Raw genomic sequence first — 61633 nt, 5'->3', positions numbered from 1 at the left:
TTTACTTTCACCAAATTTCAAGCATTCAGCACCTCAATTTCTCTTCATACCAAGCCTGCTACATACACACAAGCCATCAAACACCCAATTTGGTGTGAGGCAATGGAGCAAGAGCTTACTGCCCTTGAGCTCAATGAGACTTGGACCATTGTTGATTTACGTCCTGGCAAGAAACCAATTGATTGCAAATGTATTTACAAGTACAAATTCAAAGCTGACGGGACAATAGAACGAGCTAAGGCTCGCTTGGTTGCAAAGGGGTTTACCCAACGTGAAGGTATTGATTTTCATGACACTTTTTCACCAGTTGCTAAATTAGTTTCTATTCGATGTCTTATAGCAATTGCTGCTATCAAAGGTTGGGACCTCTAGCAACTAGATGTTAATAATGCGTTCTTGTATGGTGATCTCGATGAAGAGCTTTATATGAAGCCACCTCCTGACCATTTCGCGGCACAAACCAACCAGGTTTGTCGTCTACAAAAGTCTTTATGGCTTGCGGCAAGCATCTAGGCTATGGAACACCAAGCTCGTCTCCTCTCTAGCTGAATTTGCGTTCACTCAATCCAAAGTGGATTATAGTCTCTTCAAAAAAGCATGCCCACTTCCTTCATAGCTATACTCGTCTATGTTTATGATATCATTCTAATGAGTTCAGACACTAATTCAAGCACTGTTGTGAAGTAATTTTTGGAGACAAAATTTAAGATCAAGAATCTTGGCTCACTTAACTATTTCCTTGGCATGGAAGTGGGACTTTCACAAGCTGGAATTCAACTTTGCCAACACAAATATGCGCTAGATATACTGGTTGAGACAAGCTTATTGGCATCTAAGCCTTCTCCCTTACCAATGGAGCCTAACATCAAACTCAAAAAGGATGAAGGTGCACTCTTCACGATCCTGCCCTCTACTGTAAATTGGTTGGTAAGCTTCTTTATCTAACCAATACACGACCATACTTAAGTTATAGTGTTAACTTACTTAGTCAATTCATGGCAATGCCGAAAGTCCCTCATTATGATGCTATCATCAAGGTCCTCGAGTATGTCAAGAGTACACCAGGACAGGGCATTTTCCTCCCTGCTAGTTCGAAGATGGAGCTCATGGCTTACTCAGATGCTAATTGGGCCAACTGCCCAGATACACGAAGATCAACCACCGGATTTTGTGTGTTTATTGGCAACTCCCTTGTCTCTTGGAAGTCGAAGAAGTAGAACACTATCTCCAGATCATCTACCGAGTCCAAATACAGAGCCATGTCAGCAGCTGTATGCGAACGCTCTGTTATTTGCTCAATGACTTGTGTGTTTTCATCAAGGCACTAGCTACTCTGTATTGTGATAACTTAGTTACCATGCACATTGCCGCAAACCCCGTTTTTCACAAGCGCATGAAGCACTTGAACTCGACTACCATCCAGTCTGAGAGAAAATCTCAGCTGGGCAAGTGCTTACTACTCATGTCTTCTCTTCTGCTCAGCTGGCTAATTTACTCACAAAACCTCTCCATTCTCCCATGTTTAGTAGGCTATTATCCAAGATGGGAGTCATCAAAGTTTACTCTCCATCTTGCGGGGGATGTTGAGATTATAGGAAGAAAACAGTTGCAGGAAGAAGGATCCATCAGATGAACGTGCCATGCATAAATAGGGGAATGTAAATCCGTTATAGTGAGCTGTAAATACAATTGTTTTATTGTTTTTACTCATTCCTTTGTATTTATAAATAGTAGTAGGTCCTCGTACGTGAGCATGTAAGAATCAGACAATAATAATTTCTTTCCAATAACAACATTCAGTTACGTCGTCTTCTACCCTGCACCCACATTGCTCTGCTACTTCATCCCTTTTGGCTCTGCATCTATACCATTCTTAATATACTGAGAGGAGGCATAGGACGACGAACCAAATTTGGGCATTCTTAATATACCGAGAGGAGGCATAGGACGACGAACCAAATTTGGGGCTGGGCTGAGACTAACTGTGGCACGGCTAGAGGGTGCTTTTGAGTATGATGGTGGACGCAGTGGTGAGAGAAAGCTTAATTCAGTGTTGGCAACCTAGAGGCACGACGGAAAAAGAAATGGCAGCGAGGGACGACATGATGGGTTGGATGGAAAGTAATGGGTTTGTGTGTGCAGTTCTTTGGTGATGTATTTCCTCTGTTTGTTTCTTGGGCGTTTGATGATGGAATTTGTGGTTTGGTACGGTGGTTTGCTGCCAAGGATGTGAGAAAGGGTTGGGCTGTGGGAGTAGGTTTGCTGCGTGAGAATTTTGTGTGTTTGGGATCACAGGAGATATATAGACGGGAGGAACCTTTTCGACGTGTTACATCTAAATTCTATTATCGGCTTTAGGAGAAGGAATCGGTATGCCCACCGAGAAGAGAGGGATAAGGAGGAAGTGTGGTGGCCGATTTTGAGTTGAAGTTGATAATTAAAACATAAAGTAAAAATTTTAACTGATAATTTAACTTGTTTATCCCCTTCATAAATAATAATAATAATAATAATAATAATAATAATATAAACTAAAATGGTTATGATAAAAATTAAAATAGAAATAAAAAAATAAAATTTATTTTATTGTCCATCTTTATGTTACAAGTTCATTCGATGTTTCTAATGACACATTTCAATTTTTCAATAAAACACCCAATCCTATTACCGATTGTGAATATAACATATTGCATGGGCTTAACAACATGCTAGCTAGGTGCTCAATTTATTTTCTCAAAATTGAAAATTTTTATTCAATATAAAACTTCAAATTAATTAGAAACTCCTTTTAGGACATATTCTCAGCAAGAAATATCTGCAAACGTTTTATGGGCCTCTTAGCCGAAGGCAAAATGGTAAAAATTGGGCACAAAAGAGACAAACAGAGAACATTATAACCTTTAAACCGATCATGGTAGGGAACCGGAGCTATGATTGACAAGTGCAATAGCACTGAAAGAGGAGTGCACTAGTAAAATCGATAGGTAGGAGGACGACTATTATCAACATTGTCAGAAAAAAGGTTAAAGAGTATTCACAGTGAAGAGTATACGGCTATAGCCCAAGACCATGATTGTTGTCCCGGCGCTGTGTGCGCGCGGAAAGGCATCATCTCTGCGGTGGCTACTCGAGTGTTGGGTATCTAAATGATTGGGTTTATCTGCATTTATATGCAGAATTGTAGTCTTCTTGCCAAAGGCCTCCTCGGGGTTTGAGTGCTGGTTGGTAACTCACTGTTACGAGTAGGATAGCAGTCACCAACGGCACATTGCGCATATCGTTTGTTATTTTGGTTCTCTCACGAAGCATATACAAGTATCCAAAACTTTTCTGCAATTGGGATGGGAGATTTTAGGTAATCTGCAAGAGATTGAAGAACTGGGATAGATGAAGCTAATGGCATTACAGAGCATGTGCGTCATCACGTTGATGTAATTGAATTGAGTTTGCCCTTGTATGATGATGTCCAGATCAGCTGTGAAACCATCCAAACTCTTTGCAGTTTTGTGTTAAATATTTTAACATGAAACATTAATATTTGGATTTTCGATTTTTGATGATTCACGATAATAATTAATAACAGTTAGAAAATGTACATCTCTCAATTTCAGTTTGATAAAGAATCTGATCTAAGTATGAGAGAATAACCACTCTAACACTTTTACCTCTGAGTTTTTCCCGATAGCTAGAGGCACAATTATGTTGTAGGTGAGAACATTTAATCCTCTCAGTGCTATTTATAGACTTCTGGCCATCACAAAATCTAGAGATATTCGTATCATACTATAACTGATTAATTAACAGATATATTTGAACTAGTATAAATGTAACACCAGGACCCAGTCAAGCGCCATTTTTTTTTTTCGCCGCCACGCACGATTGCACTCCCATGCATGTACGCCTCTATTCTCCTCAGCTTTAGGGTTTTTGTATTTGTTCTGTTTCAATCAACTATTTTCACACATTAACTTCACAGTTCAAGCACATTTTTTTTTCTTCCCTATATTCCTCACGTCCGTGGCTTGCACGTTTCTTCATCTAGGTGTTTCCCTTAGGGTTTCCATTACTCACGTATATATATACACACACATTACCCGACGCACAGAGAAACTGCTTTGTGTCATTCGCTGACGCTGCTACCATCTTCAGCCATCCCATTGTTGCCGTCAACTCCCTTTGCCACCATGCACCACTGTAAGACAGTGCCCAGTGTTTCAAACCTCCTCGTGCCCTTTTATTATTCCAGTCGTTGTACCGTTCAGAACTCACGCTGCCCCCATACAAATCGACGTAACCCATGCATGCATGAAGCCCCCACCATGCACTGTCGCGCCACCCCAGCACCTCCACATAGTTGCCTCCCGATTCATCCACCCCTCGTAAACATCCGCCTAGACCAACAACTAGAATTGCGTTCCACAGCCACGGGAAACGACAACCCACAGCTTTTACCAAGTCAAAATCCTCTATTTTCCATACAAAAAACTGAACAGCCCATGTCAACGCCTTCAACCCTGCTTCCTCCGCATCTCAACCGCTCGGGTCCCCGTTCGTGCTCCTCAAAACAAAGCCCAACACTCCCAGCGATAGAAGCTGCCATCCATTACCCCGACTGCTCACTGTAAGCCATTGTCTCTTTCTCTCCCTATCTCTTGGGTTCTCTCTTTTTCTCTCACTCATCTCTCTCTCAGTGCTCCGCCGCCGGGATAGCCACCTTCTTCGCCGCACCGCATGTAGCTCCTTCCTTCTCGATGAGTATCTCACGCCTCTGTCTCGCCGACTATTGCACCATGTAAATGCATGAAAACGTGTTCTTTAGAGCCTATGTTAATTTAGGTTTACATATTATTTTGGTATGAAATTACAATATTGCCCTTGTTATTGGATGGTTTCACTTGGAATTATGTTTATATTAAATCAGTTTTTGCGTGGTCATTGTGGGAAGTATAAGAAATTGTACAGAGAATAAATAGGGTTTTTTTTCTTTTTTAAAAAAATTTACTATTAGTAGCAAATTATTGTTATAGTAAGTGTGTAATTTTATTTTGAACATTTTAAATATGATTAAAGTTATTTTTTTTATTATTTAACAAAATATTTACTAGTACTTATCTTAAGTGTCGATTGATATCAAGGAAATTTAGAGAACGAGGATATTTTAGATTTAAGGGATATTTTAAGGTTATGGAGATTTTTAGGTATTGAAGAATTAAAATGGATATTTTAGAAGCTTAGGCTTAAATGGTTTAAATTTATGATTGATTGAAAATTTACGAGAATTACGTGATTATTTTTATATGTGACGATTAATTATTGTTCGAGAAAATTTTGAAAAAAGCTAAGAAGTACAGGTAAGCGGGGTTCCTATACTAGACTTTGCATAAAAATAAAATGGGCTGAGGTCGATTTTTGAGAAGTATGCATATTTTGTTATGAAAAGAAATTTGAACTACCTCAGTTATTTGTTCTGCATTACTCATGAGATTTTGTCTAAGAATAAAGTGTTTTTCTAGCATTACTGGTGTAGACATGAGCTTATTTTTGAAATTCTGTTTTCTGAACTGCGCATAAGAGAGCAAATATGTAATTTTGTGCATAAATTATGTTTTTGGTGATTTGATTCTGCCCTGTTCTGAAGATGTTTTGTACTCTGATATGATACGACATGATTTCTGAAAACCTCTGGCATAACATTCTGTTTTTGTTTCTGTTCTGTTCTGACCTTACCACGGGTGTAAAACTGTAGCATCTGTTCGGGTTGGTACCAACTTTTCTGTTTCTGGTGCACCCACTTTGGAAACAAAGTGGTTTTCTACATGGTTTTTCCTATGTGCATAATTGGGGCTCCGAGAATGAATAAGGGGAAGATTCACATTCTGTTTCTGGTCGATTTGCAGCAGCCAGAGATATTTTTTTTCCAATATGGAGTGTTTGCATTCATGAATTTATTAAATACCACATGCTCCATTAAAGAAAATAGATATTCATGATAAAGTATCATATGAGAGGCAATCGCTCGAACCCTACTACGATAATAGGTAAAGTTTGAGACATTGAAGCCACCATTTGGCTTTTTTGTTTTTTCATAGACCTTATGTATGATAAACAAGTTAGCAAGTGCCTAAATAGTGTAGTCGTTGAACTCTATCGAGATGCTTTAAAAAAAGTTTTACACCATTTGCATTGTGGTTGTTTAGCCTTATCTCGTTCAATTTCGACAAAATCATTCCATAGAACAGAAGTCCTCTTTCTCTTCTTTCTTTCATAGGCTACCGTTTGCACTTCTGTTGGGCCCTTATTAGAGATATTAGGAGCCTCAATATTTGTAGTGACATCATCATGAAATATGGGCGCTACTAAGCTAATCTCAATGGAGCTTTCATTTTCATACTCCTCCACCGAATCAAGTTCATTCATATGATCATCCATTTGTTAGAATAAATATTTTTTAAATACAAAACTAGAAACATAAAATAAGTATATAAATTTTGACCACACAAATCATATTAATCAACTAAAATAAAAATAGCTTTGTCTTGATGGCTCAAGGTGCCTCCATAAGCAAGGATACTAAAAGATGTTAAAGTAAAACAAATTTGACTCTAATAGTTTTGTTATACAGCCTTGCCTTGATGACTCTATTCATAGTTCTGATCACTGCCCCATCCTACCTTCCTCTGCATCAGACATGGATCATGGTGCTAGGAGAAAAAGACCTTTTAGACTTGAAGCCAACTGGGATTCTTGAGAAGAATGTGGCGTTTTGATTAGATAGGCTTAAGATAATACTCCTTTGCAAAGCTCACCACTTCAGGAAACCTGAGTAGGTCTTCTCAGGTGCAAGGAATTGCTGCAGGAATGGAGTAAGACCACTTTCCAGAACCAAAAGAAACTTATCAACCTAAAGCTCAACCAAATCAAACAACTCCAAATACTTAATGTAGGGGACTGCAATGGGGAGATTTCCCAACTCATGGTTGAAGTTGACAAGCTACTTGAAGAGGAGGACACCAAATGGAAACAAAGAGCCAGGCAAGCTTGGCTCAAGGAGGGAGATAGAAATACTAAATTTTACCATTTGTGTGCAAATCAAAGGAAGAAACATAATGCAATCCTGAAGATTTCAAATAATACAGGAGGTATGGCAGATAAGCCTGAGGAGGTTAGTGATATGTTTCAAAGTTTCTTTAATAAAATCTTCACTTCCTCTCAGCTTAGGCTAGTCGATGAGTGCATAGATTCTTTGGAAAAAATAGTAACATATGAAATGAATGCCTCTCTAACCAAGCAGATCTCCATAACAGAAGTTAAACAAGCCCTCTTTAGTATGAATGGCCTTGGGTCCCCAGGTCTTGATGGGTTTCCAGCCATTTTTTATCAGAAGCATTGGGATGTAGTAGGTCCAAGGGTTTGCTCTGCAGTATAGGAAGCCTTCAGTTCCACCTCCTTGCCTCAGGATCTTAATGAAACCTATATTGCTTTAATCCCAAAGATCAAGAACCCCACCAAAGTTTCCAAATACAGGCCCATCTCACTCTATAATGTTCTTTACAAGATTCTAGCCAAAGTTCTAGCCAACAGGTTAAAACCAATCCTTTCCCAGCTTATCTCCTCCTCTCAGAGTGTATTCGTCCCAGGCAGGTTGATCACAGACAACTCCATTGTGGCCCTTGAAACCATGCACACTATGAGCAATCTCAAGGGTAAAGAAGGATTCATGGTTTTGAAGTTGGATATGAGTAAAGCCTATGACAGGCTTGAGTGGTCCTTTTTAGCTACAATGATATCTAAATTGGGTTTTGCCCCAAAATGGGTTGAGATTACCATGAGATGTGTGAATACTGTCTGTTACTCCATACTCCTTGATGGCATACCTCCAAACTCCATCTCTCCTTCACGAGGCATTCGATAGGGGGACCCCATCTCCCCATACCTTTTCATCTTATGTGCTGAGGTCTTAAGCAAACTAATCAAAAAAGCTGAGACAAGAGGAGCAATAACTAGTGTACCTATTGGCAAATCAGGTTTAAATATTAGTCACATATTTTTTGCTGATGATTGGCTCTTGTTTTGTAAGGCAAACCCTCTTGAATGGAGCATGTTACTTTTCTTACTGGAGACATATGAACAAGGCTCAAGGCAATGACTTAACAAGGACAAGACTCTGTCCTTTTTAGCAAAATCACAAGGTCAGAAGCCCAAGCGCTGATCATAGCTGTTGCAGGCATGAAATCCTCTCAATCTTATGATAGATACCTTGGTTTACCAGCTGAAATAAGGAGAGAAAAAAAAAGGCTTCAAAAATATTATTGATCGAGTAAGGAGTAGAATCAACAACTGGAAGTTAAAGCACCTTAGTAAAGCTGGAAGAGAGATTCTTATCAAAGCAGTCCTCCAAAACATTCCTACCTACAACATGGGAGTATTCAAACTTCCTAAATCCATAACAGAGGATCTTAACAGATTACTCAGAGAGTACTGGTGGGGCAAACAAGAAAACAAAGGGAGGAGTCATTGGTGTGCTTGAAACCATATGAGAAACTCAAAGGCTACTAGGGGACTTGGCTTTTGGGACCTGGAATTTTTTTAACTTGGCTCTCCTTTCTAAATAAGGCTGGAGATTGATTCAACATCCAGAGTCTCTAGCTGCCAAGATCCTTTCTGCAAAGTATTATCCCCAAGGTAACTTTTTGTAGGCAAAACTCAAGAGAATTGCTTCCTTCATATGGAGAAGTATCTTCTCTGTAAAACTTCTATTGGAAGCAGGCCTTATCTGACGCATTGGTGATGGGTGAAAGACTAGTGTTTGAAAAAATAAATGGTTCCCAGGTACCACTTCATGCATGATTCAAAGCCCTATCAAGGATTCTGACCCTGAGGCAGTGGTTGCATCACTGATTGATCAATCGTCTCGGTCATGGAAGGTTGACACCCATAAATCACTCTTCTCTGAGGTTGAAGTCAACACTATTTTACAAATCCCCATCAGTCTATGCCACGTTCCTGACAAGATAATCTGGAGTGGAACAAAAAATAGGGTATTTTCTATGAAAAGTGCTTATAATCAGCAAGTGGCAACCCATCAGGCTTCCCAAGGCCAAAGTTCCCATTCGAATTGCCCACAAGAAAAATGGGGAAGAATCTGGAAACTCTGAAAAAAAATTTCTGTGGAAGGCTTACCATAATGCTTTACCTTCCAAATCCAACCTCAAAAGAAGGAGAATCATTGTAGACTCCTCTTGTCCCATTTGTTGCCTGGCAGAAGAAACTATAGAACATTCTCTTTGGGAATGTCCCTCAACTAATGATGTCTGGAGCTACTGCTTAGTGCAATTCCAAAAGAAGTCATCATCAGAAGTTTCATTTAAAGATATGGTCCTCTTAATGCTAGCTGAGATGGAGGAGCCTCTTCTAGTCGAATTTGCAGTTGTGATTTGGAAGATTTGGAAGAGAAGGAATGAGCTTATTTTCAATCAATACTTTACTAGTCCCATCACTATATCACTTCAGTCAAAACAGAAGATGGATCAACTCAAAATATTGCAAAACCTCAACTCGACACCTCCTCCATTGGTTGGCATCCCAGTATCCTAGTGGGAACCTCCTCCCCTTGGTTTTTACAAGATCAATTGGGATGCAAGCCTCTAGAAGCTGAACTGCATATGTGGTGTAGCTGTGGCAATCCCAGGTTATGAAGGAAACTTCATTGCAACATTGATGATGAAACATCTCCTATACCTCGATCCCCATCTTGTTGAAGCCTTTGCATGACAACAGGCTGTCCTATTAGCTGCCAATATCGGCCTTAACAAGATCATCCTAGAAGGGGACTCCCTGAAAGTGATAAATGAACTCAAAGGTGATTCTGAAAACTAGGTTCACGTTGGCCTAACCTCCATGGACACAAGGATTCTACTCAACTCCTTTGAATCTTGGTCTATCCAACATGTCAAAAGAACATCCAATGAGATTGCTCATGCTTTAGCTAAGCATGCTCTTGTTATTGATGATATCCTAATTGATCTAGAAGAGATTCCTAGTTGTATTGGCCATTTGGTCCCTACTTGATGAATACAAATTCTCTTGGTTTCAAAGAAAAAAAAGAAGAAGATAGGATCAGATTAATCAACCAAAACATTTAAAAGAAAGCGCCTTTAAATACTTGGAGCAAGAACATAAAGCAAGAACCAAATCTCCACACTCCTGACTCCAATCAACAATGTACACAAATAACTCGAGAGAACTTAGAGAAGCAAATGAAAAACTGAAGATCTATAGTAAATAAATATAGCATAGCACTAGATAGGAGGGGGAATAAGTTAAACTCACATCGGATTGGAAATTTTACTTCAAGCACAGATCTGTAGGCAAGTTCTTCAGAAGGTTTTTTCCACAACTATTAGATATGAATATAAAGCTCGAAACATATATTTGTTTGCAGAACAGTGTCACACCACTGACCACTTGGGAGTTCGGCATACTTAGATGATTAGATCTTGATTTACAATGTAACAATACTACAATTTACAAAGAGTTAGGAGAGAACCAAAATGAATCCTTGCAAATACTTAGATAAGTTGATAACTAGATAGATGGCTCTAAATTTGCCAAGTTCCCAGCCAAATACTTAGAAACAGGAAAAGAACCTGGGTAATCAACTCATAAACGGATGAATGATGAACCAGAGAACCACGAACCACAGAATCAGGGATTCAGTTGGTTGGGAGTCATAAATGTATGCATTTAATGGTCTGTTTGTCGAGGCCCGATTGCGATCTTAGAGATTGAGATTACAGCCACAACTCCTAGAAAATACGATTGTCAACTACATTTGCTAGGGTTTCTCGCAACTACAGTCGGTATCACTCTTGGTCCCTTGAGAATCTCTGGCCGCAAGCCTTTGAGAATCAGCCCTTGATTCCATGCAAATTGAATAGGAGGTAACCGGCGTAAGCATAGAAGGCTAGGGTTTCTTGATGGCTCTGAGAGAAGGTACGAAGTAGTGAGTCAAAGTGTGAGATAGTGAGACTTGAGAGTGAAACGGTATAAGACTAAGCATTGTGTAAGTTTGTAACCCTAGCTTTAGGGTATGGAATCAACGGCTCGCAATATAGATTGTTTGATCCAACGGCCTTAGGCCCTCAATAACTCCATAGGACCAATATAGTAGTATTAGTAAATATAATACTAATAAATACTACTATATTCTATTTAAAATATATATATATATACTATTATCAAACATTATAATTATACTCATGATATAATATTATAGTTATATTAATTAGTATAATATAATAATACTATTATATTAATACCGTATATTAACTACAAAATGAGTATATTGATACTTAAATATTAATACCCTACGGTCTTATATTTGCATAAAATAATAATATTATTTATGCTTATAGTTATAATGCATATGTATTATGTAACAATTAATACTAGACTACTACTATTAGTCACTAGACTCACTGCACAATAGACACTAGTCTAGTAGTCTACTAGTATGAGCTTATTAATTAATAATAATATATATTAACACTAAATATGTATATTACTATAATTTATATAATCTTATGAATACAATATTACTAGAGTCTAGTGATTAATCATATATAAATAATAAGATTAATAACTAGTGATAGTGATAAGTTATTAAGAGTACTTCATAGAATGATAGAATCATAAGTGATAAGTTATAACTTATAAGTTAATAAGTTATGACTATAGTCTATTGCCTATAGCCTCTAAGCATAAATTTTTATATGACAATTCAATATTTGATAATAATAAGATAACTATATCCATATGATATATTAATATTATAAATTAAATTTATAGTATATGTAGTGCACTATAACTAGAAGTCTATAATTCTATATACATGATAATTAATAATACATTTATAACTTTTGGATATTATATGTATATTACATTATATATGTATAAATATATATGAGTCGAGATTTATATTAGTTCGTCAATGAAATTATTCGAGCCGGTCGAACTTTTTACTAGTTTGTATCGTTTAATAATTGAGCCTAAGTTTCCAAACTACCCATTTAATATTTGATTTAAATTAATTTAGTCTTTAATCGAATTAAATTCGAACTTCTTGTCAAGTAACCTGTTCATTTTATAGGTACAGTTAGTGACCATGTAAAATAATTTCCACTTTTATTTTTACCACCTTTCAATTCCCAAGAAAACACGTATCGGCCCGAATGCTAAATAATAAAAATAATAATAACAAATAAAAAAGGGACACTAGAGAATATCACAGCAAAATATCACAAATCAAAAAGAAGAAAAGAAGATAATCAGAATCAAGGATCTATAAAAATGAAGAAACAATACAACTAATGCGAAAAAAAGAAAGAACTTGATATATTTAAAAAAGGGGATATTTGTAAATCATAAATGCTTATGACAGCAATCAGGAAACTATATATAAAATTCCATCCTGCAAGCAAACGATTAGTAGTTCAATTCCATCACAACTCCTCTCAACTCATTTCATTTCATCTAATTATTATAATTTTTTCAAATTTCTATATAAAATAAAATAAACAATTTAATTTTTTTAAATTTCAAAACGAAAATAATATTAAAAATATATATTCTAATAATATTTTATTCTACTTTTAACTTTAATTTCAACTCATTTTATCTCATCTGTGAAAACAGATGAAGTAATACTTCACTCAATACAACAAAGGACCTATAGGAGCGGACTAAATTTCATCCTAAAAAGTGATTATATGTGATAAAAATTTAAATTTCGTTTCAAAATATGAAAACAATTTTTTATCCATTGGAACAAATAAATATTTGTTCAAACTATATTTTTTGAGACGAAACATATACAAAAAGAAAATAGTTTGAATGTAAGGTAATTGATTCGAACCATATTGTATTTTACATTCAAATGTTAAGATCATTAGAGTTCGAACAATCGTTGTTCTGGACATCAGTGTCGAATTATGAAAAAAAATCAAACAAATGATGGATTGTGATGCCCCTAACATCTGCTTGGGATTTGACATACCCCTGTTCACAGGGGTGGAACTATGTTGTAGCGCCCCCCTCAAAGTTTTAAAAATTAGTCTTATATATTGTATAATTACAATTTTAAGTGTAAATATTCTTAAAATATTTAAGATTGCCCCAACACTTAAACACACAGTATATCACTCAAATATCCTTAAGTCCATTAACATAATAGCCTTGATTTGACATCTTTATAAGTTTGTTTAGTTTGTTTAGTTTCATATCAATGATATCATATAAGTTTTCTTATCTTTATGAGCTTACATAGTTGCATGATTTTTTATTTATTTTTATTTTTCTTGTCTAGGTCATTCTCGACTTCATTGAGTTTCTTGCCTATCACCTATACATAATCTTTTTTTACAACATTTGAGATGTTTTGAACCATATAGTAATCAATTAACTAGCTAGAAGTTTCAAGAGAGTTTATCTAATAGTTAAAACAAATATGGAAGATTATTGCGTATGGGAGGCAACGGATTTATCTAGCTAGGTTTTTGATGAGACGTTTCTAGAGAGATAGTGAGAGTATGTGAAGAATTTATTTTCTTTTGCGAGGAATTTATTAGTTATTCACATGCTTTTTTTTGTGCACTTATTAATAGTAAAGCAATTATACAATAAAAATCTAATGACTTTTACATTATTAGATATTTTGTCAGGTTTATTCTTGATCTATAAATTGTTCTTAAAGTTTAGAAAAATATGAGTAAGCCGAGAACAATTTATAATTTTATGACGTATAATTATTTTTTTATAAAGTCACGTGCAAAAAGTACATATTACTTATGCTGATACATACCGCACATTTTGCCAATCGCTGCCCAAATACCAAATCCTAGTTTCGCCCCTGTCTGTTTATGACAGATAATATATAATGCACCTAGCATGCTTCTTGCAATATGCAACAATCTCAATAATTTTTTTTGTTCAATTATAAAACGTACTAGAACAGACTAAATCCCAAAATACCTTTCATACCATTAATACGTAAATACATTCAACATGCATCTAGACATAATCTCAACTCAAAAGAAACATAGTACTTGGAGTATGAACTCCTTAATTACAGTTAACTACAAAGTTTCTTAACTATGGGTTGAGCCGCTCAAAAGTAGAATAATATTAAAAAACTAGAGGATAGTCTCCATCAGGTCCTCCAGACTTGGCCTCTCGCTAATCAACTCCATTAGGTCTCCATCCCCTGGTACAACTTCTACTATTTCAGGTGAGAATAGTAGTTGTGACTACCATGGTGAGATTGTTTTACAAATGTCAACAATTTATGCAACTAAGCTACCATCAGTTTACAAAAGCATGCACGACAATAAACATGATGTGTATGCACGATTGACATAACCTTGCTTTTACAAAATATACCTTTATTGACATCAGAGCTTCATACTTCATAACATGCTTGCTTTCATAAAACTTCATCATTGGAATTTCATATTTTATGACATGCTTGTTTTCATAAAACAACATCATTTATTCTTGTTCTTATTTACAGAGGGTGGATGCCTCATAGTTCTCCATACACCATGTGCTCCTGTTGGTTACCACACAACATCATAGGTTTTAGACCAGTTGTGAATACATCATCAAAGAAGTAATACTCATGCAGATCGTACTGCCTTCACCATGAGTACCCTTTAGCTTTCGGTAGATCGTAACGCTTTCATCGTAAGCATATTATTTTGCACCCACCAGCATTTGGTACTTTAGATTTCACTCTGGCAAGATTTTGAGACCATTCAAAGTCCATTGACTGTCCTTCATCAATCCAGGGGATTCCACTCCATTTTATTGACTCTAGAGTCGACATGAGAGTCCCACTAGGATAATCCCCCATGCTAGCATTAGGGTTCGTGATAAAACTTAATTTTATGTTTGACTCGAAATTTGTGACAGACACTTATACTTCATGACAAAATGTTTATTCTATGTGATAGATGTTCATGCTTATGACATATGGCATCATGATATACATAAATATTTTGAATATTAACGATAATTTAATTGAAACTTGGATTACTTTGCATGAAATTTATTAAGAAGCATACTACCATATACCGAGAGTAGGTTAGAATCTAATTTACAAAGTCTTTGTGTTTAATAAACCGACGCAAGCTGAAACAAGAGATATACTAAAGTTAGGAAATCTCATTAACAAAGAAGATTTCAGAATCTATACTCTTAGAGCACTATTTGCAAAATTTCCCCTTAACTCTTTGGAATTTGCAAATAAGGCCTTAAACTCTTAATAATTTCAATTGGGCCCCAAATTCACTAAACTCCACAAACCTCATGTATTTTCTACTCTAAATCCATTTTTGAACTTAGAAATTAATAATCATGCATCTAATATAAGAAATCTACCATGGCCAAAACACCTAAAATCCCAAGTTTAACAAAGTCTGATTTTAGGCCTAAATGCATACTAATGGTGACTTAACTGAATTTTAGCACTTAATCAAATTCTAAATCCGAACTTATTAACATGTTAGGTCACTAGATTCATATAATTGACAACCATATTTTCATGATATGAATCAACCAACAAAAACACAACACCAAGCATCATAACCAGAAACTTAGTTTGATGTTCTTTGCTTTTCTTTTGCAAATGAACACTAAGAACTTCAATGAATCACATATCCTAACTTCTAACATGCTAAGTACTCATTTTTAGATGGTATTACACAACCATAAGCAACATGTTTATGAGGTCAAAGAGATAGAATACAAATCATGCCACAAACCCTAAAACCAAATCATGCATGTCCTTTAGTCTTGAATAATTGACCAAATCCTTATGTATCATGATAATTTTCTTGAAATAACTAACCATACTCATCCTAGTCAAGCTTTAACAAGGTTTTAGCACCATTTTAACCATGTCATAACCAAGCTTCAAGATTAAATCAAACAAATAGGTAAGAACCTCAAAGCTTACACCAAGATCATGCATCCATAAGTATTCATCAACATTTCAACTTAAACTCTAGTTTCATGTTCAAAACAAAACTTAACACATAGATCTAGCTCCCATTAAAAAGGGTTTTGAAGATCTATTCACTAAACTCGACTTTAGAGCTCAAGAGATCCAACTCTTCAAAGCAAACTCACATTGGTATTTTGACTTTACCAACCCTAATTGGTTCATACAACTTTGAGTCAACAGACTTATGTTACAAGCCCAACCCAAGATTTGATACACCATAAATCATCAAGTAAAGCCTAAAACTATATGGCATTTCAAGTCAAAACTCCAAAACAACCAACGACGTGCTAACCAAATTGGATATATCCCAACTTCACAAAGAATCAACCATCTGACTTAAGGAAAATGATTCTAACACCCAAGCTAACATATTATTAATCAAAGTACTATAATAGAAGGAAAACATAAATGGAAAGGAGGCTTAACAAAAGATGAAGCTTTTGGCTAAGGTAGAGATCAACTCTCCATTTCAACAAGCACTTGAACCCTCTCGGTTTGTGACTAAAAAATGAGTTGCTCTCTTTTCCTCGTGTGAACAATTGCTAGAGTAAGTGTGTATGTGAGTGAGGAAAACCAAAGGAAACGGGAGGGTATGTGGGCATGGGAAAGGGCTAGGGAGAGAAAACTTCACCGCACCCTTGCCTTCACTCAGTTTCTCTAAAAGTTGTTGGTTGATCTTTGTGTGTAAGGATTGACCTAAGCAAGTGTGTTGGGACAACAGGGGACTGAAAAGAGAGGGAGAGGAGTACGTTTTGTGTAGGCTGGATGTAACGCCCCAATGAAAGGCCTAAACCACATGGCCAAAACTCCAAAATGACTAATCAATGATACAATTGGAGTCCCATTGGAACCTTATAATGAGCAAGAACTTCTCATTCTCAAACAATGGGAGATCCCATACATCAGCTACTATTATCCTTATCATATGAGGTATTACAATTTATATAAACCCCTGTTCATGAAGGTCTATAGAGTTAGCTCTTTTTATACAACCTCATATCTCAAAACACAATTAATATATATACTCCAAAGACTCTACAAAACATTCATTTATTTGCTCAACACAAGTATATATGTTCATCAACATAACAAATTAAAATCTCCATAAAGACTTAGAAATATCCACATCTCAAAATACTCAAAACAACAAAAAATAATAAATCTATTAAATAAGGCACTCCAAAAATTGTTTGTGTCATTTGTCACTTATTCCTCTAAGATCATCAAATCTTGCTAATACTTCATACTCTTGATTTTTAGCTAAGCCATCAAAATTATCTGAAAAATATTGTGGAGATAAGCGGTGAGTTATTAACAACTCAGTAAGCAGAGAACATATACTAGTATGTAAATATGAGCATTTATGGAGTTTAGAATGCAGAACAAAACATCTTTAGCTTCAAATGTAGAATCATAACAAGTTATCAAACATATCAGAACGAATGTTCGGAAATATTCTTACTAAACAATATCCTTTGGCATAGCATAACTAAGCATCATCATCATATTAGAGCATCGTATCAGAACATAATACTATATTTAACCCCCGTGGTAGGGCTGTGCATCTGCGGATAGCCAAACAGAACCAAAATCACTTCGTCACCATAATGGCGTGCACTCTAACAGAGACCACTACTATAACTCGTGGCAGAGCTGTATACCACAATTATCACTCGTGGGAGAGCCGTATACCACTGTTATCACCCGTGGCAAGGTCGTATTCCACTATTATTACTCGTGAAAGGGTTGTATACCGCTATTGTCACCTGTGGTAGGGTTGTATACCACTATTAACACTTGTGGCGGGGCCTTAACTGAGCAGAATAGAAAAAAAGAATCAGAACCAAAACAAAATCAGATACAGAATCAGAAAATCAAGCCAAAGATTTTTCAGATGCCACATCATATCGACACATAGTACTGAACGAATTCATATCATCTTCACAAAATCGAAAAGAAATTCAGAGCATTTTCACTTAATCATGCAAAAGTTTTTGCACAACTAAGAAACAGAATACCAAAAATAAGCTCATGTCTACACCAGTCATGATATGAAACACTTTCTTCTTATACAAAGTTTCATGAGCAGAACACATGACTGAAGTTGTTTTCACATTTACTTTTGAAACATATCATGCACATTTTTCATAAAATCAACTTCAGTTTTTTATTTTATGCCAAGGCTAGTATAGAAACTCCGCTTACCTGAACTATTTAACTTTTTAAAATTTTTTCACAACAGTACCAAATGAACATTAATTGTCACCTATAACATAGTCACATGGCTTTCGTAAGTTTTCAATTGAAACATATTTCGATACTTAAACTTGAAATACTAAAATAACCTATTTTTCCTAAAAATCTAAAATTCTTGTAATAATAAAATATCATCATTTCCCAAATTCAATGATATCCACTTAACTTCTCTGACTAAGACCACAAACTCTAAATTATTTACTACTGAAATCGAACTATACAAATTTAATACCAACTAATATAATTTAAATATTTTCTATTAAACAACTTTTTGGGCTAATTTAATGTTAGATGAAACCCACACAAAATAACATAATAATTTTCTATAAGCAAACTGAGGCCCATCATTAAAATAGGCCACACCTAAATTACCCGTTCAAAACACATTTGTCATGGCTTGTGACTTAAAGGCATAAATGTAATTTAATCTCAAAAACTTTACTTTACTTTACGTAAAAGCCTTAGGGGGAAGGTTAAATAGACCACTTTCATTTGATTTGAAAACAACCCAGCTTTGTGTGGGTAGAAGACAACAAAGGACTTACTGAGAGAAGCAACGAGCAATAGCAAGCAGCTGGACACGGTTGTAGATCACTGTGCAAGGAAGAGAGAAAGTGCTGAAAGAGAGAGAGAGAGAGAGAGAGAGAGAGAGAGCACCGCGTGAGGGAGGAGAGAGAAGTTACCGAGAGAGAATGGTGGCTTAAGGTGGGGTGAGGTGCCCGATGACACTTTCTGTACAGCTGGCGATGTCATGGATGGGGCTGGCGACATGCGGTGGCTTCCCGAGATGTAGTGGTGGCTGGCTCACATTTTGGAACTACTCTGTTTTGGTGTAGCAGAACAAAGCGCTATTGTTCATAGTTTTCGGTGGTTGGGTGACGGTGGTGTAGGGTTGAGGCTTGGGTGCAAGTGAGGTGGCTTCCTGGATGTGGAGGGTAGCAATGTAATCTGTGGCTTGTTGCCATCGGTGGGTGGCTACAGTTTATGGAAGGGACTCAAGGTGGTTTCCGTTCATGCTGCTGTTGTTGCTGCGAGTTGGAAGCTGGGTGGCAACGGTTGTTGGTGCGTGCTGCAAAGGATGCGCCATGGATCAGTTGGGTGAGGGTAGTTGGGCACGACTAGGGTGGTGAACGTGGGGTTGAAGAAAAAGGATGGGCTACTACGGCAACCCTAGCTTGGGAAAGATGATTCAGGTGCAAAGAAGGTATGTGCGTGAAAGTGTGTAACGTGTATATATATATATATATATATATATATATATATATATTGGTTGTTGAAAACCCTAGTGAAAGAGGAGACATGCACAACATGGAGTCCGATCCTTGGTTCCATGGGCTTGGACTTTTTGGGCCCATTTCAAAGTGTTTGGGCCCACGTCTTGGATATTGTATAGAATTAACAAATGCGTTGGTCTGGTTACCACAATCCATAATCTCTTTTGCTTGTCTGGAATTTTTTGAATCAAGTATTTAAGAAATATTAATGGGCCTGGATTCAAATTCTAAACTAACCAAAACTTGTCTCATAAATCTTTCGGGCCAATTTCAAAACAAGAAGATCCCATTTGGTCCTTTAAATAACATTGGCCTAATGATCAAGCCCAATAAGAATTCATATATCGTCGAAATAAATTTTGGGCCTGTAGCCTACTACCAAATTACTCATTAAATCTCAAGTAGGCTTTTTATACATTTTAACCCAAAAGAAAAATAAAAAATAAAAAAAATTATAGAACCTACTATTAGCTTGGGCTTGGTGCTCGACGTGGATATTACATCCTCCCCCCCCATTTTGTCCTCAAAATTTGCTGCACTTATGCAAAGCTTTTCCACGCCTAATTTAATCCTCCGCAATTATGTCGAACCTAACATTTCAAAATCCTAACTTTCCCATGTTTTGTACATGGTGCCTTAAATATCTCCTAATCCTCTTGGCATCCATATTCACACACCTAGTATCAACCTTCTAAGCTATGAAACTTAGCAAAATTCCATTAAAATGCAAGATCCTAACTCAATCAAAATAATTGCTTTCAAAAAGTAAAGGAGTAGAGTACCTGTGATCACATTGTTGTCATGCTCAACATCTCTAGTTGTCAGTGCAAACCCTCGAGCTAGTCCCATTTTATACTTATGGTTTCCCTATGTTGTCTGTTAGGGAGTTGGAGGTGGATTGCGCTTATTGTTGTCTTCCAACAGTAATGGGCATTCTCTGATGAAATGACCAGTCTTACCATATTGGAAACATGCCCCCATTTCCCTTCTACACAACCAAGTGTGTGCTCGGTTACAATATTTACAGGGGCTATTTAGTTGATTTTCCTGGATCTATCTTTGACTTGAGTTGCTCCCCTCATTTCTCTTCTTCCATGGCCCTTGATCCATACTAGAGGATCCTTGTGGAATAGCTCTCTTTCACTATTCTTGCAACTCAGCACTCATTTTAAGATTCTGCTCAATCAACATCGCCTTATGCACTAACTCTGGAAAACTCTGAATCTATAAGACCATCATCAGTTCATATATCTTGTGATTCAAACCCACCTCAAACTTCCTAGTCATCTTCTCCTCATCAGGAATCAAGTATGAGGCGAAGCGTGATAATTCCACGAACCTTGTAGCATACTGGCATACAGTCATGTTCCCCTGCACCAAGTCGGTGAATTCTCGAGCTCGAGCTTCACTGTCAGCTTTAGGGAAGAAACAGTTAAAGAAATTCTATTTAAAGTGAGGCCAGCTAACTACTCCTGTCTCCTCAGCTTCCCTAATGGCTTTCTCAGAATTTCACCACCTCCTAGTTTCCCCAATCATTTTAAAGGATGCAAACCGTACTTTCTGGTCATTTGTCCACTTCAGGATGCTAAATATCTCATCCATGTCTTGAATCTAATCATCCGCTGTAGTTGAATCGTCTCTTCCATCAAATGTGGGAGGATGGGTACGATTGAATTGCTCGAATGTGCAACCTCCTTCATTGTTGGTTTTGTTCAGATCCTCAAGGTTTCGAACTCAGTGACGTGACACTATCCTGGAAGTTTAAACGTGGTTAACCATTCTAAAGAAAGAAAACAAAATATATGTATAAACAAAAATATATATACCAGATAAATATTTAGAACAAGTTTAAGATTTTTCTTGTTTACCCAATCCTAACCATATATTTAACCAACATATATAACCCCTATTACCATCTATAATTGTAAATCTGACATCACTTTAAACTCACATATGTCTTTAGAATCTAAACATCAAAAGTCATGAATTCAATTTTTAACATTTGCCAAATCTAAAACCTCGAATTTCATAGAACACAATCCCTAATGCCTGCAGATTCTAAGACCTTAAATGAAAGAAGAATTGTCTCTTGCAATCTGCAGATTTCTAAACATCAAATCTGTAATTATTTCCTAAAATCTGCCAAAATCCCAAAACTCCATATCCTAATGTTTGTATAACCTCAAACCTGGCTTTCGATTAAAAGCTTTTGTACACCTTCAAAAATCTAAACTTTAAATCTTATAAAGATTATTTCCTATAGCCCACAATAAGCCTATCGGATCTAAAATCCTAGATGTCATGAAAATCATTTCTTAAAATCTACAAAATTTAAAACCTCGGATCCCATCAAAATCATCTTTAAAAATGCAAAATCCCTAAACCTCAGATTCCCAAAACCATATCATAAAGTTTGCAGAATCTCAAACCTGTCTTTGATACCAACTATAACGCCTCAATGAAAAGCCTAAACCACATGACTTATACTCCAAAATCACTAGTCAATGATACAATTGGAGCCCCATTGGAACCTTATAAAGAGCAAAAACTTGTCATTTTCAAGCAATGTGAGAATCCATACACCACCTACCCTTATCCTTATTATCTGGGGATATCACACTAGACGTGTAGCATGAGGGGGGTATGGGTCTTGGATAGGTTGCTTGCAACTTTAGGCTTGTGTATGTGTGTGAAACAAGTAGCCGGTTACATTTGTAATGTGTTGGGTGGGTGTAGTAGGTGAAACACCCGGGCCCGGCCAAGCTCGCTTTACAAAATTTTTGGGTTTATAGGTATGAAAAACCCATTTGAAATTTCGAGTAAAATTTTTGGAAGAGAGTATAAGCCTAAAATATTTTTGGCGGATTATAATTTTAGGATAGGTTTAAAATCTTTTAATAGACCAACTGCATCTTCACTCGTTAAAAAAAAAAAAAAAAAAAAAAAAAAAAAAAAAAAAAAAAAAAAAAACATTTATGGGACAAGTGTAATATTTTTTAGGTTTAGTCGAAGCCCAAGAATTAGGCAAAAAGTCCATGCATTAATCCCATAGTGCACGTTTTGTAAAGAGGCCTAGCCCGTGAAAATAATTTTAGACTCCACGTTCTACACTTTCACATTCGTTTACTCACTGCATGCACACCACTCTCTCTTCTCTAGGGTTTTATCAGTTTTTTTTTTCTTTCTATATATATGTTTGTTACACTGTATCGCACACATACCCGTGGCCATCCTCCACCTAAAGCTAGAGTTGCCGCTTCAGTTTTCTCCCTTTTCTCCCAGTTTCTCACTGCCGCCGTACCACCAGATTATCCTACTCGGACCCTTTCCCCCATAGGCCAGCGACCATCATAAAACCCCCTGTCAAGCCCTCCCCATTGCCATCGAACCTCTGTGCTGCCCATGCTTCTCTCGGCTTCCCACTCCCACGAGTGACTCTCGTGCGACCTCGCCAACAGCAGAAGCAGCTTGGGTTGTCCACTGCGCGTAACAAACTTGTAACGCCTCGGTCCTGCACGAGTCAGAGAGTTACTTCTTAACACTTAAACTCACATTTCAACAATATCAAAATAGACTCCAAATTCCCAATATCATATAGAAAATTCGATTCAATCGAATTTCCTCAATATAACCAATTCTCTAAAATGAAAAGTCGTCATAACACAATGAAATTTCTTAATAAAAATCGACAATACTCATAAAAACTTCCTATGCACTATACTTCAATCATCTCACCCATTATCTCAAAATCTTGATCCTCAGCTGAACCATCAAAATATCTAAAAAATATTGTGGAGATAAGGGGTGAGTTATCAACAACTCAGTAAGCAGAGAGTATAGACTAACATGTAAATATGAGCATTTATAAAGTTCGGTATGCAGAACAAAACATTTACTTTTAGAATGCAGAAACAACATATTTATTTTCAGAACGCATAAACAAAACTTGGTACAAAATATCAGAGCGAAATTTTTAGAAAAACAAACTTGGTCCCAAAAAGAAAATCCTTTGGCATATCCAATTGAAACATTATACTCATAGCATCACATCAGGACAAATGTCATGTTTAACCCCCGTGGTAGGGTTATAAACCACCATTATACCTGTGGCTGAGCTGTATACCATGTTTCATCCACGTGGTAGCGTTATAAATCACCATTATACCCGTAGCTGGGCCGTATACCATGTTTCACCCCCGTGGTAGGGTTATAAACCACTATTATAGAGCCTTAACAGAAACAGAATGGAACATCATCGGAATCAGATCACATTCAGATATAGAATCAGAACATCATGCCAAGGTTTTCAGATGACACATCATATCAAAACAAAATACTGAATAGTTTCAGATCATTTCACATGTTCGAAATAAACAGAAACCAAAACATTTTCATTTATTCATAGCAAAAACTTTTAGATTTTCATATTCGCTCTTTTTACATAGTTCAGAAACAGAACGCGCAAAATTAGCTCATGTTTACACCAGTCTTGACAAAAAAATACTTTCTCTTATATAGAATTTATGCATATCCAGAACAAACATCTGAGGTTGTTTTCAGATTTTTTTTAAAAAACAAACATGCTTATTTTCAAAGCCAACCTTAGTTCATTTCTTTTATGCAAAACTAGTATATGAACCCCGCTTGACTGAACTTCTTAAGTACTATTCTGAATCTTTCCACATTCATGCTGAATGAATGTCAATCGTCACCTATACAAAACACTAAGCATTACTAAACTTCTAGAAGGACTTGCTAAAACTCTCCGTTTATTTAAATTCAAACAATGGAAATAGCTTTGGTAACTATCTAGTTATCAGAAATTTAATAAATATATTATCATTAAAAAATAGTCTTAACTTATTATAAAATAATTTTATCAAAAATGGCAAAACAACTTAAATTCATTTTGAAAATTAACTTAATTATATTTAAAACTCATCTTTCTATAAATTATTATTAAAACGATAATTCAACACTGCAAACAAATAATATAGTAGGACATCATAAATTTCTTAAGCAATAGTAATTCATAAGATATTCTGAATCATATCTAATTTAAAAACCATCAAGGACTCGTATCGTATAATCAGTGTTTAAAAAAAAAAAACAGATTAAATACTTCTAATTTACAACTTAATAATATACTTATATCAAATTCAAATAATATAACAAGTGGGAAACTCATTTAATAAAATTAAAAAAAATCTTTTTATTTACTATTGAAAGTAATATAATTATACTTGAAACAATTTCTTCAACATGCTTTCCAAACGCTATACGACAAGGGATTAAAATTAACATAATATAATTTAAGTCATTTCCTTTATACGATCTTATACTAAAACAAAGCCTTCACAAAATAAGTATAATAGATAGACGATGACCCAAAATAGAACCTGCCAAAAAAAAAAAAAAAAGGGATATTTTAGGAAAGATGATAAAATGCATGGGCACATTTCTGGGAATAAAGCATAACCCTACCATGCGATGGAACCAAGCTCACCGTGAGGGAAACTTGCGACAACGGATTGGAGCGGCAATGGGTGGATGTCGATAGTGGTGCGGCTGGGTGTGGCGTCAGGGCACAAAGAGAGGGAGAGTGTGAGAGAAAGACGAGAGAGAGAGAGAGAGAGAGAGAGAGAGAGAGAGAGAGAGAGAGAGAGAGAGAGAAAGAGAAGAGCTCACGGCATAACAGGAAAAGAACACTCATTGTGGGAGAGCAGGGAACACGTGAAGGTGCAGGGGGCTGGGCTGGCGAGAAACAATCACGGCAGTCCCCTCCGTGGCAAGTGGTGGAGTTCAGAGAGAGGGAGAGAGCATGAAGACCATGCCGACAGGGAGCAGTCGAGAAAGGTGAAGGTGTTGTGATGGTGGCACACGACAACTCTAGGTTGTGGCATTGCTCTGTTCTATGGGCTTAAACCAGAGCAGTTTAGGTTTCTGCTTCCCAGGAAAGTTGATGATGGTTGGTTGGGCGTGACGAAGCTTCATTTCCGTGGGGTTCTCGATGCAAGGTTGAGGCGGTGGGAAGGGCTGATGAAGACTTGAGTGCACGTTGAGGTGGCTTGTCTATTGCTTCCTTGACATGAAGGGCAGCGGTGCAAATTTGCTGCTTGTTGCCGACTGTTGAAGTGCACGCAGCAATTGGTTCCTATATGAGGACATGAAGGTGCTGGGCCATGGAGGCTGTCCCTTGGTGGTTGGATGGTGGCGTTTCTAGGTGACTTGCGATGTGGTGAGGAAAAGTTAGATAGATAAAGAGAGAGGGCATGAAGGCAGCGACAACTATGCTAGCCTACGCACAAGAGGGAGAGAGATAAAAGGATGGGATGAGGGAGAGCAATTGAGAGAGATTAGAACGTGGGTAATTGGGAGGGATAAATCGTTTGGTGGAAGAGAGAGGAGATGGAGAAAAATTAACACTTAAAAAGGAAAAAAAAGTAGGAACCAAGAAGATAAAATAATAGTAAAAATATAAATAAATAAAATAAAAGTGTACACGAGTGGTTTTTCCTTAGCATTAGAGCTTCTTTATGGGCGTGAGCTAACATTTGGTCTAAGTGTTACAAAACTGCCCAAACCTCATCGTCGTAGCCCAACTGTGAACTCACGTGGAACCACCGCTGGCCATCACCGAAAAATAAGAGAGCCCCTGTTTCTCCTCTCGAAAACAGATCATCACCACAAATCTGGTTGATCACCACCGTACGATGGGAAAATTATCAGACTAGCCACAGAATCCGCCGGTTGTCACCTTTCCGTCAGCCTCGAGTTGCCTCAATTCCACCTTGTCCCACACTCTGAGTCCCTCTCATGTTGCTCTTTTTATTTTTTCTTTCCTCTCTTGCACTCACCCTTTGTTCTCTCGCTCTCATCGCCCCAGGTAGGCAGCTTCGCCGTAGCACGCCTGCTCTCTAGTCGCGCCACCATGGTATTCCAGCCCAGCCATCACGTGACCCTTAACTTCTCTTGGTGTAAGTCCCTATTGCCAGTGCACTTCTATTATTCATATGTTTTTGTTTTTGATCATCGCTAGTTTTTTTCTCATAAGGTGTCTTTATGTATATATACGTATATATATGTAAAGTTTTAGCCTAGGTTGGGTACTTACCTGTTTTAACCTAATATATATATATATATATATATATATATATATATATATATATATATAGGGAAAGTTCCCAGATTTATATTTTCGGGTGAAAAGTTTTTTTTGGGTTTATGTTTAAATGAGTTTTGTTTTAAGACTCATTAAATATTATATTTGTATTTTGATAATATTGTTAATTAAAAGAAGTAAACCTATTTTTCTTAATAGATGAGTTTTTCATGACTTATTTTATGGAAATTTTAGTAGCCAATGTATTCTATTTATTTATAAAATGTTGTTCGTATTTTAGATATTTTAAATATTAATTTTTATTGAGTTTTGTAATTATCTTAATACTTGTTGGATTAAATTCTTAATTGGCACAAATTCGATTAAGTGGATATTGATGGTTTTGGAAAATGATGGTATTTTGGGAATTATGAGAATTTTAGGTTTTAGGGAAAAATAAAATAGGTCATTTTAGCATCTTAGGCTTAAATATTGAAATATGTATTCGATTGGAAATTTATGAAAATTGCGTTATTATGTTCTAGGTGGCGATTAATTATTCTTCGACATTTTTTAGGAAAATTCTGAAAAAGCTAAGAAGTCTAAGTAAGCGGGGTTCCTATGCTAGACTTTGCATTAAAATAAAATGAGTTGAGGTTGACTTTTTGGAAAATATACATATTTGGTTATGAAAAGAAATTTGAACTACCTCAGTTATTTGTTCTGCATTACTCATGAGATTCTGTTTAAAAAGAAAGTATTTTCTGTCATGACTGGTGTAGACATGAGCTTATTTTTGACATTCTGTTTCTAAACTGTACATAAGAGAGTGAATACGTAATTTTGTGCATAAATTATGTTTTTTGAGATATGATTCTGTTCAAAAGATGTTTTGTACTCTGATATGATATGATGTGATTTCTGAAAACCTCTGGCATAACATTCTGTTTCTGTTTCTGTTCCGTTCTGACCTTACCATGGGTGTAAAACTGTAGCCTTTGTTCAGGTTGGTACTAACTTTTCTGTTTCTGGTACACCCACTTTGAAAACAAAGTGGTTTTCTACTTGGTCTTTCCTATGTGCACACTCGGGGCTCCGAGAATGAATAAGGGGGAGATTCACATTTTATTTCTGCTCGGTTAGCTACCGGGGTTTGCACAACCTTACTACAGGGATTAAACATCGTATTTGTTATGATATGATAAGATAAGATGTGATATTTCAGTTTATGTTATGCTAAAGGAATTTTGATTATGAATATTGTTGAACTTTCGCTCTGATATTGTTTGATAACAAATATTCTGATTATGCATTTTGAAAGAAAATATTTTGTTCTGAATTCTGCACTCTGTAAATACTCATGTTTACACACTAGTATATGTCCTCTGTTTATTGAGTTGTTGATAACTCACCCCTTATGTAGCACCTGAGCCCATTAAACCCAAGGTCGTTCATTGGATTCTCTTGTTTTTTTTCTCTTTTGTTTTCACGCAGCTGAGTAACCTCCCCTACCCCATGACATCGTTTGCGGTGAGCTTCAACTTGCCGCTTGCATTTTATCTTCTTAACCGTTTTTCAATTTTAGTTTCTACACTTCCGAAGATTCCTCGGCCCAATCTCCATTATCTCCACTTATTTCGTTTCCGTCCATTGTCTCAAAATCTCTCTCTATTTATCTATCTTCTTTGCCCCAAGTCGCTAGGCAACTGGAAACTCCACCGTCCAACCACGACGGGACAGCCTCCACTGCCGAGTACCTTCGTATCCTCATATAGGAACCAATCGTTGCATGCACTTCAACAGTCGGCAACAAGCAACAAATTTGAAATGCTGCCCTTCATGTCCAGGAAGCAATAGACAAGCCACCTCAACGTGCACTCAAGTCTTCATTAGCCCTTTCTGCCGCCTCAATGTGCACTCAAGATTTTGTTAAGGTTGAAGGTTCAGATTTAGAGATATTTTTGTCATTAGGTTGCGTGTACAACGATTTGCTTATGTTTATATGAACTCTATATTTTTGAATTGTTATTAAAAATTCAAGTTTTCCAGAATATCACCTTGTTGTCAGATACAAAACTTTTAGCATTTGAACGCGATTAAGAAGTGAAGAGGGTATCAAGAAGTATAAGTGAGTGTGCATGGTTTGGTAGACAAGAAATCTATTACATTATCAAAGTGTGGTAAAGGTTATCTTGGCAGGTACTGAAATGAATTAGACTTCATGTTGAGGTTTTATGGATTTTGGTTTTAGAAATTTTTGTTAAGTTATTAGAGTGCACAGTGGAAGCGTGATTTTTGATAATACGATGGTTTGCAAGTAAGCTTAGTGATGATTGAAAAATGAGTTACGACTCGAGATCACGCAGGTTTTAAATATGTTGGCTATAGATTTCGAGTTCGAGAATTTATAAGAAAGAGAGATTTTTTTTGGGATCTCAAGCTAAGTTGGATTCATGCGTGAGTTGAGTGTGAGATTAAGGACCCCAGACTTGGGAGAGTTTATTTTTAATATCCATATGAGGTTGATAGTTCTATGTGCTATTTTGGGAGGAGTTAGGTTAAGAAATGGCATGAAAAGTTTTAGTAGGCCTGTAATCGAGCCTATTGTGGAAGATTACATTTTGAAAAGGAGTGCACACTTAGGTGTATGATACTTGACAAAATGTCTGCAAGCGTGTAAGTCTAGGGAGAATTATTATTGAATTATTATTAGGCTTGTAATTCTATTGTTAAGGTTAATATTTTAGGCTTGATCTTGATCCCGAGATCTATGAAGATTGATACAAGGTGCGTGAAAGTGTATGCCAAGCAGATTAGGAGATATTTAAGGCATTAGACTAAATTTTTGGATAAAGGGTTTAAATTATTAAGGTTTGACAAGAGTAATCAAGGATTAAAATAGGTGTGCATTGGTTGTGACAGTCAAGTGTGTAGGTTTCACTTGGCGATACTAGCAAATTTCGAGGATGAAATTTTTATAAGGAGGGGAGGATGTAACACCTGCGCCCATTAAACCCAAGGCCGTTCATTGGATTCTCTTGTGTTTTTTTCTTCTCTCTCATTTTCACACAGCTGAGTAACCTCCCCTACCCCACGACGTCATTTGTGTTGAGCTTCAACTTGCCGCTTGCATTTTATCTTCTCAACCGTTTTTCAATTTCAGTTTCTACACTTTCGAAGATTCCTCCACCCAATCTCCATTATCTCCACTTATTTTGTTTCCGTCCATCGTCTCAAACTCTCTCTCTATTTATCAATCTTCTCCGCCCCAAGTCGCTAGGCAACTGGAAACTCCACCATCCAACCATGACGGGATAGCCTCCACGGCCGAGCACCTTCGTGTCCTCATATAGGAACCATTACTGCGTGCACTTCAACAGTCGGCAACAAGCAACAAATTTGAACCGCTGCCCTTCACGTCCAGGAAGCAATAGACAAGCCACCTCAACATGCACTCAAGTCTTCATTAGCTCTTTCAGCCACCTCAACCTTGCATCGAGAACCCCACGGCAACGAAGCTCCGTCGCGCCCAACCAACCATCACCAACCTTTGTGGGAAGCAGAAACCGAAACTGCTCTGTTTCAAGCCCATAGAAGAGAGCAACGCCACCCTAAGCATGCTGCACATCTCCTCACGTTCCACCTTACATCATCGAGTAGCACCACTGTGACACGCACCCTGCACCACCCCAAAGCACCATACCCAACCTAGAGTCGTCGTGAGCCACCATCACCGCACCTTCACCCCTCTCGACTACTCCCTGTCGGCATGGTCTTCATGCTCTCTCCCTTTCTTTGAACTCCACTGCTTGCCACGGAAGAGACTTCCGTGATTGTATCTCGCCATCCCAGCCCCTACAACTTCTCGTGTTCCTTGCTCTCCCTCGGTGATTGTTCTTTTTTTGTTATGCCGTGATGTCTCTCTTTCTCTCGTTGTGTTCTCTCTCTCACGTCTTTCTCTCACATTCTCCCTCTCTTTGTGCCCTGCCGCCACACCCAACTGTGCCACTTTCGACATCCACTCAGTGCCCTCCAATCCGTTGTCGCGAGTTTCCCTCACAGTGAGCTTGGTTCCATTGCACGGTAGTGTTATGTTTTATTTCCCAGAAATCTGCCCATGCATTTTATGATGTTTCCTAAAATATCCTTGGTATTAGGTGGGTTCTATTGGGGGTCATTGTCTATATATTATGCTTATTTTGTGAAGGCTGTGTTTTAATATAAGATCGTATAAACAAAATAAATGAGGATTTAAATTATATTATGTTAATTTTAGTCCCTTGTCATATAGCATTTCGAAGTTAGCATGTTGAAGAAATTGTTTTAAGTATAATGATATTACTTTCAATAGTTATTAAAAAGATTGTTAATTCTATTAAATGAGTTTTCTACTTGTTACATTATTAGAGTTTGATATAAGTATATTATTAAGTTCTAAATTAGAAGTATTTAACCTGTTTTTAAACACTAAGCCGATTATATGATACAAGTCCTTGATGGTTTTAAATTAGAAATGACTCAGAATATTTTATGAATTACTATTGCTTAAGAAATTTATGAATTTCCTACTACATTATATGTTGGCAGTATTAAATCATCTTTTTAATAATAGTTTATAAAGTTATGAGTTTTAAATATGATTAAGTTAATTTTTGAAATGAATCTAAGTTGTTTTGCCATATTTTGATAAAATTACATTATGATAAGTCAAGATTATTTTTAATGATAAGGGTATTTATTAGATTTCTGATAACTGGATACTTATCAAAGCTATTTTCCGTAGTATGATTTTAATTAGTAGATTGAGAGTTTTATTTGTCATTTTAGAAGTTCAGTAACCTTTAGTATTCCGTATAGGTGACAATTGGTATTTATTTGGCACGATTGTGGAAATATTCAGAAGATCTAAAAAAGTTCAGGTAAGCGGAGTTCTTATGCTAGACTTTACACAAATTGTTTAGACTGAGGTTGACTTTTTTAAAAAATTGCATGTTTTGTGATGAAATGAGAACTTGGAAAAAACCAACCTCAGTCGCTTATTTGCATTACTCATGAAATCTGTATGAAAAAAGAGAAAATGTTTCTGACATGCATTGTGTAGACATAAGCTATATTTTGTCATGCTGTCTCTGAAATCTGAAAAAGAATAATATTGAGAATCTGAAAAATTGTGCATTTATTTAGAAAGATGTTCTGACTTTTGTTTTCAATTTGTGAGAATGATCTGAATATGTTTTGGTACTCTGTTTTGTTTTGATATGGCATTTGAAAACCTTTGGCACGGTGTACTGATTTTGTATCTGACTCTGTCTCTGCTCTTATTTGCTCTGCTCTGTTATGCTCTGCTCTATTTAGGTTGGTACCAACTTCTCTGTCTTTGAGTGCACCCACTTTGAAAACAAAGTGGTTTCTTGTGGTCTTTCCTGTGTGCACACTCGGGGCTCTGAGAGTAATAAGGGAAAGATTTCACCTCTGTCTCTGTCTGGTTTGGCCATCGGGGTTAGCACAACCCTACCATGGGGGTGAAACATAGTCTCTGCTATGTGAGATGCTCTATTTTGATGTGATGATGATGATCAGGTTATGTTATGCCAAAGTACTCTGGGTTTTACTTGTCTTAAAATCATCGCTATGTTACTTTTGAAAACATATTTTGCTCTGCGTGATAACTCTAGAAAATATTTTGTTCGGTATACTGTACTTTGTAAATATTCATGTTTGCACACTAGCATATGTCCTCTGCTTACTGAGTTGTTGATAACTCACCCCTTATCTCCACAATATTTTTCAGATATTTTGGATATTTCAGCGGAGGTTCAAGAATAGGAAGCATGGGTAAGGCTTTGTGAGCATAGTCTATTAAATACAAAGAGGGTATCTATTATTGGAGAATTTTATTGAATAGTTTCGTTTTGCTCTGTTGACTTAGTACTTTGGGAAGTTGGCTTTTATTTTGAGATTTCTTTGTATTCTTAGTCATTTATTTTTGGAATAGATGATTTAAAGCAATGAGGTCTATGAGTAAAAGAGGAAATGGAGTTTATATTTGTACAATGAGATATGATTTTAAGTGTTAAGAGGTAATTCTCCGACCCATCCGAGACTGGGGCGTTACACCTTATTTCCATATATTTTTCAGATAATTTTGATGATTTAGCTGGAGAACAAGAGTAAGAAGTTTTAGCAAGGTGTTATGAGTGGAATAAGTGCCTGAGGGTACAAGTGCATATTCGAGAGTCATAGTTAGTAAATTGATTTATTTTTCGGCATTTTGATTGATGAATTAATGATATTTTTGAATCTTTGGAGAGTTTTTAATTTATATTATTAAGAATTTCTTTGTTGTCCATGTGAAGGAACATAGATTGTTGGGTTGAGTAAATGAATTAATATTTTATGAAATTTTCTGGATTTTATACTTGTGTTATTTAAGTTGATATTAGGTATTAAGAGCTAACTCTCCGGACTTCCGGGAACGAGGTGTTATAGTAGGTGCAATTGAAGGAGGGAATGTGCTAACCAGTACAAGGGTGTAAGTGGAAGGGTACGGTGTGTGTAAGAGGTGGAACAAGGAAGGTGTCTTGGTTGCTTGCAAAAAGGATCAACTCAATTGTAAATGGAGGGGCAAAATTGATACGGTAGGGGCTTGGTTTTGGGGTTTTAAATTCAAACCAAAGGTGAGGGCAGGTCATGTGGTACAAGGCTGGAAAGGGTAGGGAATGGGCTGCAAAAAGGTGTAAGACCTTTGTAAAAAAGACATGATTTTGCCTTGTTTCATACTCATCCTTCTTATGCTATACTCAGCTTGACTTGTATAATTAATGAGGTCCAAATGGAGGGTAGTGATGGTGCGTGTCAAAGAGGTTTCCTAATGTTTCTAGGTTGAGATGGATGTCTTAAATGGTAAGGTGACCAGTTGGCTGATGACGTGGTGTGCCAGGTCTCCGATTGGCCCATACAGCACTCGAAAATCATGTAAACTTTTATTGCACCATAAAATCCTAAAAATTCTCACAAATCTAATAGTGCAATCCATTTTATATAATTAATTCTAGTATGATCCTAAATGGTAATAAGTTCCCTTGGCGGATCATAGTTCGACTATGCTTCCAAACCGAAAACCTAATTAGTTTTTAATCTGTGAATCTTTCCGAATCTTTCACGGCATATCTAAAATCTAAATAAAAGAAATTATTTCCATCAAATTTCTTTGGGGGCGTTACATGGGTACAGTACTTAAAGGCCAGTAACGTTAACTATTAATGTAAATCAATAAATGAACGGATAATTAATTCATGAAGAAAAATATAAGAGGAAGGGGCTGAATGATAATATTGGAAAGATAAGAAAATGAGAGACAGACAGAATGCTTTTCCATTCGTCTATCGATTAGAGCTGGAATTCCAAAAACAATACATATTAATTAAAACTAGCAATTACCAACTAAAACACGAATAATTTGGGTCTAGCAATTCAGTTATCGGAAGAAAAGTCCATCTGAGTCGTCTGAGCCTCTCAGTCGTCCTATCGACGGTTATAATTGTCGGGAGGATGGACCAAAACTGAATAGACCCACAAAACAGAAGAAGTATAAGATATGGGATCCTAGCTGTCGGAAAAATGGTAAACATTGAAATATTATAGCACAAAACAAGGAATGCAAGGGGTAGGTAGAACAAAATGCGAGTAAATCCTGAAGGGAGAAGGAAGATCATTGTCATGCCTGTTATATAAAACATAAGGCTGTTTGAAATGAAGAACAAAAATGAGTTTGCAGTGCTCATGACTACCGTTCCTGCATGGTGTGGTGGTTGACTCACTTCATGGTTATTATTAGCATTGATCTTGGTTGTTTTATTGAACTGATCGATTCCAGGATGGGAGTTGTCTTGCCAAACTCCTCCTGGAGGGCAGACTGCTGATTGGTACGCAACTGCTATAACAAGTGTAGCAGCCACCAACAACAGATTGCGTACCTCATTTGTTAATTTCGTTCTCTGACGAAACTTGCGTATGTAGAACCTTTCATAAATTGAGATAGGGGATCTAAAATAATCTGTCAGAGATGGAACTTCATCAGGAACAAACGACGCACTTAAAGCTCCGGCACGACATAGCAAATCCTTGATCTCTTCGTAGTCATGAACTTGTAACATCATTCGATGTTGCAAAATGTCTAGAGCCGTATAACCCTCTGAGTTCTTGATGTTTTTTTCAACTGATGCACAATTGACTAAGCACTTCACAACCTGAACAATGTAGAGATTCATAATTATTGATCCCAACACGGTAAACATTCAACGCTACTAAACTACTCCCGAACGTACCCTATATCTCCAAAGAAAAGTCCGACTGCTAGAAAGAAAAATGGACAAAATAAAATCTAGCTACTGAAACCATGAGTAATAAATATCACTTGAGGAAGAGCCTTAGCATGCGTTGGAAATTAAATTCTTACAGATAGCCAGACGTATGCTCAACGAGATAGATCAGAGTTCCAGTATTCTAATTGTATATTCCAGTAGAAGAAAATATGGGTGGACAGAACTTGCCTGGGGTAGATTTCTTGATACCGCAATGTGCAACATCGTGTTGCCTTCGTCATCCCCCCAATTCAGTAACTTCCTTTCCCACGTGTCGGCATGTCTAAACCAGGCACGTCGAAGCCATCCCACCAGGTATTCAAAAGCATCGAACCTGTTGTGTTTTAGTGCAATATGCAAGGCAGTCTCCCTTTGAGTTGTTACAACTTCAAGGGATTTGGGGCAAACTTGTAGAAATGCATGCAGAAGATGGAGGTTTCCAGTTTGTGCTACATAATGCAAAGGAGTCGCACCCCCCTTTCCTTGGACACGGACAAGGTCCTTATCAACATCAATTAGCCGGAACACAAGGTCGGTGTGGTCATATTGCAAAGCAAGGTGCATAGGGGTGAACCCATCTTGATTGAGCCTCGTAGCAAAGGACGGCTTTAACATGGCGATCTCCATGGCAAATCGGGTCCGTCCAGCAGATGCAGCAACGTGTAAAGGAGTGTCAACAAATGAAATCTCATTGATGTCGTCTAAGACTTTTGCATGCTTTCGTATCGAATCGTACAAAAGCTCAATGTTTCCTTCCTCAGCAGCGCACTTCAATTCCGGATCCATTCTGACGAGCTGAAGGAAATTCAAGAAAATGCGTTAAGCTTTAAATCGAAACTGATTTTCGCAGCTACTGTAAGGAGAGTCAAGAATTACTCGTGGCAAAAAAGATGATTGATCGTCCTCTTCTTATCTACAAGTCACGGACTGGAAACCGGTAGGTCAATGGTCATGCATGTGACCATTCCTCGAAACTGTTATAAATTTATAATCCCTAAATTCCTCGAAACTCTTCACACCTTTGTTTTGGGTCGGGGTCCGCGTTTGTTTGCGGTGACTTTTAGTTCGTAAGAATTACTGTCAGATTGCCCGTTCCAGGAAAGAAATTAAAGCGAATAGAAAACTAAAAAGACAATCTCGGGTCCCTTCGTCGAGAGCGCATACATGTTTGAACACAGAAAAGTCGGCCCGAGTTTGTAAATTTGTTATTGTAAATAGGTAGACACTAACAAACAATTGCTTTTCAGCGTTGAGAAATTGTGATAGCCCCTAAACCGTCACTAAAAAGTATTTCTAGAAACCGTCACTAAAGACAGATGTGATTTTTTTTTACATTCCAGCGTATGAGAAATTTATGTTCAAACGTCACATATATGTTCGAACATTGTGGCTATTTACGTGCGAACGTAAAATGTTTTGGCTCCAACGTTCGAACGTTAGTAATTAATGTTTGAACGTGAAATGTTTTGCGTCAACGTTCGAACGCTTTAATTACTAACGTTCGAACGTTTTAATTACTAACGTTCGAACGTTAATTGTAAATTTAAATTAAATATGACTCTAATTTAAAAGTTATGTGTTTTTATAGTGCATAATTTATGAACAAGCCTAAAAAATTGACTTGTATATATTTATATATACCACAATTTGTAATATATAAATCTATATTTATGTTTATATATATTTGAAGTGCAATGATTTAGCATTAATGTTGGAAAATATAACATTAAAGAAGATTGAGAATTGAAAAATATATTTCCATATAAATATTAAATAATATTTTTCTTTAGATATATTAAAAGCAAAATACAAAATATGATAGAATTTCGTAAACAACACTCAGATGATAGTGTTGTTCGCAAAATTCGAACTTCGTACCTCCTCACTCAAGGTATCAACTTTGCATTGAGGATACCTACACGATGGGTGATCTCGGTGACATATGCCTCTATAGCTGCGAGCGATCGATCGATCTTATGATCGATATGCGCAGTCAGCTGTGAGATCACCACATCAACCCAAGCAGGCCGCGCATCTACAGCAGATGTACTCGGCAGCTGCTGACTACTACTTCCCACATGACCTGGCTCAGGCTGCGTTGCATGAACTAGATCCTCTACAGGGGTGGCTGGCATCCCCTTGCTTGTCCAATGCTACGTTGATGCGTGGTCATGTCGAGGGGGCTCATCTGATCTTTGACTCGCTCCTCTGGCTGGGTTGGTACTCTTCGTGCAAGTAATAGCCGATTGATCAGGACACCATATGGGAGATTATCCGTGGAGACGATGCTCGCCTAATAACGGATCCTCTCAAAGATGTGCAGTGGCAAATCTATAGGATCTTCACATGCCACTCGTATAAAAAATTGTGCCTGAAACAGACTAAATGTGGTTTTATGTGCCACAGGATCCACGTTTGTTGCAACAATAAGGTGCAATATGCAGAAGAAAGGTAGCAGATGGTTCTTGTTGAAGGCATTCTTCCTCTCGATCTGCATGCGATCCCTCCTGATGAGGATGTAGAAATCCTCGTCTCGATCATCATCCTGAGCCTCGAGGATAGTGTCCTCGGCCTTTGACTGATCTACATCTCTAGCTGATGCTGGCTCAATTGGGTGGCCAGTAGATGATGTAGAAGTGTCTACATCCTCACGGGATGTAGCGTATATAGATGTCTCAACTCCTGGACAAATTCAGAGGCGCTCGGCGATGACATCTGCTAAAATCTCAATGGAAACACCGTGTACAGTCACGGTGTGAGAGGATGCGTCCTGAGGCATGTCACACATCGTCATATAGAACTCCTGAACCATTAAGGGGTATACCTTCCCCCTCAATGTGTAAATATTTCCCCAGCCTCTACTGACAAAAACATCTCTGAGGTTCATCTGCTCTCATATGAGTTCGTTGAACTCATTGATTAGGACTTCTCGCTCTACCATAACAATATGAGTCTCGATACGAGCGGTGTCCTGAGTGGCTCTTTCCCTCTCTCGTTTCCTAGTATGCAGAGGATGAGCCATATCCTAAAAATAGCAAAGGAAAAAAATTATTTACATTGATGTATTTTTTGTGTTAATTTTAAGTTGCTCTACATTAACGTTCGAACATAGTAAAAGAAATGTTTGAACGTTCAAAAAAAATGTTCAGACGTGTATGTTTTACGTTTGCACGTAAACTACATACATGCAAACATATAATATATACGTTCAAATGTAAGCAGTAAATAAATCTAAATGATGTACATTCGGACGTTTATGTTATACATTCGAACGTATAGGTTTTACGTGGAATGTAACAGATGCACATCCAAATGTTGAAGCATAAATAAATTTAAAAAGTAGTATGTTCGGACGTTATAATTAAATGTTTGGACGTAAATGTTACGAAAAATAACGTCCGAATGTAAAACAATACACGTTCGAATATAGAAGCCTTAATGGCTATGTAATTGAAACGTCGTATGTTTGAACGTCTTGGTGAAACGTTTGAACGTTATGATATAGAATGGCTGAGTCAACTCAACCATTATTGAAATCTCAAAAATCAATCTACAAGGTTCTAAATGCAGAAATGTCACCGTAGAAATGAAGTATACACTTCAAAAAACTTTTCTACCACGACTATTTGGTCAAAGGCAAGTTGTGGTGGCCAAAAAATGGAGTTGAAAATCTCGCCACCAATTGGCCCGTTTTAAACAAAACTAAACCCAAATCTCAAATAAAATATATGCTAGAGGTTAAAAGATGGATGCCTACCTTTTACTGACAGTTGTGGCGGAGTTTGACGGCGGTGGCGTCGAAGGAGTGGCGACGTGCAAACGAGAATGAATAGAAAACGATGAAAATGACATTTCGCCGTTCTGTTTTGGGCTTATATACACAAAATGTTCGAACATAATACTTAGTATGTTCGAATGTATTTTGATTGATTTACTAAAATATTGACTACAATATATTATATTATTAATATATGTTATATATTATAATGTATACTATAACATATAGCATACTATATATAATGTAATATTATAATATATATATACTGTGTATTATATATATAATGTATTATATAGTATATTATATATATTGTACTATATCTATAGTATAGTATATATTTAACATTATATTATATATTATAATATAATATATAATATCATTATTTATATAATTATATTTAATTAATCCAAATATCTAAGTTCCTCCACGGGGACACTAACGAAATTTTCAATAATATAAATTAGAAATTCTCCAAAAACTCCAAAATATCCTTAACTCATCAAATCAAAATACCCGAAAGATAAATCAGTTTACTAACTACGACTCTCAAATAAGTACTTGTACCCTCAGTCACTTATGCCACCACGATCATCACACCTTGCTAAACTTTCTACTCTTGTTCTCCAGCTGAACCATCAAAATTATCTGAAAAATAATTGGAGATAAGGGGTGAGTTATCAACAACTCAGTAAGCAGAGGATATATATTAGTGTGTAAATATGAGCATTTACAGAGTTCAGAATGCAGAACAAAATATTTCTTTCAGAATGCAGAATCAGAATAATGTTTTCAAAATGCAGCGTCAGAACGTGTTATCAAAAATATCAGAGCGAAAGTTTCAAAAATATTCATAATCAAAATTCCTTTGGCATAGCATAAACTGAAACATTACATCTTATCTTATCATATCAGAAAAAATACCATGTTTAACCTCAGTGGTAGAGTTGTGCAAACCCCGGTAGCTAACCGAGTAGAAATAGAATGTGAATCTTCCCCTTATTCATTCTCGGAGCCTCGAGTGTGCACATAGGAAAGACCACGCAGAAAATCACTTTGTTTCCAAAGTGGGTGCACCAGAAACAGAAAATTTGGTACCAACCCGAATAGAGGCCACAGTTTTACACCCGTGGTGACGTCAGAATGGAACATAAACAAAAACAGAATGTTATACCAAAGGTTTTTAGAAATCACATCAGATCATATCAGAGTACATAAAATTTTCAGAATAGAACAAAATCATATCACAATATAATTTATGCATAAAATTTCACATTCGCTCTATTTTTTAAAGGTCAGAAACAGAATGTAAAAAATAAGCTCATGTCTACACCAATCATGACAGAAAATAATTTCTTCTTAAACAAAATCTCATGAGTAATGCAGAACAAATAATTGAGGTAGTTCAAATTTATTTTCATAATCAAATATGTATATTTTCTGAAAACTTAATCAAATATGTATATTTTCTAAAAACTAATCTCAGCTCATTTTATTTTAATGCAAAGTTTAGCATAGGAACCCCGCTTACCTGAATTCTTAGCTTTTCAGGAATTTCCTCAAAATGCCGAACAATTATTAATTATCACCTATAAAATTCATGTAATTCTCATAAATTTCCAATCAACCACGTATTTCGATATTTAAACTTAAAATGCTAAAAGAACCTATTTTTAAAACCTTAAAATCTAAAATTCTCATAATACCTAAATACTATCATTTTCTAAGACCATCAATATCCACTTAATCGAATTCGTACTTAAGAAGAAAATTTATCGAATAAGTATTATGATAATTATAGAACTCAATAAAAATTAATATTCAAAATATCTAAAATACCAACAATATTTTATAAATAAATACAATACATTGGTTACTAAAATTTCCATAAAATAAGTCATGAAAAACACATCTCTTAAAAAAAATAGGTTTATTCCTTTAATTAAAAATATTATCAAAATACAATATAATATTTAATGAGACTTAAAGCAAAACCCATTTAAATATAAAACCAAAAAAAAAAAAAAAACCTCTCACCTGAAAACATTAGGTTAAAACTACCTTCCATATATATATATATATATATTAGGTTAAAACTAGTAAGTACCCAAGTTAAAACTTTACTTATATATATACGTACATAAATATATATATATATATATAAACACCTTATGAAGAAAACTAACGATGAACATACACATGAATATTAGAAAATGCAGCGGCGGCAGGGACTCACCAAGAAGGTAACGTGCGACGGCGCAGTGTGCCATGGGAGCTGGTGAAGTCGGCGGAGCACTGAGAGAGAGAGAGAGAGCAATACGGTGAGGGAAACGGATAGTGAGGGAGAGACGGAGAACGAGGGAAAGGAAACTCGCTGCGAAGGAGGAGCTGCATAAGGCGCGGAGATGAAGACGGCTGTCCCGGCAGGGTCAAACGTGTGGGAAGGAGTTGTACAAAGAGTTGGGAGATGGACAGTGGCAACGTCGGCGGCTGGGTGGTAAAGACGAACTCACGGTGGCCGAAACAAACTGCTCTGTTTTTGGGAGATAAAACAGAGGATTTTGACTTGGTAGAAGTGACGGGTTGCTGTTTCCTGTGGCTGTGGAACGCGGTTCTGGTGGTTGGTCTTGGCAGATGCTTACGAGGGGTGGATGAACTGGACGACAACTATGTGGAGGTACTGGGGTGGCGCAGCAATGCACGGTGCGGGCTTTGTGTAGGCACAAGTTGCTCCGATCTCGTATGGGGGGCAGCGTGAATTCTGGTCGGTGCACGTTGGAGATGGGGTGCACTGGTGGCGGCAGTATGGATGACGGATGGTTGGGCTTTCGTGAGATGACACTCCGTATGGGAGTGCATGAAACTGAGGGGATGGAGGCTGGGGCTTACGATTCTAAGGTGGTGCCGCAGCAAGTGTTTGGGTAGTTTCTAATAGCATGGAATAACATATGTGTGTCTATATATATGTGAGGTGAAAACCCTAGAGAGACGAGGAAGACGTGTGTGCGGATGAAAGGCTAAGTCGTGTGTGCGCATGGAGTGGACGAGAGGAAGACTTAAGGGTGAAAAAGAAAAAATAGACGGGAAAAAAAAAATAAAACATGTGGGGAAGTTAATGTGTGAAAAAAAAAATAATTAAACTAAAACAAAATAAATAAATTATAAAAAAAAATTGAGCTTGATTGGGTTTGGGTGTTACATTAAAAAATTATTTACATTCATATTCGTTCTATATATTATATGTATACATATTACAATTAGCATTCTTCATATATTTTGTAGCACTTGAGTTCTACAAATTCACAGAATAGATCTGCTTTGACTGTCCACCATTGTGCAGGTTCAAGGTCATTCCACCGTCTTGCTGAAAAAATGGTAATTAAAAAATTATAGAATTCATTTATTTTTCTGATATTCTTTTTATTTAAGTACTAACATTATCTTTTTAAAATTGCTAATGTCGCTTTGTTAGAAACGTGATGATCCTAAAAACTTTTCTCTCATTCATGTCTATGACGCTGTTCACACTAATGAGCATAGTGAGTGGATGGATCCTGTCGCTGCAGATAATTATGTAAGCAATGTTAATTTTGTAAAATAAATTATGCAACATGTGAATAATTTATTTTTTATTTCTATTTCTTTTAATTCGTTACTTATTAACGATCATTATCTTTCAAATTGCAGGAAAAAATGATGGAGATGCAATCGGCTTCTAGGGAATCCTCTCCTAGGGACATAGACATATTCATCCATGTGCTCAGGCTGCAGTCTAGTATGGCAAGAGGTTTGGGACGATTTATCAAGCATAGATGTTCATCCTCCTCAACCTCATCGACTTCACCAATTAATAATTTTACCAAAGATATAGATGCTGCACGGCGTAAGAATGAGTATATGAGGTCGAGACAGCAAGAGTTAAGAGTCTCTCTTAGAACGACAGTCTTATTTAGAGATGCGTTTGTAGGACTAACAGAGAGACCAGCAGGAAATAATACGCAGTGACGTCCAAGAGCGAGTGCAATGAGAGATAATGGTATCAATGAAGCGTGTTATGTCATTGCAATAGAATCGCGGAGGGCGAAGAAAAATGAAGAAATAAATTTTATCAGGGTATATAACTAGTTTTAATATCTAATTTTAAAACTTTATAAGATATTATTTGTTGTTAATTGCTGGTATGTAATATGATACAATTAGTATGATTTTAAATTTTATGAAATTAGCATTTCTGATGTATACGTTCAAATGTAAATTAAAAATGTTCTAACGTTGGTTCATGTTTGAACCAACATTCGAACGTGAATACATAAAATTGTATAGTAACAATCGAACGTAGTCCTTTACGTTCGAACATACTCACCTTCAAACGAACAAAACGTTCGAATGATTAAATGTTAATTACAACAAACGTTTGAATTTTAGATCAAACGTTAACAGACCATTGTTCAAATGTAATGGGTTTAAAGATTGGACGTTATTTCGAATGTAAACAAAGGAGCGTTCGAATGCAAGTGGTATGTTCAGACGTTTTTGTAATTTTTGGTGACGGTTTCCTCTGTCACAAAACACAAAATTGTGTTGTAGTGAGATGTAGCAGTACTTCTCATTTATCATTGCTCTCTTTTACTCCCATGTGATACTATAAGAGATTTGACTTTTAGAAATGAAATTTTTTAAGGATGAATTAAATTTCGTTCTTAAAAGTAATTTTTGGAGACAGTTTCTCAAAAAATACCTGAGCTACTAAATTAGTTTGTTTGAATGGATAAATATCCATTTGAACAAGATATTTGTGATGAACAAAATCGTCTGAGAAGAAAACCGTTCGAACGGAACAAAATAGATTCGAACATGAAATTAATGTCTGTTCAAACAGTATATAATCTATTCGTAAATTTCGTTCTTAAAAGTCATTTTTGGAGACAAAGTTTCTCAAAAAATACCTGAGCTACTAAATTAGTTTGTTTGAATGGATAAATATCCATTTGAACAAGATATTTGTGATGAACAAAATCGTCTGAGAAGAAAACCGTTCGAATAGAACAAAATAGATTCAAACATGAAATTAATGTCTGTTCAAACAGTATATAATCTATTCGAATAATAATATTGGTGGGAAATTAATTTATTTTTCCTGGAGAAAGTTAATAACTGTTCAAATTTAAATTTCTTTGTTCGAACAAACATTTTTTTCATTAATTTGTTATCATCATTAATTTGTGCGTATTTTTTCCATTAAAGTAACAAATATTTTTTTCATTAATTTGTTATCATTTTCAAAATTTAAAAATGTGTATATATTATGATTTGTGGTGAGTTAAAATATTTATAAATTCATAAAATAATTTTATGTAATTAATTTCAAAACTTTATAGTGATTTCTTTTATGTTAAATTTATATAAATATAACTTTAAAGATAGTTTCATTTTTTATATTTTCATGAACGGCAAGTAAAATAAAAAAAAAAAACAAATTAGCAAACACAAAAAATCAAAACCATACATGAATTACATCCTAAATATATAATATTCAATACAAAATAAAAAAGTAAAATAATAACTAAAACGATCAATATTTGCCAAGTTGATCAACATCCTCTTGTAACATTTTAATGCGTCCTTCCAGATCCCTAAACTTCTCCATGATGAGCTCAACGAACTCTACAAACAGAGCTTGTACCTGATTCAAAGTAGCCCTAAGAGTCTGTCTCTCAAAAGCCGCAGTACTACTACAAGTTGGATCTGTCGGTGTGGCACTTGGCTTTTCTGGTGTAGTCTTCAGCAAGTGCCCCTTACTCTTGTGTTAAGGGGCCCCATCTGTGGCGACCTCTGTTCAATCATAGACACTGTAACGCCGATCAAAGTAGGAGGTTAGATATCAGCAGTGCAAATGGTAGACTGCCTCCACTAGAATAGCGTGACTCCAATCGAATGTAGAGGAAGAAATACAATGCTAGATCAATAAGTTGCCCCCTTGCTATCCATAACAAAAATTTGGCTAGATCGATTCCGAAATCAGTCTCTTGTTTTTTCGAATCGATGTTATAGCCAGTAATCAAATTAAGCATTCTATGGAGGAGCCAAAGGATCTCGCACTAGCTGAAGCACCTAATCGTCTGTGAGACCATCATCAGGTAGATTCTCATCCTCACTACCATCTGAATTAGTATCAAACTCTAAATTCGGGGCTAGCATGGAGGATGCAGTCGGTATGTAGGAATCAGATGGTGCAATCGTTGGTCCCCCTGTAGCCGCTGCAGGATCTGCATCGCCTACATGTAGAATGTCAAGGAACTCAGCAACAATGTGGGGAGAGAGTAATATTCATTCCCCGGACCAATAAGGTGTATAACAGAGCATCAGCGCTATCCTTTACCATGGCACGATAAAACTCACCGACCATCTCTAGATATGCAATCCCCTGCTGCTGACAGATCGGTGTCCATCCCCGCTCAGTGAAGATGGACTGTATGCTCCGTCCCTCCCTTGAAAGATCAGAGAAGTCAAACAAAATAATCTCACGCTCGACAAGTATAGGCCTCGTCTCCTAAGCATGAGCTATTCCACTACTTTGGCCGGATTGATCTCTCACACGTTTTCTTCCGCTGGATGCCATTAGTATATTGTTTAACCACAAGGAAAATAAGAATATAATTAACCATAATATTTAAATTATATTATTGAATAATTATACTATATTGAACTGAATTGAAATAATTAGTTTGAACGGAACATATTCTGTTCAAACTAGTAAAATCTATTCGAATGGAATGTTCTATTCATTTGAACTGAAAATTTTTGTTCATTGGAACGAATTTATTTTGTTCGAACTGAAATAAATTTGTTTGGCAACTGAGCGTTCGAATGGACTAGAGTTCGTTTGAATGGGAACAAGCCAAACAGCTATGGTTGAGTTGACTCAGCCCCGAACGAAAAAACTCAATCAAGATGTTATCCTTTGTTTTAATCATTATAAATGATTAAGGAATGAAGCCCAATCATTTCTATCCATTATTTTGATGTTATTTCTACGGAATACACCAAAATGGGGGATTTCGGATTCAAAATACATACCTCTCAAACACAACCCATTCGAATATAAATCAAACAATAGATGTGGAGACTCGACTCATACCTCTTGGAAGTTCAAATGTGGGGTTGCTATGGCGGTTGAGTGGCAGTTTTTGTGGTGGAGATAAGGGGCGAAAATGTTGCTCTCAATGACTGTAGGTTCGAACTGGAGTGATTTGTTTCATTGTATTCGAACTAGATATATAATAACCTTGCCGTCTCGTTCAGACTGGATAAATATTCATTTGAGCGGTTATTATACTAATATATTTCTAATTATATTACTAATAGTAATATATAATAATACTATTATTACAAAGTACAAAAGTATAAAAATAAAAGTAATAATAGTATTATAATACTTTTATTTAATATATTTAGTATATTATTTGTAAATATATTTATTCTTTTACCTATAACATACTAAGTAATTAGTATAATTACAATGGCTTAATTATATAGCGCATATATATAAGTTATGATAACCATACTCGTACAGTTTATATAATATTATAACACTAACTATAGTTACTAGTTACTATTATAAGTTATGATAATTGTATAAGTTAATATAATTAATATATATTAATAAGTTATATATTTGGTACTTATAATAATATAACACTAACTATAGGTATACGTTACTAGTATAAGTTATGATAAGTAGCATACAAGTACTTAATATAATTAATATATATTAATAACTTAATATAATTAATATATATATATAGTGCTTATTAGTTATATAGCTATTATAGTGTAAGTATTATATAGTTACTATATAGCTAATGCTATAGCTATTATAAGTTATGATAACTATACTTATTATATTTTATATAACAAGTTAACAAGTTATACAATATTAAAATATTTTATACGATAGATTATTAAAATTATAGGAAATCACTTATAAGTATAATAATACTATTATTAGTTCGAACCCAATAACGTCTCATTCGAACTGAGTTATCTCGTAGAATGTATTTGGAGGGAAACTTCACACCAAATACTTTGAATATTAGTTTATTCGAACGTGAAAATTCCTCATTCGAACGCACTGGTCAAATTGTGTTACGAAAATACCCTTTGAAATTCTCTACATTTGAAAAATATGCCAAGGAATATTCTAGTTTGTTAGTTCGAACGAGAATATTACACGTTCGAACTTGAATTAAATTGTGGAAGATTTGGCACCTATTTGAAATTTTCCTGTTCAAATACGTAAATGTCCAGTTCGAACGAGACTTCACAGATTTTTTATAAACCTTCTATAGTATCCTGTCAACCCAAGAAAGCGCCTCAAGGACTTGATAGATTTGGGCTGGGCTGTTCCACCATGGCCCTTAGTTTTTAAGGGTCAGTTCTTACCCCCTGGGCCGAAAATAGATGGCCCAAATATCCCACCTCCAAGCATGCAAAAGAATATTTAGACTGTTTAGCAAATAATTGGTGTTTCCTCAAAGTTTCTAAGGTCATTTGTAGGTGTTGTAAATGCTCCTCCTCATCTTTACTATATATTAGAATGCCGTCGAAAAACACAAGCACAAACCTCTTTTAAAAAGGTCTAAATACTTCATTCATCAGATTCTGAAAAGTGGATGGGGCATTTGTTAGCCCAAATGGCATGACCAAGAATTTGTAATGGCCTTCATGTGTTCAGAAGGCTGTTTTGTGCACATCATCGGGGCTTCACCCTGATTTAGTGATAACCAGGCCTCAAATCCAGCTTAGAAAACACCTTAGAACCACTTAATTCATCCAACAACTCCTCCACCATGGGGATGGGAAATTTATCCTTTACGGTTACTTGGTTCAAGGCCCTATAATCTATACACATCCTCCATGTGCCATCAGCCTTTCTTACCAACAAAACAGGAGATGAATAAGGACTTTGACTGGGGCGGATCATCCTAGAATTCAAAAGCTCCTTAATGATTCTCTGAATTTCATCCTTTTGAAAAAAGGGGTACTTGTAGGGTCTTACTGACACGGGCTGTGCTCCTGGTAGTAAGTTGATTGCATGGTCCTGCTCCCTACATGGTGGTAATCCCTTGGGAACCTCAAGAAACTAGTCTAGCATTTTCTGCACATTCTTGGGACATTTTTGCACACTAGTAATGATTTCTGGCTCATGGATTAGCTGTAGTATTATTCCTTTCTTCTCTAACTTGCTGATTTTGCTACAGGAACTCTCCTCTAGCAGCTGTGTGGACATCATTCCCTACAACACAACATTTTGCTCGTGATGGTTAAATGGCATGGTAAGCCTTTCAAAGTTCCATGAGATAGTGCCTAGGGCTTGTAGCCACTGAACACCTAGAACCACATCACACCCTACTCATTCCAGTAGGAAAAAACCCATAGTAAATGACTTTTCTTGGATTTTAATTTGGGCTCCCTTGCTTCTGCCTTCAGACAACAATTGCTTACCATTAGCCACCCTTACTTTCATTGTGTCCTGCATGGAAACTATCAGCCGAGACCTCTTTGTTGTTGTGGTATCAATGAAATTATGAGTGCTACCTGAATCAATAAGAATAACTACCCACTGACCAGCCAACTTAGCCTTGACTCTCATAGTTTTTGGGTTATTGGACACAATTAAGGCATGTAAGGATATCTCAGGTTTCATGCCTACTTCAGTAACCTCTACTAGATTTACTACCTTTTCCTCTGCTTTTTTTTCTTCTTCATCCTCCACCTATTCTATAAGGAACAATTTGGGACTCTTGCACTTGTGCCCCGGATTCCACTTGGAATCACAATAATAACATAGTCCTCGCTCCCTTCTCTCCTTCATCTGGCCCGAGTTAATTTTTTGCACAGGCACTATAGCCTTACTAGCATTCTGTCCAACTTGGTTTCCACTTCCTTTAAAATGGCTAGATTCCCCCATCCTTGTTAAAGGATTCCTGAAGACTCTTTTACCCACTCTCACAAGTTCCTCTTGAATTTTAGCAAAACTAAAGGCTATTAAGAGATGAGGTGGATTGAAAATCTTAACTGACAATCTAATTTCATCCTTTAATCCACTAAAAAAATAGCTTGGTTTGTGTGGATCCGACAATCTATGTAGCCTATTAGACAAATTTTCAAACTCCACCTTATACTCCTCTGCTGACCCAGTTTGTCTTAGTTTGGTCAAAGACTCCGTAGGATCATCGTATGTGCTAGGACCAAACCTAATGAGGAAGGGGCTAACAAATCCTTCCCAATCCTCTATGGATCTTGAGATTTCCATATCTTGAAACCAAACCATTGCCCTACCTTCCATGTGAAAGGAGGCCAATCTGAGTCTCTGATTGGGTAGTGTATTGTAGAATAAGAAAAATTGATTGCCTTTATAGAGCCAACCTATGGGGTCATCCCCAAGGAAAGAGGGAAACTCCAACCTTACTGATCTTGGGATTAACTCACCACTATTCTCCCCTATGTCCTCCCTTCTGTAATTTATTCTTGATGAATATTCTTCATGATGCTTAGCATTCTTTTTCTGCAGTTCTGAAGTCAATGCCGCAAGTGGTTGGACCACCAAAACAGATTGCCTCTTCAGCGCTAGCACCTCCATTTCCAAGGTTTTAAACAGAGATTTTGTGGATTTCTTCAACCCGTTCGAGCCTTCTTGCAACTGATTCATCCTAGTGCCTTCTGCCATTGATAACGAAGTAGCCAAGCATAACCTGGCTTTGATACCAACTGTTACACGCCTGATGGACAATAAGGAAAATAGCTCACTTCGAGGGTCAGAGCCTCCAAAGATAAAGGAAAAGGAATTCTGTTTGTATTGATATGTTTTGGATACCAGAGAAACCTCCATACACAGATGCTATATGCCGTAAATCTATAACTGACTTGTAGTAAAGATAAAACTACCTAGTAGCACAGTAATGGAAATAACAGACAGACATCCCTTATAGATGGGCTCACAATAACTACTATGGGCCAAGCCTAGACTCTTGAACAATTAACATAGACTCATGTTTATTGGACTTAATGGAAAAGATTAGAAGAAGCCCATTCGGCCCAAGGCCCATCAGAAAGTAGCCCAAATTCCCTTATCCTCAAGCATCGAATCACTTTGCTTTCCCTTTCATGTCGTCGCCCAAATGCTGCTTCTGACCCCCTGGTAGCCATTGACACCTTTGAGCCGCCGCATAACACCCTGTTGCACCCACAAACACCCAATGATGCCACGCAATCCCCAGTCCACCATCGTGCACCCAGTCCTCTCCACCAAACCTCTCTCTCTCTCTCTTCTCCTCTTAGATCTCACTTGATCTCCATGCGCCACCTCCAGCCACGACCACCGCCACCCATGGCTAACCCTTGACTGCACCCTCATGCCACCATCGTACCCTAGCCAGCCCGAGGCCTCTAGATTCCTCTCCTTCGCTTACCTTACGGCCTCGCCGCCAAAACCCATGGTAGCACTACCTCCAGACGCAACCCCCATCCCCTACCACGACTAGTCCCACGAAACAGCCTATGTCCTCCTCCACTCCACGCACAGTCAGAACACCAAACTCTAGCCCAGCCCTCTTCCTATTCCACCACCTTGCACAACCCAAACCAGAACCTTTTGACACCACGAGTTCATGCTAGACAACAAGCGACGCAAGCTTTCAACCCCTCGTTATGGTATAATCTCTATTCCCTTACATTTAGAACTGTTGTATTTGTGAAGCTGAAATTGAATGATGTCGTAAATGTGTTGTATTGTGAACGGTGGATTGTGAATGGAGTAGTTTGTGATGCAACTATGTGTAGTGTGAAGTGCTGGGGAATTAATGTGAAGTTGTAAATTGAGTGAAGTGCCAGAATTAGGTGTGTGATTGTTTTTGTGAATTCGTGGTGTAAGTGTATAAATGGTATGAGCAGATTTCATGTATTGGGTATATTGGTTTGGATTGCAAGGGAGTGGAAGGTATATATTTGGGCAGAGTATGTATCTTGAATGTATTACATATGGATGCCATTTGTAAGAATAAGTGAGTACTTAAATGGATTATATGTTGATCTTAAGTGATAAAGGGGTATGACACATGTCTGTTTGGGGGATCGCACGTGTGTTTGGTAGATTGTATTGGTATGCTTAGTTGGCTTGTGTTATGCATTTGAATGTGAGGAAGTGAAATGAGACTTGAGTTAATGTGGATTGGATTAGGTACCAGAGAAGGGTATTGTTTAAGAACTGGTATTGTGACTGCAGTTGGGTTTTATGGAGAAGTGAGATTAAGTTGTAGGCTCAAAAATAATGGTTGGAGATTAAATAGAAGCATGGAAGCTCACTTTATTAGTTGGAAAATGAAGTCGGGATTTCAGATTCATAGTTAGGCTTAAGATGTATGGCAAGGGATATACTTCAAGGATTGGATGATGACATGTGTAAGTGAAATGAGATGGATACTTTGGATACCTAGAGGTGTAAGTTTGTATAGTTAGGAATCTTATGAAGGAGTATGCAAGTAAATAGATAATAGAGGTTATTTGGTCAATGACTAGTCTAAGTGGAAGAAATCTAAGTAAAGAACGAATTGGAGGTTAAAGCCATGAGAGAGAGAATGGACTAAGAGTTAGGGATAGTTTTATTATGCAAGTTCTACGTTTAGTGTTCTATAAATGAAAAAGAAATGACAAAAGGGTGTGAATGCATGTAGGTTGCCATCTAACACGCACATGAACGAACTGGATGAAATCTACATAGCATTGAGTTTAGGTAAATATTACGTTCATATTCTTCTAGAGTTTTTTAAATATATGAAAATGAAAATGAATGTCTTATAAAATGCTTTTATGAGAGAATGTTCTTTTATGAAATGAAAAAAAATGAAATGTTTTTTAGAATAAAAATGCTTTATGAATCTATGCTAAGCTATTAAGGTTTAAGTATATGTATGTAATGATCTTCTTTGGCAGCCCTTTTTTATGCAACCCAAGAATAGTTGTATATATATGAATGGATGCTATATGTAGTATGTATTGTATATATGTTCTATGAAATTAATGATGAAGTTTTATGCTTCATGATTATGAAAAGATGTTTTATGAAATGAAATGAATTAATGAAAATGAAAGGAATGAATGAAAGGAAAGGAAAGAACTGAAAAGAAATGAATGTTTTAACGTATGAAACTACGTAATGGCCATGATTGATGAATGAATGATGGTACCAAAGGACTGGGCGGATTGCAATGCCCGGTAAGTAGTACTGGTAGTGCACCCAGTGCTGCCCCTTGATTGAGTCATTCTCAACCCACATCCATGGACGAAATTGGGTGCTAAAGACCACTAACCCCAACACACGGGACGTAATAATGTGTACTGGCTATAGGAAAAGCGATAAGATTAATTTTATGCATGAAAGGTTTTAGTTTTATGAAGGAAAGTATAGGGTGGAAAGTGTTTTGAGGAATGAAAGCTTTTTTAAAAAGAAAAACTCCACCTTGTAATATTTTAAAGAACAAAAATTCTATATACAATCGGCTTGAGGACCCACCGCAGAACTGGCTCCCACGTGGCAGTTGAAAATGACGCCGTCTCTTTTATTTTTATTTTTCCCTTCGTTCCCCTCATTCGATTTCCCTCCCCGCCTTCGATTTCTTTACCCCTTCCAGAACCCATTCATTTCCTCCTCCAGATTTCTTCTACCCCTTGAAATCTCCTTCGTGGCCCATAACAGACCTAATTCTTGCAACTTATTCCATCTTTAACCATAGAAGTTGACCCACGAAACCAACTTATTTGGTCCTCTAGCATGACGTCTGTAGAATCATTCATCTTCATCAAGCACGGCAACCAAGCACGATTCCTCTTCATCAAGCACTATTCCCCCCACTCCCACGAAAGCCCCACCTTCCCACTCGAAATCGTAATCCATTCGAAGCCCCTAACCATTATCCTACCCGCGGGGTAATCCCTTGAGGTAATTTGTCCAAAATCTAACCCTAACCCTAACATCATGTAAGTGTAATTTTGGTTTTACTTTCCTTCTAGCATACATTTTAGCTCCAAGGATTTTTTTTTTTTTTTTTTTTTATGATTTTTGATGTATTGTTTTAGCACCCATATTGTGAAAATCCAAGCTTTTGAATTAGATTTTTAGTGATGTTGATGGCTTTTATTCTCGATTACTAATCCATATATGCTTGTGATCACAACTGCATGCTTGTGTTGATGGCTTCATGTTCTTGCTTGCTTGCTTTTGGGAACTGTTATGTGCTGAGAATGGAATAACATACTTGTAGACCCAAAAATTCAATTTAATATAAAATGTGCTATTCTATAACACATTTTATTTTTACAAAATAGATTTCAATAGTTTTTTTCTGACTTTTCTATTTGTGGTTAATTGTTGTGTATTGTGTATTGTTCAAGACAAAATCAATATAAAGAAAAAGATACAGAATTAGTACCGTATTATATATAAAATTAGGCTTGTTGTCATGGCCAAATAACAAGATAAGATTGAGCTTAATGGCTTTTTACAGATATAGCGATTGGGAAGTAAAGGAAGGCAATGATCCACTGCTAACTTAAGTTCCTTTACCAAATTGGCTAAATGTTGATGAACCCTTTTTACACTAATCAGTTATAAATAGCTATTCATTCTTGTAGTCTGCAGATTGGGTGCATTCTTGTAAATTGAATGTCTTTGGAACCAGTAGCTGCCAATACTAATAAATTGGTTAGAACTACTAACTGTATCTTTAGTTTGGAACCAGTAGTTGACACACACTGATTAATTTTTGTCCATTATATTCTATTTAGTTAGTTTGATGTTGTGCATTTTAGATTCTTGAGTTTTTGTTAGGTCAATGTCACTGTATACAAACTTGATATAGACAGAAACAAAATTTCTGTTTTGTTGCATTTGGTTGTAAGGGAAAAAGAAAAAAGAAATGGATTTTCAAGGGCGAGAAATATAGCTTACTGTGTGTTTAAGCCAATATTATTATTTTTGTTTTTCATAAGTAAAATGGAAAACTATTTTGTTTCTTAAATGTGGGTGGTATAAAAAAGTTACTCACTCTTTGGAGAAGCTCTGTCTCGATTATTTTGCACGTTCCATGATGTGGTTGCATTGTCTTATATGCTATAACAATGATGTTCATTTGTTTCTCCTGATGTCCCAGCTAACTTTCTAACATTTTTTTTTTGTTGTAATTTTCACTTGATGTGTATGGGATTACAACTTCGAGAAATATATAATGAGCTGTTAAGGAGCCAAAAAGAGCTCGAGATGAAACTCGATGACATCAAGAGGAGGGAAATTGAGCTTTGTAAGAGAACGGATGAGATCGAGAAGAGAGAGTTGGGGCTTCTGGTGCAAGAAGTTGAAATATTGCGTTGACGCAGATTACTCCAGCTATATTTGGCTTTTGTAGTTATTGTGTCATGTTATGTAATAATACGAAGGTGATTTTGGAACTTGGTATATGTTGTAAAATTTGTAGGCTTATGTTAGACTAATTAGTTGGTGTTTACCAGAGTTCACCAACGAATTTTGTGAAATTTGTACTTAGTTTAAGTTTCTAAAGTGATTTGGGATTGAGTTTTGTATAAATGAATGATTAGTTTAACTTTTTGATGTTATTTAATCTAACTAGTCTGTAATGGGATTGCTTCGAAATTTGTAATTTGATGTTTGTTTTATTGTCACAGATTTTGTCCATAGCATATGTATATTTATATAGTTTGTTTGATCCATGCTTATTATAATTGATATACAAAGAATAGATATACTGCTGTAGTGGCCATTATGGAGGTTGAGTCTCTCTTAAGTCCTTATACTTGCTACACTAGATCACGATTGATCGGGAAGAGATTATCATACACTAAAACTAAGAAGGAAAGGAAGAAGGGATGCCGAAAGAAAAGATTGTGGATTACTGGCTTGACACTACCCGATAACTGAAATTTTGGTGTTAATGTTGACATAATTTTTTATTCTTGCTGTTACAGTCCTTTATAGTTGTTGTTCCTCAAATTTTGGATGACTAAATCAGCTAGGTTGGTTTCCATTATGTTGTAATAAGTTAATATTGAAACCATAACAGAGGAGGAGAAGAGAGGGTAAGTAGTAGTTCTAAGTTTGAAAATTGTAGCTTGATATGGTCTGAAATTCTACTGTTGTTGCTCTTTTGCTTTTGCTTTTTGTATGAACTTCTGCTTCACTTGGGTGGTTTCATCTGGTCTACGATCTCTGTGGTGATAGCTACAAAAAGAAAGAAACTAAATTTAGTGTTGTTGGTTGAAGGTGTCGTGTACTTGAGGTATGAAGACCCTAATTTGTTATTGCTGCTCCAATCTCTCTTAGCTACTACATTGCTGAATTTCATAGGTTGCTAGTTGCAGTTTGAGGCATCTAAATTCTGTTATAGTGGCTGAGATACTTTTTGAGGTGGTCTCGAACAAGGTAAAACAATGACTAAGGTGATTAGAGTTGAGAGGAAGGAAGGTTGAAGCTATCGGGTTGAATATTTTGCTTGCTACTGCAATATGATTTTCTGCTATAAACTCATTCCCATTTGCATCAAAAAATCTCATTCAAGTACACAAAACTCCAGCTTGCTATATGTGGCCATTCAAAGCACACTTACTATAACGCCCCATACCTGGGTGGGTTGGAGAATTACAAACTGTCAATTATAAACATGTCTCCCAACATATCTAAAAATCTCCAAAGACTTCATAAGCATAAATCAATCTCATATCCTCTAAATAAACAAATTATAAACTCCACAAAGTCATTAGTGCAATAAAAATAAACCAAGGGATTCGCAATCTCCTAGTAGGTAAAGCATACCCAACTAATAAATCTATAAGTCCTACTAAACCAAAAACATAATTAAATCTAAAAGACATCAGAAATCATTCTTTTAATGGTAGGTACTTGATATCCTCTCCTTATAGTAATCATGCTCACAATTCTTAATCCAGGTCTTTAGTTGGACTGTCCACATCATCTGAAAATATTATGAAGATATGAGAGGTGAGTTATCAACAACTCAGTAAGCAGAAGAAATATACTAGCGTGCAAGCATGAGCATTTACAAAGTACAGTACGCAGAACAAAATATTTTTCAGAGTTATCATGCAGAACAAAACATGTTTTCAAAAGTAACAGAGTGATGGTTTTAAGATAAGTAAAATCCAGAGTACTTTGGCATAACATAACCTGAACATCATCATCACATCAAAACAGTCAATCTCACAGAGCAGAGACCATGTTTCATCCTCGTGGTGGGGTTGTGCTAACCCAGTGGCCAAACTAGGCAGAGACAGAAGTGAAATATTTCCCTTATTCTTCTTGGAGCCCCAAGTGTATACACAGGAAAGACTACAATAAAACCACTTTGTTTCCAAAGTGGGTGGACTTCGAGATAAAAGAGTTGGTACCAACCCAATCAGAGCAGAACAGAGACAGAACTAGATACAAAATTAGTACACCATGCCAAAGGTTTTCAGATGCCATATCAAAATAAAACAGAGTACCAAAACATAATCAGATCATTCTTACATATTGAAAACAAAAGTCATAGCATCTTTCTAAATCAGTGCACAATTTTTCAGATTCTCAATATCGCTCTTAGTCAACATGACAGAATTTAGCTCATGTCTACACAATGCATGCCTGAAACAATTTCTTTTTTTTTTTTTTTTTACACAGATTTCATGAATAATGTAAATAAGCGATCGAGGTTTGTTTTTCCTAAGTTTTCATTTCATCACAAAAATATGCAAAGTTTTCGAAAAGTCAACCTCAGTCTCAATAATTCGTGTAAAGCCTAGCAATGGAACCCTACTGACCTGACTCCTACAACGTATTATCTATGCCCTAAATTCGAGTTCTAATAATCTTGTCACCTATCGATAGAAAACAAATATACACTATGTGTTAAATTACTATTGACACAACTTCGATTTAAATGATTAAAACCCATAATCCCAAACCATATTACACCAAAACAAATCCAACTAAAACAACCATATAATAATCTGGACAGCTCACACTTCAACCCAAAATACCAAATAACAATTTTAATATTGACATATACGCCCACCAAAGTCAATGTCAAACATAAATAATCAATATATCACCCTCACTTCAATGTCCCCTAACTCTTAGCAACCACCAACAACTCAACCAAAACAACAATAATGTAACCCCAAATAATTTAACCTCCACTCCATCGGTCGTATAAAAACCCAAATAGTACAAAAACAACCACTACTCAGCCCCGAGTATCCATTTGATTTACTGCACGTCCAACCCAATAATCCAAAACTCGAAGACCATTCCAAAACAAGGTGTTTGTTTACACACAAAAATGCCCAGAGAACCCACGGACTACATATTTCAGATATTTCATTGGAGTGAAATAAACTGACTTGAAGTGAATGTGTGTGCGTGCGTGAGAAACAGAGAATGACGATGGCCTACCGATGAATGCTAGTGTCTCCAGTGATGGGTTTCAATGATTACAAAGAAAAAAAATTCAGGGACCCATGAAAACCTTGTACCAACAATTACAAAGCAAAAAGAATCTGCAAGTGATGAGAAAGAGAGGGTCGGCTGAGAGGGTTGTAGTTCAGAGTCTTAAGTGAAGAATGAATGAGAGGGGGAGATAGAGAGAGATAGAGACCTGAAGACAAGGAACACCATGCGAAAGAGGAAGAGGAGAAGAGTCTGTAGAGAGAACAAGATTTGAGGAGAATAACTAACCACAAGAGAAGAATAACCTGCCGTGTAGAGAGAATTGGATTATAGGAGCAGTTTTTGGTAAAAACAGAGGAGAGGAAGAGAAAATGGGGGAAATCGTTGGGGGTGGGGGAAGGAAAAGGAAGGGAAAGACTAATCTGCTTCGGGGTAGTGTATTCTTTATGGTTACCCGATTAAGTTCCTTGTATTCAATACACATTCTCCTTGATCCATTATTCTTTTTCACAAAAAAAAACTGGAGCTCCCTAAGGTGATACACTGGACCTGATGAAACCCTTGTCCAACAAATCTTGAACTGCTCCATGAGTTCCACTAATTCATACGGTGCCATCCGGTAAGGTACTTTCGAAATGGGTGTTGTCCCTGGGACTAATTCAATAGCAAACTCTACCTCCCGCTCGAGCAGGAGTCCAGATAAATCTTCTGGGAAAATCTCTGGATATTCACTCACAACAGGTATCTGCTCTAATTTCAACTCCTCTTTTGGTGCTTCTACCACGCAGGCTAAGAATCCCTGACAACCATCATGTAACAATTTTTCAACCTGAATGGCAGATATGATGGGTGGATGCAACCTCACTTTCGACCCTATGAACAAAAATTCACTTTCTTTTGGGGGTCTAAAAACCACTTCCTTTCTAAAACAATCAATACTGGCATAGTAGGAAGTCAACCAATCCATACCCAAAATCACATCAAACCCAATCATGTGAAACACTATTAAATCTGTTGGCATTAGCCTTCCCTCAATAGAAAAAGGACACCCCGGTAGAATCTCTTTACAGACTACCGAATTCCTCGTTGGGGTTGCGACCACTAACTTATGCTTCAACTTTTCAGTTTCTAAAGTGCAAAGTCTAGAGTAAGCTATGGAAATAAAAGAATGTGTTGCACCCGAGTCAAATAACACAAAAGCGTTATCAGAAAACAAAGAAAGAGTACTTGTGATCACGTTTAACAATATCCATGAACTAAAATATTCAAAATCTTAACCACAACCAACAAAATAACAAAAAATAAAAAATAAAAATCTTAAAGCAAAACAAAGGAGTCATACCAGTGATCACATCATTCCTATCCTCAGCCTCTCCAAGTGTTAGTGCAAAAAACCCGTGCAAGTGCAATAGGACGTTGGTTGCTGCCTCATGTTGTAACTTCATTTCTCTAAGGTGGCAGTATGGTCGCCTTGTTGCTACCCGTTTGCAATAGGCAGTCCCTGATGTAGTGTCGTGATTTGCCACAACAGAAATATAATCCTGCCCCTTTTCTACACTTCCTGGAATGCACTTGATTGCGTGTTCTACACTGATAGGGCTGTTGGTTATCTTGAACAGGCCTCTTTCCCGAGCTACTACAATCATTCCTCTTTTTCCACGATCCCTAGTCCATGCCAGGATGGTACCCAATTGGAGTAGTCCTCTTCCTCTGTTCGTGCAGTGCAGCGCTTCTTTGAAGACTTCATTCAAAAAACTGTGGCCTTAGTCACAATATCTGAAAAGTTTCGAATCTGGAAGCCTACCACTCGTTCATAAAGTTTTTCATTTAGCCCTTGCTCGAATTTACGCGCTTTCTTTTCCTCATCAAGAATCAGATACGCAGCAAAATGGGATAACTCAGTAAATCGAGCTGCATATTGATGTGCAGTCATAGTTCCATGTACCAAGGTGGCGAATTCCATAGCCTTGTCCTCTCGAATCGAGCTTGGGAAGAAGCATTCAAGAAAAATTGCTTGAAATGCAGCCAACTGACTATTATGTCCCTTCTGCTTCTCTAATAGTTCTTTCAGAAATCCACCATCTTTTCGCCTCCCCAGTCAGCTTGAATGTGGCATATGCCACCTTCTGTTCATCTGTACAGGTTAGGACCCGCAATATCTCCTCAATGTCTTGAATCCAATCCTCCGCCAAGGTTGGTTCGCCTCTCCCATCAAATAAAGGGGGGTGCATCCGATTAAATTGCTCTACGGTATAGCCTCCTTCATTATAGTTACGTTAGCGACCTGAGAGATTCTGCACGAGGTCATCTATTAATTGATGTGCCGCTGCTCATAGTATTTCGGAAGCACTCGGGTTTGCTTCCCTTTCATTCTCATTTGCATTCAGATCTGACATATTTTGTTCTCGATGACGAGGTGGCATGCTGGCAAAATAATATGGATCTTCAATAATCGTTTCAAAAATTATAGAGTTCATATGAACATAATTAATTAGTGGTACCCGTAAAACAAAACATATATATAATATTTCAAAGTTATAAATGTACCTATAATAAAGAGAATAGAAGTACGCACAACAATAGTAATGGTAAATCTCCAAAATCTAAAACTTTAACCCCATCTAACTATATTAGAAGTCTTCGGAATCAAAGCAAACCTCAATCAACCTAAACTTAGCTCATAGACCCGTACAATCCTACACATCAAAATCATTTCTAAAGTCTACAAATTCTAAGACATCCAATACTTACAATATTCAACCTTATTGTCCGCTCCACTATTAAATCAAATCTGAAAATGATTTCTTAAAGATTATTTATACTCTGAAATCTCACATATTATAGTCTGCAAAACCTCAAACCTAGCTCTGATACCAAATCTAACACCCCATACCCTGGTGGGTTAGAGAATTACTACCTGTCACTTATAAACAAGTCTCCCAACACATCTAAAAATCTCCAAAGACTTCATAAGCATAAATCAATCTCATATTCTCTAAATAAACACATTATAAACTCTACAAAGTCATTATTGCAATAATAATAATCCAAGGGGTTCACAATCTCCCGGTAGTCATAACATACCCAACTAATAAATCCATAAGTCCTACTAAACCAAAAACATAACTAAATCTAAAAGACATCAAATTTAAAAGACATCAGAAATCATTCTTTTAAAGGTAGTACCCTAGTGTACTCGAGATCCTCTCCTCAGATTAATCATGCTCACAATTCCTAATCCAGGTCCTCAGTCGGACTCCCCACATCATCTGAAAATATTTTGAAGATAATGAGGGGTGAGTTATCAACAACTCAATGAGTAGAGGTGTAACGACCCGATCCTATATTTTTTAGAGATAAATTTCAGAAAATTTTTTAAACTCAATAAATGAGTTAAAGCCCATATGAGAATTATCAGATGTTTTTTTTTTTTTTTAAACCTAGAGTTAAGGCACCATTATTATTATTTTATTTTTTTTTTAGTTTTTATTTTTTATTTACTCCAAGCACGTGTGTATTAGAGTCCAAATACTATTACTATTCCTTTTTCCTCTTCGTAATAAAACTCTTGGCTATCGGATTTTATTCTATGTATTTCAAACACGCACGAAATCTAATCCACTTCCATGCACGCACGTTTCTTCTCCTTCTTCACTAGGGTTTTCACTGGTATATATATATATATAGAGCTAGGCTCACTACGTCCAACCCGAACCAAATTCCAAATTTCTTTCCAGCGTGAAACCACCAGCCTCCTCCTCAAGCCGAAACCAAACCCACACTCAGCCCCTCTAGCACAGCACAAAGACCCCAAACGGAAGCCACCTTACGTGCCGACACCCTCCATAACGCTGCCCTCCACCACCGTCGCTCAGCCAAGCCTTCACAGGCACCACACAGAACCACTCAACCAGCAAGTCCGTGACCAAAAGTGTCTCGGTTTTTAACCACATTTGGCGAAATCCACCAGCCCACTGCTCAACACACACACGACAGTGCACCAAGAGCCACGATCCTTCCAACACACAACAACCAGCACACGGAAAACAGAGACGTCCAGTAGCCCACGTAAACGGCACCAACCGCCCTTGTTTTCACACATCGAAACAGAGCATGGCTCTTCCACGCATCCATCCCACACGAAAACCACCCAACATGCACCGTAGCCAGCCTTGAACCCGCAGTGGAGCCACCGAAAACTGCCACGATTCCTTCCCCACGACAGATCCTCTATCACCACCACATCACCTCCATAGCAGGCCAAACCAAGAGCCACGGCGCACACCTTGCAA

At 36.7% G+C, this 61633-nt stretch overlaps 1 protein-coding gene and 1 long non-coding RNA gene across 2 annotated transcripts; one reads left to right on the top strand and one right to left on the bottom strand.

Annotated features, from left to right (window-relative positions):
* Positions 1-4687: 4687 nt before the first annotated feature.
* LOC121235460 (ankyrin repeat-containing protein BDA1-like) lies at positions 4688-35841 on the bottom strand. Its single transcript, XM_041131808.1, has 3 exons — positions 35245-35841; positions 34513-34941; positions 4688-4780 (listed from the first exon to the last, which is right to left on the bottom strand). Exons 1-3 carry the CDS (start codon positions 35839-35841, stop codon positions 4688-4690), a joined length of 1119 nt encoding a protein of 372 aa, XP_040987742.1.
* A 16565-nt stretch (positions 35842-52406) lies between these two features.
* Positions 52407-54483, top strand: LOC121268783. The gene is made up of 2 exons (XR_005941262.1): positions 52407-52864; positions 54103-54483. It is a non-coding gene; the product is annotated as an uncharacterized LOC121268783 (long non-coding RNA).
* Positions 54484-61633: the final 7150 nt, after the last annotated feature.

This window comes from Juglans microcarpa x Juglans regia, chromosome 6D (genome assembly GCF_004785595.1).
Source record: "Juglans microcarpa x Juglans regia isolate MS1-56 chromosome 6D, Jm3101_v1.0, whole genome shotgun sequence".
In the NCBI taxonomy this organism is placed as follows: Eukaryota; Viridiplantae; Streptophyta; class Magnoliopsida; order Fagales; family Juglandaceae; genus Juglans; species Juglans microcarpa x Juglans regia.
Note: the sequence above shows the minus strand (reverse complement) of the source record. Positions and strands in the feature narration are given on the sequence as shown.

What these genes read in the sequence shown, in the direction of transcription:
- LOC121235460 (XM_041131808.1), bottom strand. Translation starts at nt 35,841, where the DNA reads ATGGATCCGGAATTGAAGTGCGCTGCTGAGGAAGGAAACATTGAGCTT. An exon ending in TATCAAGAAATCTACCCCAG is followed by an intron (nt 34,942 to 35,244) that starts GCAAGTTCTGTC and finishes TACATTGTTCAG; the next exon opens with GTTGTGAAGTGCTTAGTCAA. An exon ending in ATGCTAATAATAACCATGAA is followed by an intron (nt 4,781 to 34,512) that starts GTGAGTCAACCA and finishes ATGGTGCAATAG; the next exon opens with TCGGCGAGACAGAGGCGTGA.